Source organism: Urocitellus parryii, chromosome 7 (assembly GCF_045843805.1).
Source record: "Urocitellus parryii isolate mUroPar1 chromosome 7, mUroPar1.hap1, whole genome shotgun sequence".
NCBI lineage: Eukaryota > Metazoa > Chordata > Mammalia > Rodentia > Sciuridae > Urocitellus > Urocitellus parryii.
In genome coordinates, this window is record NC_135537.1 from 94,947,718 (window position 1) to 95,019,437 (window position 71,720).

The window sequence follows — 71,720 nt, forward strand, 5'->3', positions numbered from 1 at the left end:
TGAATGCTGACACATGTCACCATATAGATGAACCTTGAAAACATCATGCTAGGTGACACAAGCCAGATAAATGCTGAGCTATTCCACTTATGTTAGGTATCTGAGGCAGTCAGAGTGAAAGAAAGTAGAGCAGGGATCTCCAAGGGCTGGGGTGGGGCTGGGGAGTCCTTGTTGGGTGGGGAAGGTGAGGACATTCTGGAGCAGGATCTGGTGGCTGTGTAACACCACTATGCTTGAAGCCATGGACAATACATTTAAAAGTGGTTACACAGTGCATTTGGTGTAATGTGTATTTTAGCACATTTTTTAAAAAAGCAGCAGTGGCCCAGTGGTGGGGTGGTAGTTGGGAACATTAGGGATAGTACAGAAGGGAAAGCCAGTTCCCTGTTACCTGTAGAAAACATGCATGAGCCACAAGAATTGGTCTCCATAGCCTCTCTCTCTGCAGCTGGCCTACTGCCTAACAGCTACCTCTGTGTGCAATGTCTAACCCTCCTGTCAGAGATGATAAGAAGACTTGAATACCCATCACATGCTGGCTATTTTCAGCTTTTACCAATACCCAGGGTGTATAGGCTAACTGTAGGAGGCAGCTCTGAAGTGGCCGCCTGCAGGAGGTTGCACTGGAGTTCCAAGGTATCCCTCAGCTTCCAGCCAGAGAAGAGAAACTTGTAGCAAAGATCAATGCACAACAGCACCTTTCCCAGGCATCAGGTAGCCAATGAAAGGCCCTGGGGCTTCTCTGTAGCTGGAGGGGACACACAGAGCAGATGCCAGTGTACAGCACAGACTTTAAGTTTGTAAACTAACTGGGTACCATCTGTGGCTGTGATTATTTTCACAGGGATCTGACTAGAAGAAAGTGATCCAGAAACCCATGAAGTTTTTGAAGTCATTTCATTGGGGAAAATCTCCCACCATCTATAAACATCCACATGCTGGCTCTCAGGACCAGAAAACCCATCTGTCAGCTATCAGGCTACCTGACTACCGGAGACCACACTGGACCTGGATGAGTGGCCAGTACATCCCCAGAGGTCTGAGGGTGCTGCATGGGACAGTAAAACATGGAGAGAACTATGTCCAGGCCATGTGGGAAGGTGGTCAAGGATGCCTCTGGGACAGGAGTCCCTTGTGTTTCTTCTTTGCTAGCAGAGTAATAAAACTTGTTTTTCCTTTTTCTCAAGGGAAAAATAAAACCCTCTATGATTCATGGTACATAAGCACACTCTGCAAATAGTTTCTCACTGCCTTTCAACTAGATGAGGCCAAGGTACTTAGTTTAGAGCCATGAAATATGAGCTGGTCACTCTGTGTGTGTGTGTGTGTGTGTGTGTGTGTGTGTGTGTATGCAAAAGTGTGCTCACTGGGCTGTGTTTAAAAGGCACTGTGTGCAGGAGCTGAAGTAAGGTTCAGTGGCAGGAAGCCAGCCTAGCATATATCAGGCCCTTGGTTCCATCCCTGGCATTGCCACTCCCTTCTTTTTCTCTCCAGTCTATGACAGCAAGAACAGGCTTCAAAGACCAGCAGCTGGAATGTGGATGTAAAGGAGGACAGAGGGGCAAATGGGAAGAAATATGGGCACATGGCTCCTTGGAGCTGTGAGCAATCCCTGGCCTGCACAGGCCATCCTGCAGAAGGCCTCTGACATTTTGGTCAAGTTTTTATGCCCATCTCTTTCTGTGAACCTGCCTGCATTTCAAAGGCTACATACCTGTCTATAATTGCCTTTCTCAGACACCCGGACAGTGGGCACTTTGGAGGGCAATGGCATTCCACCCATGGGATGAGATCATGAAGCAATTACCCTAGCCCAGATCATGGAGTAAAAGAGGTGGGAACCTTGTTGTGCTGAGTGACCACTGTTAATGGATAGCCTGGCTACAGAGATGGTGGCTTTCTCTGAGGGGCACAGGTTATGCTATCATTGGCTTTATCTGGTGTTGGGAGCAGAGGCTCAGTTGTTTCCTGTTTCCATGGTTCCATGGATAGCATGTATTTAGATGTCCCAGCTCCAGTGGCACTCTCTTGCACCACTGTCATCCTGCCGAGTATGATGGTGACTTTTTCCCCAAGTGCTAGGCTACTGGCTTACTCTAGGTCATCCTGGAGGTGAGAGGAGCCTAATCCTTCAGCTCTTGCAAAGCATCTGAAAGCAAGTTCCTGAAGAAGTCCCTTTCTGTACAGTCATTCCTATCCCTAAGCAATATGCCCTGACTCAGCTATCAGGGAGGGCAAATTCTTGAACTGAGCTTATCTATGCAATGGCTGGGTGATGAGCCACATTCCTCCATGGGACTGGATGAGAGCCCAGCACTGACCTGCAGGTGAGGGCAGAGTGGGCTCCCAAACTGCATCCCACCAAGAGAAGTGCCCAGTGCTCACATTGTCTAATGAAAGACAATCTAATGAAAGACAATCATACTTGGTCACTAGCTGACACAGCTCAGGATTCTGGTTCTCGGTCCCCAGAAGCATGTGCTCCACAAAGAGTGCAATGGAGAAAACCTGATTCCACTGGGTTCTGTCAAAAGAGGATGTTATACACTCAGCTCCAAAAGAGGACTCTGAGGCAGGAGGAGGGGATGAGAAGGCAGGTGTGAGGCAACACAGGAGGATGAACTGACAGGAAAGGTTATCCACCAGCCCTGTCCTCAGCACTCCAACAGCTCTCCATGCAGGGAGGACTTGGGGTCTCACTTTGCTACCTCAGCATGTGAGGTACTGCCACTGTGCCCACTCTATCATAATCCTGCACACGGTGAGTCCCTCTTGATCCTCATGGCCCAGCACAGGTTGGGACCCTCCCTAACCATGAAGGCCTGCCCCTCTGCTTGCCCTGCCTGCCCCTGTCTGTTCTCATGGCTCCCTGATACCAAAGTGGTTCTCAAAGTGCAGCTTAATAACCTGCCTGACTTTTTGTGGCCCTGGGGCACCATGGCCTCCCTGAATGTGGTTTTTCTCTTTCTCCAGCACCTAACGAGATGCCTGGCACTTGACATGGTTCATCAAGGACAGAGTGAGTGCACAAAAAGCCCCTCCCATGGCAGGAGCACCTGTTTACCCTCCTGCCAACTGTACCAGGACCTGGATTCCACTGATGAGCACAGGCCAAGCATGCCAGGGTGAGCCGGGCTCTGGGTCTCACCTGACCTCTTCAGTGACAGCTCTGGCTGTGCTCCTGCTGTCTTGAAAGTACCAATCTGAGCAGACAAGCTCCAATGGTATGAACAGCTTCTTTCCCAGATGCATCCAGGCCTGGGGACTTGGCTTTAGGGTGTCTCTTGTCAGAATTTCAGCACAAGTCATTGCAGCAAACACATCAAGTGTCTGAGAAGAACAGAGCAATCATGTGACCCCACAGGGCCCCTACTTCTCCACCCACCTGCTTCATTGGCTGTGGTCCCCTTAGGCCAGAGCTTCTGGCAGGGGCAGTGTGTCCTTGCATTCTAGGTTCTTAACCTGCTCCTTTGGGTCTTGGGATACAGGAAGCACTAGCCAGCTGTTCCCAAAATCTCTCAGCTAAATGGTCTTTTCTTGTGCTCCTGTGGACAGACCAGGGCCTGGGCCTCCCTCCCAACTCACTGCCAACTGTGTTATGCTTTTGTGCAGCTTCTGTGAGTCTCTGCAGAACCTGCAGGTGGATGGTCACAATTCTGGAGAATTTGTGCAGCCAGGTCCTGAAATACGGATAGGCAAGGTGCACCCACAGCAAGCAGAGCCCATCATTGGGCCTCCCTGAGGCTGCTCATAGCTCACAGACACAGGACCACAGGACCGTCTGCAGAAATTGAGGTTTTGAAATTTTTTCAATATGTATTTTTAAATCATAAAGATATGTTTTCCTATGGGAAATCAGAACTATTCTAAAATCACGAGAAAGAAAATTACAAGCCAGACTTCCTATCTCCTGACTTGCTTTTCAGTACAGCCTCTAGCCATTTTCCCAGCTGTGTCTTTCCTCAGAATCATCCTCAAATCAGAATCACTCTGTTCCTGATTTTTTTTCACTCAGGATTAGATTATAAGAATACCTCTATCACTCATTTTCTGTGAAAATATTGTTTTCAATGGTTGCAAACAACTATTTTAAAATTGTTCTACTTTAATATGTCCCTCCTTCATTTATTTGGACACTTAAATTGTTTCTAATTCTTCTTGATCAGAAACAAAGCTAGAAAGCCTTGCTGTGAGCACCTGCCTAGACTTGGCTGATACTCACAGCATGGCGAGCAGCTGCAGGGGGCAGGCTTCCCAACCACCATGCCATGTGACCACTGCTCAGCACCTGCCCAGGAAGACTGTAAGCCTGCCCTTCTTTTGGAAAACTCAGTTTTGCCAGATGAGCAGGCACAACTGGCATCTGAAGACTGTTTATCTTCTCTTGACTGACTGGTTCGGCTGAGCATGTGAGCAAAGCCTTCTAGAAGCCTGCACAATTATGCCCTGTATAGCTGACTAATAACTTCTACCCATTTTAAAAATAAGATATATTCTGCTTAGTCCCTGAAACACCTTGCTAACATTTCATTATGCTGGCTAGAGTATGTTCTCCCACATTCTTTACCTTCTTTTTCTGTGCTGCATGTGATTGCCAGGCATCTGAGTTTCCATCTCAGGCTTGGCTGCAGCTCTGCAGTTAGCACTTGTCTAACATGTCTGAGACTCTTGGTTTCCTCCCCAGCTCCAGAAACAAAAAGTGTCAACCATTCCACTGAGTTTCACTTATTATTTAAACCCACAAACTTGGTGATGACAATTGCAACACATATTACAAAAGATTAATTTCCAAACCATGTAAAGATTGCTCATAAATCAATGACAAAAAAGGAAAATAACCCCAAAGAAAATAGATGAAAGGCCAAACCAGGCACTCCATTTGAAAAGTCAAATGTCTAATAAACATGAGAATATGCTCAACACAACTGAGAACAAAGGAAATACAAATTAAAACCACAATACTGAAATTAAAAGTTTAAACACTCCCACACAATGCCATTCTGGACCATGCTGACCAGGCTGGCAGTGAATAAAACCCTGGCAATACCAAGTGTTAATGTGCATGTGAAGGAAGGGCAGGTTGTAGGTTGAAAGTGGGAACACAGATTGGCATCCATTGCTCAGAACTAACTGGAGAGCTTTTTAAGGTACTGTATGCCCCATTTCTGGAGGCCTTGGGGAGTGATAAGGACTAGTCATGTGTTCTGCTCAGGGGACATTCTGAGCCTAGCATCCTGCATGGCTTCATTATGTTCTCCCACACTGCAGCATTAGATCTCAGAAGCTGAGTTCCCATGTTTGCCCCCAGTCGATACCATGCAATTTCCACACATGATCTTGAGTAGGTACCTGCCTTTAGCTCCTCCCAGGTGGATACTCTCATAGTCAAGAGCAGGAAGTTCCTCAAATAGTACTGAACCAGCTCCTGCTGCAGATCCCTAGGGAGCTGCTCAAGAAACATGCCCAGGATAGTCTGCTGGAAGATTTCTACTAACTTATCTAACTGTAATTTAGGGAGAAAGCCAGAATGGATTGAGACAATTAAAGCCACAAGCTAAGAAAAGCTTGCTCCCTAGGAAGGAGCCACAGGCTAGTGTAGCACCTGGGGGTGACTCAGAGAGAAAGTGATATTGTCTGCCTTATGGGACTAGAGAGTGGTGGATGTATAAACTAGGGACATAAAGGAAAGCAGGATCAACATTCAATTTAGGCCACACTAGCCCCAACAGGAAAAAACATCTGAGGGAGTCTGAATTTTGTGCTGTATGTCTGTTTGCTGTAATGGGGCCCCAATAACCCTGGGTTCCCAGGAAATCAGGACCAAGTGGGCTGCTCATCAGGGCTGGGGTCAAAGACTATGCCAATCAGAGAGATTTGCCTTCCAGCAGATGGGGAGTTTGCTCCCAGCTGCACACTCTGCTGGATCATCAGGGTTCTGTAAGGCATTGTCCCAGGTGAAGAAACACCCTCTCAGCAGGAAACAGACTGCTACACATTGGTTTAGGACAAGCAGCAGAATACAGAGCCAAGAAAACAAGTTCACTTTTAATATATGGTTCTCTAAGTAAATTTTGAAAAGATGCTTTCACATGTATGTGAAAAATGATTTCCAAAAACACAGCACTGTCACTGGCTTTTCTGGAATGACCATGGTCAAACTCAGCCCCCAGCATGTGAAAGCAGAGTACACACTCTAGCTTGTGTTACTAAGGCAATGTCTTAGCATGGAAGAAGGGGATACACTCCTTTCATTGCTAGTATTTGCTGAGAAAGCTTAATGGGACCTTTCCTGGGTCTGAGCCTCAGGATTGGAATGGTCAAATTGCAGCAGGTAGCAAGCCCTGTCCCTGCTGGAACATGCTCCAGTTCACCATACTGCTGGTCAGTGCACCATTAAATCACCTCACAGGCTCCCTTGATGGTGTGACTTAAAGGCTTCTCACCTCCTGGAGACTTTCACTACTTCAGCAGAAATTTCAGAATGAAGGCAGGACATGAACTTGAGCCTATTCCACATGGAAAGTTTGAAAACTACAAGTCACAGAATTTACTAGGTGCTAGCTGCTGTCTGCCCGCTAATGGTAAGGCAGTGTCTTTGTGAGTAAAGTCTGCATCAGGCCAATCTTGAGCAGTGCTCACTTTTTACATCTGTGATATACTGGGCCTTGACCCAGAGCTCTTCCAGATAGTCCCTGATTCTCCAGCTGAAGGGGACACTGTTACAAGCACCCTCAGGAAGGCTCATATGGTTCTGCACCATAATGGTAAACATCTCACTCTTGTATCTGCAGTCAGGTGAGGTGAATGAGAGGTGAAGGTGCTGTGGGCCAGGGGTGGCTCCATGGTAGAGTGCTTGCTTGGCATGTGCAAGGCCTGGGTTCCATCCCCTGCAACACATAAAAATAAAACAAGGCTGCACAGACAGTTGCTGTTTCCTTTTATGGCCAGGGCTCCTGCTTAACAAGAACTGGAGGGCTACCTCATAACCCCTGTTTACAGACAGAATGAAAGCAGGCCATTTATGCAGGGCCTAGGAGGGGTCCAAAGCCTCAGGCAGAACCAGGTCTCTAGGGCCTGTGCCTGTCTCTCTCCTGCATCTTATTGTCCTACGTTCCAGAATTCAAGTCCTTACAATTTGAACAGAAAGCTTGGGGAGGCGCCACACAAAATAGGGAACAGTATAATGGAACATGAGCATGATCAAGGACATATTGTTTCCAAAGGGCAGTGTCCCCACTGCACACAGAATCCAACCTGACTTTCTGAACTATCACAGGTGCCCTGAGAGGAGAAAATGAGGAGAGAGACAGGACAAAGACCTGCCAGGATGCCACAACCTCGCAGAAGGAGCTGGTGAAACATTCCTTGGAAAGCAGCATCTACGTTCTCAAGCCCAGGAAAGTGACTAAGGGTGCTGTGTGGATTTTCATTCACCTTATATTATTCATCACAAGCAGAATGTTCAACAACTTACTGTTACTAAAAATATACATCCACAGCTGCCCAGGCTGGTGAGTCTGGTCCAATCAGAAGCTCCCAGTTGCCATCTCTGTCAAAGAGAGAAATTATGCTGGCCAGCAGAGGGATGACTGTGCTTTGGACCCACTTCCAAAGGATATGTCTGCAGCAGGGATGGGAAAGGGTCAGGGGACAGTGGCTCAGCATCACAGCCAGTGCTGTTCTTGACACCTCCTTCCTCTGTGTCAACAAGCTTTCTAGCCTATAAGCCAGGGCTACAAATTGAAGTTTCCATCACTTTTAAGTATAAGAGACTCACAAATGCAATTGTCTTAACATTATAAGCAGGATCTATGGAACTTAATTTTACATCTAGTAATAGTAATTAGTGCCTTGAAAAGGTGAAGAAGTATTTGCTGCATTTTATATAATTTTTTTCAGAACAAGCCTACTAGGTTCTAAAAACAAATTGAATAATGACCAACTTCACTATAAAATTAAATAAATATTTTTTTTAAAAAATGCAGCTCTAGATAAAGTATAATAAAGATGAAGAGACCAAACTAAATTTGACACAGACAAAGTTAAATAAGAAAATATGTTTATCAAGAATTTGGCTTTTCTTAAAGGTGTTTCTGTAACTAACCCTGAGTACTTTAGACTGACAGTACTTAATTGGTTGAATTAACTACATCTCACGTTCATGCTAAAATGATATATTTTTTTTACATAATGAAAAGTGCCACAATTTCTTGTGGTAAAGGATATAATTAATAAATATTTATGTTGAAAAAGAAAGTGAAGCCCTTTGTAGGGAATTTTTTTTCTGAGTATACAATACAAAGGATTCTACAGTGAATTTAAAAATATCTACTGAGAAACATCCCATTAGTCAAGGACATCCCTTGTCTTAAGACCCCAGGCTAGAACATGCACAGAGGATGTAGGGGAGGCAGTGAAAATACTCTGAGTTGGAGCAGCTGAGAGCCCTGAAATGTACTCCAGAGTAATGCAGTCACCACAGAGTGTCTCCAGGAGATCAAATTTGAAATAAAATTGAAAATTAAAAAAAAAAGCAAATGAAGGCAACAGGCTATATAAAATGATGAACTAAAAACCAGAAGACTTCTGCCAGAAAAGACACCAAGGAGGCCAGCTATCTAGCCCCAAGGGTATGTGACATTAAGTCTGAGACACAGAGTGCTGGTGAAGTGTCACAAGATCTTGTGACAGAGCAGCAGTTTCCCAAGGGCCTTCCAGCCCCAGAAATGAGCATTGAGGGTACAGTGCAAACAGGTCCAATTGTTCTTGGGTGTTGCTGGTGACCAGAAGAAACTGGTCCTAGGTGCTGTGGACCATGGGACAGTGAAAAGAGAGGCTGGCAAACCCAGTAAGGCCAGAGCAACAGTGGCAAAGGGGAGATGGGAACATGGCTTGGACATGTGCTAGGGAAGGGAGACCATCCAGGGAGACAAAAGCATATTCAGTTTCTGGGCTCACAAACTTCCTTCAGAAGGTGTAAATAGGAAAGAAGTCAAGGAGCACAGCAGAGAGAACTCAAAATGGAAAAGCTCCTGTGGTGAGGAAGCCAGCACCCATCGGCCCTGGCTGCCCAGGACTCTGCCATCACCCACATTCCCCCTGTGAACCAGGTGAGGCAGTAGACCTGGAGCCATGGGGTCAGAAGAGCAGAACTGGAGGGACCTTGGAGGACCTCATTGGCCTAATATCACCCTGCCCACAGGTAGTTTCAGACCCTTAGACTCTCCATCTGAGACCCTGAGCAAACCTCCTGTCCCCATAGCACAGGCTCTTTAAAGATTGTCTCAAGTCTGAAGAAAAGGGTTACAGTTTTGTAGAAAAAGGATCGCGGATAATAAATGACACTCCTGGGTCCTATTTTTGTACTTTCTGTTACTTCAAGAGGTGGCCTAAGAAGATAATTTCTGTTACTTCTCTGCACATCTCCATCTCAATTTTAATAACCTTGAATGGCAACCCTGGCTGCTATTTATGACATGCTGGCCAACATCCTATGAGAACAATATTTTTAAGTTCTCTATAATGAAATAAAGTAAAGCACACAAAAGCAGAGAAAGGAAGCCAACAATCCCCATGACCACCATTCAGGTGGCCAACAATCTTCCATGACCAACTCCAGGTGGTCAATAAACACCCCAGGACCACAACCTGCATGGCCAACAAATACACATGACCACCATCCAGGTCTGTTTTGGAATCTTGGAGCAAAAAGATAGCTCTGCCCTCCTCAGGTGGAGAAAAATACACCTGGTGTGCTCCTTCCCCTGAGACTATATAGCAGGTCCCTGCACTGCCCACTGCTCATAGTACCTGAAGGTGCTGGCCTCCTGGAGCGCATCCTGGTTTGCAGCTTCTCTCCCCACCCACTTTTTCAGACTACAGAGCTTGTTCTCTTCTTGCTTCTTTAGAAGGATGGAGAGGTGCATCTTGGATAACCACAAAAACAAGGCTGTGAAAAGGCGAAAGGTACATAATTTGGCCACTTGTCAGCACCAAATTGGAGGCTCTGCTGTGCTGCTTGACCAGTTCTCTTGCAGAGAGAAGCCACAAGTCCTCTGGCCAGGCCAACTCTAGAGCAGAATTCAAGAGATGTCCTTAGATTCCCGCTATGCCAGCTGCATCTGCCAAGACACAAGAACCTAGAAGGGTAGCTTGCCACACTCAGCCACCTTATCCCCACTGCTCAGGAAGGGCCTGCTGGGGTAGGATGAGAAGCAGAGACATACTACTGCACACAATGTCCCTGTTCAAGAGGCTGAGGAGGATGGTGACTCTCCTCATGTTGCATGTGCAGCTCTCCTCATCACTGAGCATCCCCATGGCACTTTGCACACAGCTCCTCAACAGTCTGGTGGTGCCCAGAACCTGTGCCTGCCAAGGAAGACAGCACATCATCTGCTGCTGCCATGTCCAGGATGGGTGAAAACTATGCAGCCCACACAAGAAGGTGACCTTGTGTCCATATGCACAAAGCAACAGTGGCCAGTCTCCATATTGAAGCTGACCTATTGACCTCCCCCAGCTGATCCCTGTGAATTGGACAACTCCCAGAGGACCACTGTCAAGGTGGTAGCTGATGTCACGGATTTGGCCAGTAGTTGAGGGACAGGGCAGAGCTAACTAGGAGCCTTCATAAAGAAAGAAAAGGCAGATCTTGTCCTGGTAAATCCCCAACCCTTCCAGCATAAAGAGAAGGCAGGGCTCAGCATGACCCTGGCACAGCTGCCTGAGCTCCTCCAGCTCAGCCATCTGCAGCCAACAGGGGAACAGAGGAGAACTCACATCACCTCCCCTCAGATCGGTGGCCTCTCATTCCATCTCCTCCTGACTTTCCTCTTTCATTTCCATTCCTGCCACCTCCCCTGACTTGCTGGTCTCTGCCTCCATCATCTCCTCCTGGTTGCTTTGTGATGCAAGCAAAGAGAACACAATCAAGTCACCACTTAGAGAAGGAAGGGGGTGGGTGGTACCAGGTCTTTGCCTAGGCTGAGCCTTACCAGGGTTTCCTGTCCTAAATTTCAGTGGCAGCCCCAGTTAAGGGGACATCTGTCATCCACTAGTCAGGTGCCCCACAGCCTGGGCTGAGGGCCTGGCACATGACCCACAGAACACCAGTTAATATACTGGATGCTGCTCCTTGGCCTTCCCAAGGCCCTGGTTATATTGACCACGCACCAGGCAGTTCAGTGCCACATCCTGAGTTCCTACTATGGGCAGGTGTCAAGACTCAAAAGTGACTCAAATGTGGCAGCCATGACTCCAGCTTCACAGAAGGCTGCCTAACTTGACACCTTTCACCTGCCTTTTTGTCCCCACCTCTGTAGACTGCCACCTTGCAACTCATGCTTTCAGCTGCCTCCTGGCATGATCAGCTGGCTGGTGGTGACACTCCACAGCTTAGTCACATCAGCAGCTATGACTGTGGACCTCTTCAGGTCATCAATGTGCACAGACAACCATAGCCCTGTGAAGAACAAAGCCACCAAGTCTTCTCATATCTGTCTGCTTTCTTCTTGTTATATTCAGGGATACACCTCTGTCCAGATGTTTAATCACACTACTGTCAGAGGGATGATTGGTACCTCAAAGTCTACATCCCCAAACACATCAAAACCCATCAGACCCCCTACATCACATCAGCACACACACCATCAACATGGGTATCAAGGCTGATTAACTGCCATGCAAAGACTACATGACATGGATCCTGCCCACAGTTTTTTATGTGCATCTTACCATACTTACTGTCCCATAATTAGAAAGTGCTGCAATGTGCTGACAGTTTGGCTTTCTATCTATGAAATTATTAAACTCTTTCCCTCTTTCCAAAATACCAATTTTCTTATATAATCCAGCTGGTGACCTTCCATAGAAAAAGGGATGGACTGATTTGAACACAGTACTTCCCCAAGGAGCAGGCACAAAGAGTTAACACTAAGTACAAGGGGAAGATCTCTGAGTCATTTGTATAATAAAGAGTAGGAGCAGGAGTGAATTCTGTGCACTCCTGAGGTAGTGAGGACCTGAACTAAGGGAGCATCCCTGGGAACAGATAAGTCATCCTATCTGAGTGCATCTCAAGAGGCAGAGTCAACAGAATTTGATGATTAACTGGATGTAGGGAGGGAAAGAAAGGAAGGAGACAAGGATGACTCAAGCTCTTGCCTGGGCAGCTGAATGGGAGCTGGCACCATTAATTGAGATAGGAGCAGAGAAAGGAAGGGCCTTGAGATTCCACCTCCACTTGAGGTGTGTTTGAAGTGTGTTAGAAGCACCTCCACAGTGAAATGTGGGCCTGGAGCTTAGGAGGGAGAAAGGACTTGGAGGTAAGGATTTGGCATTGTCATGCGATGGATGCCAGGCAAGAGGGCAGAATCATCCATGGAGGCTGAGTTGAGCAAGAGCAAGAGTTCCAGTTGGGAAACCTGAGGAAATCAATTTCCAGAGGACTGATGAAGAAAGAGAAGCAAATGAAGGAAAAGAAGAGTCCAAAAAAAATGAAGGGAACTGAGAGAAACATTTGGGGGGGGCCACAGGCCAAGGGGCTTTAAGGAAGGAGTGTTTAGCAATGTTAGGTGCTCAGAGAAGTCAAGTCAGGAGAGGGCAGAAATAGGGTCATTGCCTTCAGCCACAGGTGCCATGGGTGACTCTTTGCCGGGCAGTTCCAGTTTAGAGATGGGGGCAGGAATCATTGTACAATGATGGTTGAGTAGAGGTGGTGAGAATAACTAGCGTTTTACAATTTTGACCATGAAGTGAAGGAAAGAGGAGAAAGCAAGAGAAACAAAGTCACAGCCCAGGCAATACCACATGTGGTAGTCCTCGAGTGGAAAGGTACATGGCAGGTTGGAGGCTGAGAGTTCCTTAAGATTGGCTTCTTAAAACATGTTAATAGTGTTGATCTTTATTCCATCCCTTGTGGGAAGATTCTGATGTAATTTAATTGATATCCAGAGACTGTAGGAGATGGAAGTGACAGGCTTTGTTGATGGATGGGAGGTGCAGGAATGAGGGATAGGGAGGTGTGAAGAGTGGCAGCCCTGGTTCAGGTGGACAGGGCCCCCTCCCTAAGATGAGGAACACTGGAGGAGAGAAGGGGTGAGGAGTGTTGTCTTCCCCAGCTCCGTTACAGATCTTTCAGTGTGATTGAGGTGCTTTAACACTTTCACATGGAAATGTTGAATAACCGTTGGTGCATGTTCTGGAGGGGAGAACTAGTGTGGGCACAGACAGTTGAGTGTGGTCAGCCTCAAGGTGGTGGTTGAAATTGTGGCTGTAAATGAGGTCACATTGGAAAGAGTCTTGAATAATTTCATCTTCCATTTCACGAACAGAGTTGGGGGCCCATGCCTGGCACTGTGCTGGCTGTACCCTGGGGCAGCAAAGTACCCCTAAACACAGGTACACTCTCTGCTTTCACAGGGCTTCCTGGCCAAGGGTGAGACCAAAATTGACTCAAACCAAAGCACAAACTATTACAAACTGAGGCAAAATCTCTGGCAGGAAGAAACAGGGCTGAGGAGAACAAATAACACAGAAGAGTTGGGTCTAAACATCAAGGACTAGCTTTGCTATTCAGAGCCCACTAAAGGTGTCCAGTAGGGAATGTCCAATAGGGAACCCAGGCCTGGCATCCTTGACTGAGATTCTCCTGGATCAGTGCCTTCTTCCCTCTAATTCCTGACAGCGTCCTTTCCCTAGCTTGGTTTTGACATCAACCAATTTTTCATATCCAGCTCCATATCTTCTTTCACCATCCTCCCAGTACTCAAAATGCTGCCAGCACTTCCAGATTTGCCAAGCACATGTCCTTCCATAAGAACACTCCTGAAATTCCAACACCCCCCACTTGGCTGCATCTGATCAAGTAGAAGCAATGAAGATTCACCCTGGCACAGCCCCTGCCGGGGCATGTTTCCAAAACATGGTTACTCCAGGAGTACTTGCTGACTTTGTAGAGTTATCTTTATTCCCAACTTACTTCTATGCAAATACAATAGACTCATGATGCTTGCCCCGTTCAAAACCACAAAAGTACTCCCTGGCTTTGGTTCTTAGGACCCCTCAGAAATCAGGAAGGTGCTGGAGAGACTCAGCAATGTGCCAAATGAAAACCATACTTGGCTCTTCTTGATTTTCCACTTCCCTTTGGTTTGCTATTCAGAGGAAATTGTGTTTGTTTGGGAGCTTTGAATCTCTGTAACAAGCAGAGGCTTATATCATTCTATTTTCTTGTAATGTGCTAATTTGCTTGTCTGTGAAAGAGGCTAAAATGACATTCTGAAAACAACTGGCAGAGCATCGCCCAGATGTGCCCACACAGGGTGTCTCCTTCATGATCATGATTACTCGCACACAGCCCCCATCCTCCCTCTCTCCTTCTCCCTCTCCTTTTCTTCTCATTCTCTTTTGGGTGGGAGGGCTTACTATATGTCCTGGTTTGTCTCAGTTCCAACTTACACATAATGTCCAGGGATAACCATTAGGAATGTCCCTGCCAAGCTCCAAAGTACAATGCATGTGAGGTTGAATTATTTGGTCACCTGCTTCTAAGTGCCATGTTCTGTCCTCCCCATGCCTGGCACACTGACTGCCTGTTTCATGGTGTCTTCTCCCTCTGGCTGTCACCAGCAGACCCTATCTCTGCATGTGTGCATCCCTATTATCAGACCATCTGTTTTTCTCTCTCAGGAGGGCAGTAAGCAAAAAATGGGCATTCGTCCGTGATATGATGCAATGCAGAATTGCCGGGAGGACCCCCACTCCTAACCTATCTCTCAGCCAGCCTCCAATAGGGTGAAAAGCCACATTTGAGATCCATCTTCATTTTTTTCCTGAAGTGTCACTGCACTGGGAATTCATATTTGCATCCCCAGGAGGGACAAGAACTAAAGCCATTCTGTGTCCTTCCTGTCCTTCCAGATGCATTCCTCCCACCCACAGCAGAATCTCTGCTTTGCAGGTGTGGTCCCTGGGTGTGGCTTCCCTGGCACGGGATGAGGGCAGAGTCCAGTTTCCAAGTGTGCCCTATGCTTGTGTGACACCATCAAATACGCATCCAACTTAGCTTCAAGCTTAAACCACTCACCTAATGTGGCACAGTGTGCTACGGACTGGATGTTTTGTGCTCCTCCCCAATTTACATGGTACAGTCCTGGCCCCTGATGTGGTGGCATTTTGGAGGAGGGGCCTTTGGGAGCTACTAGGTCAAAAGGCTACATTGGACCTAATACTGAGTGTGACAGCATCAAAAGCTGTGGCCCCATGAATGAGATTAGTGCCCTTACAAAGAGGTTGAAGGAAGCACCCTCTTCCCTTCTCTGCCATGTGAGGATGCAGCAAGAAGGCACCATCTTGGAACCCTCACCAGACTTTGAATCTGCTGGTACCTTGATCTTGGACTTCCCAGGCTCTGGGTCTGTGAGCAGTAATTCTCTCTTGTTTATAATTATCCCTATTAAGGTATTTTGTTATAGCAACAGGAACAGACTAAGATAGGAGGTAATTAGATTTAGATAAGACCATGAGGGTGGGGCCTCCATTATAGGATTAGTGCCCTTATCAGATGAAGAGAGGCCAGAGCACCCTCTGTCTTAGCCATGGGAGACACAGCAAGAAGGCAGTTGTCTGTAAGCCAGGAAGTGGACCCTCACCAAGAACTGGCACCTTGATCTTGGACTTCTCAGCCTCCAGAACTATAAGAAGTTTTATTTAGGCTGCCCTGTCTGTGGTATGTTGTTTCAGCATCCCAAGCAACAGAGAAAGAGGGCCAGCAGCTCCCTGAGTTTGGAGGAGCAGTCTGGCCTTCAGACCATTGGTCCAGGTTCTTGGTTTCCAGAGCATTCCTGCTGCCCTCATTCAGATGCAGCTAGGGCAAGACCTGAAGTTTGGGATGCAAGGTTGGGTACAAGAGGAAAGAAGGGGAGGGCTACCTGTTCGAAAAGAAAATCTACCCTAATAAGAATAGATGGAATTATAGAAGGCCAACTCCCCATGCATGAGAATGTCTCTGGAACAGGAGAGGAAAGGCTCAGCCAGGAAGCCACAAGCTGGCACCACACAGACACTCAAAATGATATAAAAGAGGCACACTCACAGGCCTCCTCCTCTCTGCACCCTCCCCATTTCCTGTGAGTGCTTCTGTCCACCCACCCATACAGACACCTACTGAGGCAAGCACAAGGCAAACATGCAGAGTTCTGGGCCCCTCTATTTATCTGTATGCTTACATTCATGACAAAGACAAATTAGCAGTCAGGTGTCTATCTTTCGCTTCTATTTTTAACCTGGTGGTTGCTTTGCTAAATGTCCTTGTTAGAGGCTTTTATCACCTCAAACTGAATGCTTTCAGAGTGAGAAGTTATGCTATCTTTTAATATTTTGTTCTATCATTTTTGAAAAAATTATGCCTTATGTGTTGAGGACATGGAACTCAGATGGCCTTTGAATCAGTTTCCTATTTCAGTCATAAAATATTTCTACAAACCTGGGTCTTCAAAAACATAGCAATGGTTCCTTTGCAGTTCTAAAGGCCGGAAGTCCCAAATCAAGGTGTCAGTGGGGCCTTGGTCTCTCTGAGGGCTCTAGGACAGATCCTTCTCTGCCTCTTCAGCTTCTGATAGTCTAGGTGTTCCTTGGCTAATGACAGCATTGCTCCAGTCTCTGCCTCTGTCTTCACACACCCTCTTCTCTCTGTGTGTCTTTTATATGAACATTGCCATACGGGTTATGAGCCAGAATGATCACAGTCCAGAATGACCTCATCTTGAAATTCTTAACTCAGTTACATCTATTTAGACCCATTTTCCAAATGAGGTCACCTTGAGGTTCTGGAGGTTAGGACATAGGCATAATTTGGGGGAGCCCATTCTTCTACTCTTGATAGCTGTCTCTCAATATCACTGTTTGTCACTGGTTTCTGTATGTAGGCTAGCACAGAACAGGACATACAGAGGTACAGACCTAAGTGAGAGCTCTCTGCACATACTCCACCCAGATGCACAACTGGCATTGGAACTGACACTTGAACTTGGCTGACAAAAGTCTACCCTCCCTCTCCACTTTCCAGAATTCTCAGCTCATGGCCACCTGCAGGTTGTGTGCCCTAATGTGAGGCTTCCTGTGATGTTGCCAAGCATGTGACCCCTTAGGGTATTGCCTTCTCACTCTTCAAGTGATCTCCTCCAGTTCCGATACCTATGATTCTAACCTAAGTGTTGCCACATATGTACTTCTGACTCTAGTCTCCCATGACTCCCAGTCTCTTCCCCACCTGCCAGGTTGCCGTCTCCACTGACCATATGTGCAGAATCAAACATCACCACCGGTCTTCTCCTCAGTCTTTTCCATTACCTGGTGGCTCCACTCTTTGCCAACCATGTGTCAGGCCTTAGAGCTGTCATGACTTCGTTCATTCTCTCAGACTCTATTCAGTCCATTAGGAAGTCCTGTCAGGCTCTGCCATCACAAACACCCAGATTCTGACTCCCTTCAACTATCCATTGCCTCTTTCTTGGTCCAAGCCATCAGCATCTCTTGTCTGGAATAACTCATTTGTCTGTTAACTGCTCTGCCCTTAGCCCCCCCATGCTCCACCCTATAGGCAGCAGCTATGGTGAATTTTTAAAACACAGGTCAGTTAGAGGGACATGTTTAAGGCATAGCTTAGATCATATCATTGCTCTGCTTTAAACTCTCCAGAGGCTCCTTATCTCACTCAAAACCTTCAGTCTCACCTTGGTTCACAATAGGGTTTAGAATCAATCATTGTTTTGCAAACCAAATAGAGCCTGTTGCTCTCATTTTTATAAATACAGTTTTATTGGACCACAACCACACTCATGTATTATCTATGGCTCTTTTGAGCTACAGTAATAGTGTTGGGTATTTGCAACAGATATCCTATGGTTCACAAAGCCTCAGATATCTTCTACCTGGCCCTTTACAGAAAACATTTACTGATGCCTGGCAGAGCCTCCCTGACCTTTCCTCCCATCAGTTTCCTCCATGCTGTCTCCATCCTGGCTCCTGTGGTACCAAGCACACTGGAGCCTCACATCCTCCCACCCAGGGCCCTCCATGCTTTCTGGACCCTTTGTCTGGAAGGTTCTTCTACAAAAAAGCAACTCTGTTCCCCTCTCTCTTACTTCCTTCATTTCCCCAATTTGCTGAATTAATTAATGAATCCTTATTTAATGATGGATGGTCCAATGGGGATGGTTCACATACAGAGACTGGTCAAAGTTATAAAGCCCAAAGAAAATGGCCACAAGTCCACATTGTTGTCACTGTCACCACAGTTAGAGTCTGGGGCGTGGCTGTCATGGGCTGTAGCTATGGGTGTAGAACAGACCCACATGACAAAGAAACTTCTTGCCTCAAATGTCACTGGTGCCTATTGAGACTCGTTGATGACAATTGTGGAGCATTATAGTAAAATGGGTGCCTGGGACCCATCACCAAACATGAGAAAAACCTGCTTTACCTGCACACTGAAGTAACCCACGTCACCCACCCCTCCTTCTGAGGCACATGCTACATGTTGACTTCACAGTGAATTGGAGTCATTACGTTAACAGTCAGAAATTTTTGAATACATGAAATCCACCTGGTACTTTCCTTCCTAATTTTTATTATCGATCATTATCCATCATTCCTCCAAAACTTAGCAAAAGGCCCAACCTGGTGGTGTATTAGTAAATCTAAATATTTGATAGAATGGTTTTATCTTTAGCAGAGCATTTTTTTTTGGGGGGGTCACCTCTCATGCACTGTAAGTCAGCCACAGAGAAGCTCTTATTCCCTCTTCACAGCTTCCTTGCACCTACTTCTGGTCTCACTACAGAAGGGAAAAAGGAAGCTGCTGCTGGGCTGAGTGGGGTGCTGATGTTGAAGCCCTTCATAGCTCTTGCTCTGAGCAGAAGGAAGTGTTTTTTTTTTTCATTCTTTCTTTCAGCCAGTTGGCATGGCTGCATGAGCTGTGACTATGGCCTGATTGACCCACAGGATCATTTATCATTTACCACCCTTCATATGCCTCTGCTGGTACTGGCTTCAACTTGCCAACAGCCTCAGGTCCTTTTCTTTCTTTTTAATATTTATTTTTTTAGTTATAGGTGGACACAGTGTCTTTATTTTACTTTTATTTTACTTTATGTGGTGCTGAGGATTGAACCCAGTGCCTCACTCATGCTAGGCGTGCACTCTACCTCTGGAGCCAGAACCTCAGGCCCCCTCGGGTCCCTTTCTAAAGGCTGTTTTCTTCAACACCGCACCCCTTCCTTGGAGCTTGCAGGTATTGAGTAACTGAGGCCCACAGCTCTGGGCCCACAGCTCCGGCCCCTTCCTTTGGCCCCTACCTACTGAGTTTCTGCCTAGGCACCAGCTCCCACTCACTCAGTCAAGGCCTGAGCCATTGGAGAGATGCTCCATCCCCAGGTCTCATACTTCCTGGGCCAATCAGTTCAGCTCTTCATGTTGACTTGACCTTTGGGCTAGGTCAAGCACCTACTGTATGCCAAACACTGCACTAAGCTCTTTATGTATCTGTGATCCACATAAGGCCTGCCAGTCTTAGTACAGTGTCACACTCCAGAAAATGTTAGTCTGACATATAAAAATAATTGGAAATACATTTAAATCTTTATTGTCGTCACTTGGAAAGGTATCACTGGAAGATCACTATTAAGATAGGTAAAAAAATTTCTTAAAATTCTCATAACCATTTACCAATTAGAACTAAAATGATAGTTGTTGTTTGTCTTATCAAAGGTCAGACCTAGACTGTGGTTTTAGTTCCTATTGAAAAATGTCTTCATTAGTTTCCCAGGGCTGCTATAACAAAGTCTCACCAATAGGGTGGTTTAAAACAATGAAAATGGATCATCTCACAGTTCTGGAGGCAGGAAAGACAAGAGCAAGACCTCGGCAGGGCCACGCTCCCTCTAAAACCTTAAGGGAACCCTCTCTTGCCTCTTAGTATCTGATGACTCTCCAGCATGCTTTGGTGTTCCATGGTTTGCAGATGTGTCACTCAAATTCCACATCTTCACCTTGCACTCCCACTGCATGTGTTTCTCTCTATGTTTCCAAATTTCCCCCTTTCGGAGGATACTGACCATATTGGATTAGAGCCCACCAGAAAGTTTTCATTTGAGCTTGAGTAATTTGCAAAGACCCTATTTCCAGATAAGGTCAAATTCTAAGAACTAGAGTTTAGGACTCCAATGTGCCTTTTTGCGGGAACAAACTCAATCCATAACAGTTTCTTTCTGGATTCATAAGCAAAGTCCTTTGTTATCTCAGTGAGAAAACAAGAGCTCTGTCAAGGGCAGTCAGGAAGGGATTTCCAGAGGACTTAAGTGTGGACTGGGCCTTAAAGGATACCTGGGATGACTGGGAGTTCTCCAGGAGAAGTCAGGAGACAGAAGAAGCCAGGCAGGAAGATGATGGAGTCAAGCAGAGAAAAGCAATGGCATGCTGTGGTGAGGGTGGAAAGACCAGCACTGGTGCTAGGCACTTTGTGGGTCAAGAGGGGAAAACAGGACTGGGAAGAATATGTGGAGGGACATTCCAAAGGGCCTTTTAACCCTGATGCTAAAGAAATTTTGGTTCTTATCCTCTTATCATATAGAAAACAAGGAACCAATGGGAATTTTCAACTCAAGTCACTTCATTTAAATTTGTTCTCAATCTCAGAGTGACACTTTTTAGACAAAGTTGAAGCAAGACTCTCTTGATCCAAGGCTTAAGTAGATCTTATTCATTAAAGGTTGAATTCTGTCATCTTTAAAAAGAGGAGCATTTGGTCTTGGTAGGGCAATGAGTAAGGAGGGTGAACTGAATCAAGCCCAGAACATAGTCTACAAGCCAGAGTCCCAGTGGGGCTCCCAGGAGGCAGACCCGGGTTGGAGGCCTGGGTGGAAGAAGTGTGGATGAGGACTCTCACAAGATGCACCTGGAACAGGAGATGCAGGATTGGCTGGGGAAAATCTAGGCTGTGACACAGTCCATTTCACATGGAACTCTGGAGCTCTGGAGCTCTGGAGCTAGGGCAGCTCAGTGACATTGACCCAATCAGCATGAAAGGACAGGCCTTGATGACTATCTATTGACCAATCACTGTATGTGAGCCATCCCTCATCAGGGATGTGACCTTAGGCAAGGACCATTTTTTGCAAAAGAGTGGAGGATGATGGGGACCTCATTTATCACATTGTTTTGAAAAATCCAGCCACTGATATACAGTATGTCTAATAAGCTCAAGAAAAACAAAAAGATTAGGTGTCGCCAAAAAACAGATGAGCCTGAGAAAACAGACCACAGAGATACAGGGGAAGTACCTCAGTGTGATTGATGTGGTTAAAGACAGAGAAAGTAAATGGAGAAGATAAGTGCTTGGATGACATTTCTTTTGGGGAGCATAGTCGAGTGTCACTCAATGACAGGAGAAATACATCTCGAGGTGATTTCATCCTCATGTGAACCCTGTAAAGAACACTTACACACACATCTGATGTCACTAGATGGTATAATCTGTGTGACTGCTATCCTATATGTGGTCCATTATTGACTCTGTAGTGCATGACTGTAAGTTTTCCTGCTCTTAGGGACAAGACAACCAGTCATATTCTTTCTTTGTTTATGACCTACAAGAGGAAAATCCAGAGAAAGGGGAGAGAGGAGAAAACTTCTGGAGGAGGTCTTCACACTATTTGGTAAAGAAAATAAATCATCATTAGTCAAATAGAAAGAGAAGCCCTGGAAATGCCAACGTTTGCAAGAAAGCACCAGAAGGCTTCTCACATCCAGGCTGTGCACCAAGGGCAGGCTTAGTGCCTGGAAGCTTCATCCAGGGCAAACAAGGCCTTCCTGCAGAAAACACATATTGTGTTTTCTTTATAAAGTAGAATATCACCATTAATAAAAAGAAACACATTAATGATATATACAATAATGTGGGGGAATTTCAGATATTGTCCTCGGTGAAAAAACTGGGCCAGACACAAAAGAATGGCACCTATGAAATGATCCCACTTATGTGAAGTTCTGGAGGGGGTGGTTCCTGGGAGAGAGAGGTGAGAGTGAACCACGAGGGATGACTGAGGAGAGAGAAGAGAGAACTTTCCAGGGATCTGGAAAACTGCCTTTCTTAATTGGTGTTGGCTTTCACAGGTGCATTCATGTGTCAAAATCATACAGTTAAAATTTGTGCATTTTAATTGATGTAAGTTTTACTTTAAAAGAAGAACCACAAAATAAATTAATAGTTGAGTTACAGATGGAGAATAGGGGGTGGCACAGATGAAGCAGGAGGGGCAGAATGTTGGTCATTGCTGAGGCTGGGTTGTGTGTACAAGGGAAGCTATTATGCTCCTCTGTTTACCTTACATATGTTAAAGGTTTTCAATAATAAACAGCACAGCGGGCCCAGCCCTAAGGAAATTAGACATTAGCCCAATCGGTTTTAACTGGGGAGAGGGAATGTTCTGCTCTTCCTGGTCAGAACAGCAACGGCCTGGGCATCAATCCATCTCTCACACTGCCAAGCCATCCAACAGGATAGGTCAGTGCCTGTGGGCTTCTAAGTTTGCATCTGAGCCATCTCTCTGCTGTCAATAGAGGGCTCCAATCACCCATTATGTGTGGAACCACATGAGAGGCTTGAGGAAAAATGTTGCAAAAGTGATGTCAGAACAAGGCAAGGCCTCAGAGGTTCACATTCAGGCAGCCAGCTGCCTGAGTGGCCCTCGTGTCAATCCAGCTCTGGCTCTGGCCAGGAAGCTAGGACATCAGGCTGTGGGTAAGTGGCCCAGTTAACTAGAGGCCACCTTTCTTGTCATATCTTCATTTCCTATGACAATCCTTCTTGTGTAGGGACTGTGCCACTTGCTCCCTTGAGGTGAGTCTTCTCCTTCTGTATTTCCCTCTCCATCATCCCAGTGATCAGCTTGGCCTAGTAGAAATCTGGAGTCCAGCAGGCCAGGGTTCAAAAATCCCAGCCTAATGCCATGGCTTGTGTGACCTACATAAATTTCCTCTTTGTCACACAAGGACAGTGACACCTGCTTGTTTCCCCATGTTGTACAGATTCAGTGAAATCATGTGTGTGTAAAGTATCTAGCAGAGCCTGGTCTGGTACTCAGTAAGGATGGTGAACTTGGGAACCATTAAGAAGGTGCTTTTCACATGGCAGGTGCTTAGTGAGTATTAACTGGTTCAACTGGAATGCAGTGCGGAAGCACAGCACCTGTGCTGTCTCCTCAGTTCTGTCTCTGTCTCATTTTGACTAAATGAACAACATTTGTTCATTCACAACATACAGCTCACTGTGTACCACATCTTGCACTAAGTGCTAGGGAATCAGAAACAAGTACATTGTTAAGGCAGAATCCCACCCTAGAGAATCACACCCTGGGGAGCCCAGCAAGGAACACCCCTGAGTTGTGTCCCTCTCTTCTCTGCAGAAGATCATCACCTCCATCCTGCTAAGTGGGTGGATTTGGCCCAACATCCAGCTGGCTGAGTGCTATGGACTGAGGCTAAAGCACATGAAGTCAGATGAGATCCACTGGCTACACCACCAGATGAAGGTGGTTGAGGTGCAGGACAAATATGAAGCACTCCCCATCTTCAGAATCTTCTAGAAAATCCAAGTGGCATCCTAGACTTAGACGTCCTACAATATCTAATGCATGCATTTTTAAAGTGTGATGTAGACTCACAGTAAATCTGTATCCAGAAATGTTCCCAGTTGGGATAATGGCATGCCATGGTGAAGGGGAGCAAAGGATAGGGAGGATGGAGGGACCCACTTCCTCCTCAAAATTCGAGCTTCCCTGCATCACCCAGAGTCTGACCGCCTATCACAGGTATGACCTTCAAATCCACTACTTGCCGGAAGACTTCATGGAGAGCCTGAAAGAGAACAGGACCACGATGCTTTATTTTTACCAACAGGTAAAAAGTTCCTCCAGAGTCCCATTGCACCCTCCAGGCCAAGTGTATCCATCCCCTCGTAGGAAGATGGAAAGACAAAGCCCAGGTTTGTCTTTTTTGCTATGCCTGAGGATCATTGTCAGCTGTTCCAACCTTAGTGCAGACCAACCTGTTCCATAAGCTCCCAGCTCCTCTAGGACTTCCTTGGCTTCCCAGGTGATTGGGCTAATGAAGCAGGAGCAGGTTAACATACAGGCTCTGGGGTCTTTCATACCTGGTTTTTAGCCAGCTCTGCCATTTACTAACCTGGTATTCTCAGAGACTTAACTGTCTCCTCGCCTATAAAATACTAATATCTACTCGGTGGGGTTATTGTGAGGATCAAATGACATCATTGGCACTGTGCAGGTAAGCTGTCTCTGGGAAGACGGGACCCCTGGTTTAGAGCAGCTGTCAATTCCCATGGTGTAAATGCTCCCGCCAAGACCTGATTCAAGCTACCAATGGGATATCCACCAGTTCACAAAGCTTCTAAAGTTGTGATAACGGCTCTCTTGAACAATTGCCAAGCTTCTTTGACATGCCATAGCATTAAATAAGTGCCCAGCACCTGTGTGAAGATGTGCCAAGGAAGAGTGAACTACTGCCATTATTTTCCAGCTGGTCTCATCTGCATCTCCCCTCTGGTTTCCTGGACACTAATCCAGACATTTCTTGGACCATGGATGGCATTTATTCCTATCTATCAACAGGGCTTTGGAAAAATTAGTGACTCCTCCCCAAATCTGGGGGAGGGGGGTCGGTTCTCTCCCAATTGGAATGGGGTGAAGACTCTGAAGCAGGGAGAGAATGTGTATAAAAGTTCACCTGTGAAGGGGCTCTTGGCCCAGGGGGCAGAGGCAGAGCCGAGAGGGAGCTCCCATCCTGCTCCCCATCCCTGATCACTGCTTGTCTGTGATTGGGTGAGCATGAGACAGCTCAGAGGCAGAGGTGTGTCACCTCCTGGGGCCTCTGCTCAGGGAAAGGGACAATGAGGGCGTGAGTCTGACCTGTGATCCTTCTCTTGCCAGCTCCGAATGACTACATGCAGCGCTGTGCCAGCAAGGTGAGTGAAAGCATGGCCCTGCAGCTGGGCTGTCTGGAGCTCAGGTAAGTGGCCTCAAGGTCTCACCTGGGAGAGCTGGGCCGGAGGTTGGTATGGACTTTCAAGCATCAATGGTGGAAGTGGGAGTGGGCATGTGAGAGATGGGAAGGGAAGGAGAGGAAGCCAGCAGAGTGGGCCTCTGAGGTGCTCGCCATCTGGTCCTTGGAATAAATGGGAGAGAAGGACCAGCTCCCTCTGCTCAGTCCCCACCCCGTGCCCTGCCCTTGCCTCTGTGCTGCCTGCTTCTCCCTCTGTCCTTTTCAAATGTTTCTGCAAATGCTTCAGAGCAGAAGTTCAGGCCCTAGGGCTGTTGGAATGTAGGGGTCCCCATCTGTGCTGCCCACTATAGCACTCCAGCTCCAGGATGTACTCTGTGGCTTTCGGCAATGTCCTCGAGCTCACGGTGTTTGGGAGGTGACTGATGTGTACATAATTAATCATAATAAAAGGCAGAATGAACATGTACCACTTCCAAGTGAAGCCATTAACCTTGCCTGCAGGCAGCAGGGAGTGGGGATTTGAACTGCTCCTGGAAGGAAAAAATACCTCTTGGTTGGCAGATAATGGCACCCAGTGGGACATGCATTCTAGCCCGCCCAGGGATGGAGGAAGAAAGGCATAGTTTAGAGAATGGGGGTGGGGTGAACTTGGAGAGTAAAGATGGCTGGCATGTAAGAGGCCATGATAATAGCAGGCTAATGACATCATTGGGACAACAGACACCATGTGCCCTGGCCTGCCTTCCAGGAGTCCTGCAGCCCTTATACTCTGCATGGCATCCTATAGTCTTCCCCTCTGGAGTTAGACAGTTCTAAAAACCTTATCTTTTCCTTTTTGTTGGTGGATCTCACACTTAGGGCTGTGGTATCACTTGGAGACTCCAGTGTGCCGCAGGCTGCCCGGCCCCGGGCCGGCTGAGTCCCGCTCCTGCTGCGGAGCACTGCCTGCCGCACCCCTGCTGAGCGATTCCCTGCTGGGCTGTCAGTGCATGCCGGTTTGCAATCTTGCAACCCGGTTGGGCACAAAAACACAAGCCAGTCAAACTGAGACAAAGTTTTATTTAGTGAGAGGCCATGTGCGTCCCCTAACAAGTGGGTCCACCACGTGTGTGTTCTACCTGAGCCGGGGGGCTTCCCCTTCCCCTGGAACACCCTCCTACCATCCTTCCCAACCAATGGGAACTCTCCCATTACAAGAGTGACATGAGTAACCTGAGTCCTGAAATGGGCCCAGCTAAACAGCATGAGTCCAATTACCATATGAATGTGAATTGCTGGCTGGCAGTCATTAAATCCAAAGGTGCCTGTATCAATATTTTTGCTGTGGCTCCTAACACAGTGAATCATCTGTCAGTCATCACTTAGTGAAAGCAAACCAAAGGGGATCCATTTGCATTCCACTTCACATTTTTACACCCTCCAGTCATCCCCAAACTGTTATTGGTTGAGGCTTCAGTGCCAGGAGCTGTGCTAAGAGGCTGGAGGACGAGGCTCTGGAAGAGAGTGTGGTCAGGAATGGGCAGGCTAGAGAGGCTGCTCTCTGATCAGCCCAGGATTGCTCCCAGGTCTGTTTCCTGAAAAGAAACAACCTCATGTCTCCTGAGTCTCAGGAGCATCAGATAGAGGTTTCTATTACTGGTGACCCCTGAGGTCAGGGGATGTGCTGATGGGGGAAAGGGCGTGGGAAACACATACTTTGTAAAACTGATAGAAGATTTCTCAGGTCTGATCGCTTTTAAATGAAAAGGGTAGATAGAATATGGTTGTATGTGAAGTTGGGCTATTTTAAAGTGAAGTTTTGACTATTGTCACTAACAGAGTCATATATGGTTTTGAAAATCATACCATGAAGTCAACTCTTCCAGGGATGCAACTCTTGCTTGAAAATCATGGGTAACAGTCCCTTGTCCTGTTAGCATCACAGATTACACACTTTGCCTATGGATAATGACATCACCAGGAAAAGAGTATGCATTGTTTCTTGGTGTAAAAAAGAAGTATGATATGTGTAGCAGACATGAGATTAGGGACATTAATCCTCTGTGGACTCAGATCAGATCCTATCCAGAGAATTGGGTGTAATGATTTACAGCACAGGTCAGAAGCTGGGCTTTCTGGGCATGCATCCTGGGGGCTTTCATTGACTCTGTTATTCTGGGCAAGTTGTCTGATCTCCCTGTGCCTCAGTTCCTTCATCTGTAAAATGGGAATGATGGAACAACTTCACAGGGTTGTTAGGAGGAATTAGTGAGTTACTATATTTCAAGTACTTACAACCATGACAAGGACTAAAGTGTTCTGTAACTGTGTATTTACTTGCCCGTCATTTTTCTCTCAACCCTTATTTTATTTATTTATTTGTCTCTAATAGAATTTTGTTCAGAGAAGTTTTAGATTTGCAGCAAAACTGAGCAGATGGCACAGAGTTGTCTTGTGCCTCCTCTCCCATACCCGCACAGCACTCCATCATCGCCACTCTGTGAGTGTGGAGCAATTGCTCCGGTTGATGCGTCATTATCACCCAAACACCACAGTGCACATGAAGGTTCTCTCCTGGAGGTGCACATTTTTCAGGGTTTGGACAAATGCTTGCCTCCACCACTATGATATCATATGGGCTAGTTTCACCGCCCCCAAAATGCTGCATGTCCTCCCTCTTCATGCCTCCCTCCCACTTACTCCCTGCAATTGCTGGGCTTTATATTGTCACCTTCTTTTGCCCTTTGCAGAATATCATATAGTTAGAGTGCAACCCAACTGATATTTTATTGATCTAGTGGAGATGCTTTACAAATGCCAACTATATTATTTAATCTAAATCTCCTGCTCTAAGTTAAAATGTGAAACTCATGGCCTATATGCTAGAAATAAGTTTGAGGAACCAAATGATTTGTCCCCCTGTGGTGTCTTAAACAGACTCAGTTTCCCCCTGTCTTACTGTACCTGGAGTTCAGTGGCCTCCATTCACTGGGTTGCTCCATCCCAGAGTCTCCCAGCATGCTTATTTTCTTGTGAGTGACAGCTACTTATGTTGCTTGACAATATATTCAAAGACACCATTTATTAAAAATTGTTCAGGACATAATATTTTATTCTTTATGATCCTATTGGAGTTTTTTTCTATAATTTCATGCTTTAGATGTTCTTGACCCTGTGATATAAAATATTTTTTCTAGATATCTTTTTCTAGCTTTATAATGGTTTCATTGCTTTTATTTATATATATTTAATCTATATTTATATTTATCTATATTTAGAAAATAAATATTCTAGATAATAGTTTGAGGTGAGAATGCAACCTTCCTATTTTCTAAACAGGTTGAGCAATCTGAGCTCATTGCTTTGGGGTCATACGTTACTTGCTTCTCTCTGCTTATAGTATTAGTAGCACAAAACTGGTCCCAGACGTCTATAGGACACCTGGCATAAAGGATTACTGAGTTATTTTTTTTTCTTCTAGGTACTAGGGATTTAATCTAAGGGTGCTTTATCACTGAGCTACATCCTCAGCCCTTTTTATTTTTAATTTTGGATCTCACTAAGTTTCTGAGGCTGGCCTCTAACTTGAGGCTCTCATGTCTCAGCCTCCCAAGTCACTGGGATTGCAAGCATCAGTTACTTTAATGTAACATTGGACAGTGTCTGCAATAGTCAGTGAAATGACTAGACACAGCAATCCTGACAGGGAAGGGAGGCTGGCATATGCAGGGACACTGGCTATTTGGTCTCAGCTGAAACCACCATTGCTACAAATAAATATGACAGTCATGCATCAGTTACTAATGGAGATATATTCTGAGAAATGCATCATTAGGTAACTTCATTGTCACATTAACAAAATAGAGTCCATTTATGCAAACAAAGACAGCAATGACTCTAGGTGAGTAATCTTATGAGACCGCCATGATATCTGTGGTCCATTGTTGACCAAAAGGTCATTATGTGGCATCTGACAGTACCTACAAGTTTTCATGAATGTATATATTTTTAGGAGAAATGGGACTTGAAGAAGATGTGTCATATATTAATAGATGCCACCTCTGGGTTGTAGGATTATGGATTATTTATATTTTCTTTTACAAATTCAAAAATTTTAACATGTTCATTTAATAATTGTTTAGGTGAACACACAAACATATGCACACATTTCAGAGATGGCAAATAGGTAAAAAGAAAGTGCCCAGGAACTCAGGACCTTAAGGTGCAGGTGGTGTCCCCAGCCTCCTGGGCTTGGCCACCATCTTATTCCTCAGCCTCAGAGCCCACATCCCAGGAGCTGGGTCTCTCAGAGCACTAGGATGGTGCCTTTCTGGGAACAAAGTCTGTGGGATTTCCTTATCCTTACTGTTTTCTAAAGATTCAATTTTACCCCCCTGCCATCTTGCTCCCTCTCGGCGAACCCCACCTCTGGCAGGGGAAGGGCCTCCAGGCCAATGCCTGGGCATGAGTGCCTTTTATTTTATTTTATTTTATTTTATTTTATTTTATTTTTAGGCCCTGATGGCCTTCTTCTCCGGTTACCGACTCTCCCCTCCATGACTCCTTTCTCTCCAGGCGGTTCTTCAAGGACATGCCCCACAACACCCTTGACAAGAAGTCCAACTTTGAGCTCTTGGCGTAAGTGCAGGGCTGCCTCCTGACCCGCCTCCCCTCCTTCCCTCCAGAGCCTCCTTTCCCACTCAGCCCTGGACCAGAGTGGGATAGTCAAGGCCTTATCCCCAAGCCCTGGTACCTCCTCCTGACTAGCCAGAAGTCCTGAGCTGGAGGGAAGGAGAGTCAAATGCTGCTTCTGTTTCCTTGTTTTCAGAAAAGAAGTGGGACTCGACCTGTTTTTCCCAAAGCAGATGCAGGAGATTTTAAAGGTGAGAAAATCAAAGGGTGAGGGGCCCAGAAAACCCTTTTTTGTGCAGATCCCCTGGGCTAGAAATACAAGGATTCGGCTGGGGATCCTCAAAGAAGCTGGGGCATCTGCACTGTCTTGAGCCAGGAGATAGGACAGACAAATGCCCCCAGTGGGCCACTTCTGTGGTGGAGAATCAGGACGGGCTATGCTTGGCTCTAGCCTCCCAAGAGGCAGCCTGAGCCCTGGGAGGCTGACTTCCCTGCCTCCCACTCAGGGTTAGGGTGGGCCCCGTGGGCCCCACTCGAGACCAGTGAGTGTGTTTTGAGGAACAGGTCAGTGTTGCTGTCATGGCAGGAGCCCTGGGGACATCTTCCAGCATGGGCATCCTCTCAGTGAGACCTAGTGGAAGGACAGGTGCCAGGAGGGGCAGGGCCTGGCTCAGCACTGCCAACCTCTCCCCAGCCCAAGCAGTTCCGGAAGATGATCCAGCAGACCTTCCAGCAGTACGCCTCACTCCGGGAGGAGGAGTGTGTCATGACGTTCTTCAACACCCTGGCGGGGGGCTTTGCTAACATTGATCAGGAGACCTATCGCTGTGAACTTGTTGTAATGACCACCCTCCTTATTCTCTCTGGGCCTGGGTTCTAGGCCTGGCAGGCTAGGGGGCCAGGGAGCTATTCGGGGCCAGGAACAGAATTCAGGCAGCAGGGCCTTGCTGTTACCTGCCTATGGCAGAACTCATGTTAATCCATGTGCCGAGCAGGGAGCTGATTGTTTGCCTCCAGCTGTGGGAGGTGGGCAGGTGGGCAGTTATCCAGAGGGGTGAGCTGTAGAAACAGTTGCCGCAGTCTGGCTGGGCACAATTCAGGAGCCACTTGTCAAAAGAAACAAACTTTATTTTTAAAACTACAAACGCCAAACAAAACAGCTCCTCAGGAAAAACCCTCAGAGCCCAACTGCCACCACCGGCTTCCACAAGCCTCTCCCGCACACCCCAACAACCACCTCCCCCAATCCTCCTGCTCTTGAGGCCGATTGGCTAGGTCGCGTGGGCGGAGCCAAAGAAGTCCCCCAATGAGCAGTTCCGTAGTCTGAAGGGCAGGGAAACAGCCCAATGAACATGACCGCAGAGGAGCCAATCAGCTAGATGTTGCTGGGGCCACTGTGAGCCAATCATCAGCTGGCAGTCTGAAGGGCAGGGAAACAGCCCAATGAACATGACTGCAGAGGAGCCAATCAGCTAGATGTTGCTGGGGCCACTGTGAGCCAATCATCAGCTGGCAGCTTGAAGGGCAGGGAAACAGCCCAATGAACATCACCGCAGAGGAGCCAATCAGCTAGATGTTGCTGGGGCCACTGTGAGCCAATCATCAGCCGGCAGCTGGAAGTTTGCTGGCAGCTGGAAGTTTGCTGGGGCCCCTTTGGCTGTGGCTCTCAACAAACAGTGGTCCCTGTCTTGCTTAATGAGCCTTTCTTAGAGTGTCAACACACCAGGTGTTAGAAGAGAGGTAACAGTCCCCTCTCTCCTCTATTCCAGCAAGGGTGGAACATTACGGTGGACCTGGTCATTGGCCCCAAATGCATCCACCAGCTGACAAGTCAAGATACAAAGGTAGAGAGCACTGAGGCCATGCCAGCCCCTGGCTCAGGGTCTTAGATTTCCAACTCCTTCTCTGTCTGACCAATCATTCTTCTTCCCCCGTTTCTGAGAGCAGAGAACCATGCCCTTGGCGTGAGCTTTGTGTACAGTGTTTGGGGATGGGAGCTTGGGCAGATGGCTCCTTATTGCAGACATAGGTGCAGAGAGAGAGAAAAGGACATGCTTGGCATTCTCCTGGTACAGAGAGAAGAGTAGCTCTGTAAGTGGCAAAGGGAGGCAGTTCTGGGTCCAGTTCTGACTCTACTGCCACCTTGATGTATGACCTTGGGCAAGTCCTGTCTTTCTCCACACCCCATTTTTCTCTTCTGAAAGGTGAGGAGCTTGGACTCGATGATCCTTCCAGACTTTCTCCCTTCATCTGCAGAGAGACTCCCAGTTGCTTCTCCCTCCCCATCCTGACCCATCTGCATTGCCTGATCTCAGCAATGGGATGTTCTTAAGGCCCCCTTCTTCTCCACAGCCCACCTGCCTGGCTGAGTTCAAGCAGATCAGGTCCATCAGGTGCCACCCGCTGGAGGAGGGCCAGGCTGTCCTGTAGCTGGGCATTGAAGGTGCACCCCAGGTAAGCCTCTCTGGACACCTGGAGTCTCTTCAGGGGTATCACTATGGGTTAGGATGCCCTTGGGTCGACATGACTGTGGAAAGCAGGAATCCAGGGCTTCAGTGGCTTTGGGGATCTTGTTAAGAAAACTGCACCCATGCCCCACCAAGGTGCTGGGATGATGGTTTGTATTTTTATTTTAATGTCAGGAAAGAAGTGGGGTCTAATATTGACCAAGTGAAAAATTACTTATAGGTCAAGATCCCAGGGACGGGGGGATTTCATGGTGGAAGAATAAGAGACCTCCAACTGCAGAGCATCTATCTCTGCTCTCCTCAGTCTGTCTCTGCTTCACTCTGTTTCCATTTCTCAGTTTCTGCTTTACATAGGGAGCACCCCACGTGGTACGAGGCATCCTGCTTTCTCACTGGTCTTCCCAGAGCTCAGGGTGGTCCATAAGAGGGAGCACAAGCACGTCCCCTAGTGGCAACATGGAAGGCCAGCAGAGCCCGGAGGAAGTGTGGGTTAGGGTTGGGGGTCCTGCAGCATGGTTGGGGATGGGGGTCCTGCAGCCTCTCAAGCAGCACTAGGGGGTACAGTGTAGCCAAGGCTTGAGGTCTCACCTTCGGCTGGCTTTTTCTCTGCAGTCTTTGTCCATCAAAACCTCATCTCTGGCAGAGGCTGAGAACATGGCTGACCTCATAGATGGTTATTGCTGGCTTCAGGGGGAACATAAAGGCTCTCTCATCATCCATCCCAAGAAAGGTAGGTTTCTCTGAAAGGCACAGTGGACAGTTAGTTGCACACTGAGCGAAGCCTGCAGGGCAATGTGGAGGCATGGGGGCATGGAGCCATTGGCCCTTGAGCAAATGCGTTCTTCCTGGGTGTGAGGAGGTGCTCAAGCAGCTCTGCAGGTGCTTCCTGTGGGGCCATCCTGGGTCACCAGCTACAGGCCCTGGTCCTGGACAGCCACCCCTGGTACTGCTAGTCAGAGATTTATAGAGGCCAGCTTCTGGAAGAGCTGCATTTGTAGTACCAGGGAGATCAGAGCCATTGTTAGGACATGAATGGACCTTCTTCGTTTTGGGACCAGGGTCAACAATAGGTCTGAGATGGATCACGGGGTGCTGGCAGGAGGAAGCCTACAAGGAGGATACTGATTCTGGCCCAAGGCCTACATAGCTTCCACCCTGATGCTGAGAGGGGAAAGAAGGTGGGGAGGGGTCTCCTTGTGGAGCAGTGACAGGCCCTCCATCCATCCCGGACTCTGTGTCCCTGGCTCCAATCTTCCCTCCCCTCCTCTCTCTCCAGATGGTGAGAAGCAGAACAGCCTGTCCCAGATCCCCACCCTGTGAGTACAGTGGGGATTTGGAAGGGCCCTGAGCTCAGCCAGTGTGTGATGGGAGGAGGATGAACAAGCAGGGTGCCCCCACCCCCTCATTTTTGAGAGAACTCTAGACCCTGGCCTTTCCCACAGTGTGTTGTCCTCCATGCTTCCCCCTGGTGACATCCTGGGAGGATTGCTGCTGAGTCCCATCCCAGGCCCAGGCCATGCCCCAGCTTGTTGAAGCCAGGTGGACTGCTTCTGCTATTGGGTGGTGGGTGAGGGGGACCAAAGCTCTGGAGGAGCTTTGCAAGCTCTGTGTTTACTGCCTCCTGCCCTCTCACCTCCTGCAGTAACCTGGAGGAAAGGTGGTCCCACCTCTCAGAAAGCTGCAGCATAGGTAAGCCTGCCCACCCTGCCCACGGCCTGTGCCCACCTTCCCATGTTTGGTCCCTGTGCCTGCTCTTCTGACCATTCCCTCCAAGTTACAGAAAACAACCTTTCCTATCCCTTCTCAGAGCTGGCTTTAAAATATCGCCATTTGTAATAGCAAGCATATATTGAGTAGTCAGTACACACACTGAGTTTGTCATAACAAGAGGTGGCCCCAAACAAAATCCACAGACCACATAACTACAGACAGACATTGATTTCTCACAGTTCCAGAGGCTGGCAAGCCCAGGGTCAAGGAACCAGCAGATTCAGGTGACTGCCTTATCACTGTGTGCTCCTGTGGTGCAGAGAGAAGGAACTCTGGTGGCCATTCCTCCTCTTATAAGGACACTAATCTTGTAATGGGGGCTCCACTACCTGACCTCATCTAATTGCCCCTCCAAGCTGCATATCCTAAAACTATCAGATTGTGAGTTAGGGCTTTGAGACACAAGCACCCAGTTCATAATGGTTTAAATGGTATGTTTGAAGGAGATGGATTTGCCTTAGATAACAAAAGAGAGACTTGAGCCAAGACACCCCAGGCTCAGTGGCTGCCCCAAAGCCTTGGACAGGAGCCACAGACTTGCCCAGCTTCCCCACTTCAGCACCCTGACCTCTGGCTGTGCTGAGCTCCAGGTAGGAGCCACACTCAGGTTCCTTGCCTGATGAGGCATCTCACCTGTGTGCTGGGCATCCTCCTGTCGTTCCAGAGTCAGACATCTATGCAGAGATTCCCGTCGAGACCTTGAGTTGGCCAGGAGGTAGGTCCTGGACCCTGCCAAGGCAACCAGTCAGGGGTCTGGGAAGTGACATGATGGGGACTCCTGGGACACCACCATGGAGCTTCCTGCCCTCCCTTCATCCTTCCCCAAGTGTGCTCAGGCAGCAGCCAACCCAGGCTCCTGTGGGTTGAAAGCTGAGGTCCTCCATGGATGGATTGTGTGCTTTTGTGTGTCTGTGGGATATTTGGGTTCTAAGAACATGGGCCTGGGACCCAGAAAACGGGGTGATGGCTCCTCCATGGATCTGAGGCAGTGGAACATTCTAGATACCGTTTCCCAACCCAGCCTGTGCATTTTGGCTGAGGTGTTATGGGATTCTGGGGCACCAGGGGATGCCAACTAGTCTGTGTGCCCAGAAGCTGTGTTCTCCATCTGTGCATGTCCACAGAACGGCATTGCCCATGAGAATGTGATTCTCAACCGTATTCTAGGAGAAGGCTTCTTTGGGGGGGTCATATGAAGGGGTCCACACAAATCATGAGAGTCCCAGACTCTTCACAACTCTTTGTCCACCTGTCTAGGGGTGAGGCTTTGGTAGGAGAATATACAGAGGGCAGGAGGGTGGACCCAGCCAAGTGGGAGTTTGTCCAGGGCACCTCTAGGTGGACAGGCTTCACCTTTGTGGCCATGCTTAACAAGCCTGGGGAGGGCAGCGCCAGAGTGTGGGCAGGGAAGGAAGGAAGCACTATTTGAAGCCAAGTGTATATAGAACAGGGCCAGGCAGCCCGCATTTCATGAAGGCCTGTGGTCACCAGCTAACCAGGGCAGATCACGCGGCCCCTCATCTCAGCATCTTGGTCTGCACAGCTGGGCTTCATCTCTTTGATCTCCAAACCCCATTCTGGTTCTAACCCAGCCTGGTCCAGAAGAAAGGGGAAGAAGAGGAAGGGAAGGGGAAAGGGGAGAGAAATGGAAGAAAGGAAGGGGTGGTGTGTCCTGCAGAGGCCAGGTCGCCTCACCCCTCAGCAGTCGGCAAAGTCTGTGGGGAAGGCCCTGCTGAGGCCAGGGCTGGAACTGTTTCCTTTGAGCACTAGACTGGACCAAGCTTCCCTAAACCCCCTTGTTGCATAAAGGGGAGAAAATCAATGTGGCTGTCAAGACCTGCAAGAAGGACTGCACCCTGGACAATAAGGAGAAGTTCATGAGCGAGGCAGGTAGGCACGCCTGGGGGGGGGGCCCAGACTCCCTGGCCTTCTAAGGGAGAGGAGAGAAGAGGGTTCTCCTCCTGCTCTCCCCCTTTCTCCTGTGTGACCTCCTTCTCCCACTTCAGTGATCATAAAGAATCTCAACCACCCCCACATGGTGAAGCTGATTGGCATCTTCGAAGAGGAGCCCACCTGGATCATTATGGAACTGTACTCCTTCGGGGAGGTGAGCTGGAGGAAGCAGGCCAGGCACCCTGAAGATAGCTGAGACACCAAGGGAGCAAAAGACACTTCTCCCAGTTTCGTGCCTTCCGTACTCAGCAGAAGCAGAGGCCCTGTTGATAGAGGAAGTCACCAGAACATCTTGATGACTTGGGGTTTGCCTCCAGAGGAAAGGGAGGTCAGTGGCTGCCAGCAGCCCTGGCTCCATGCTGGGGTCCTGATGGCACCTCCCTTCCCACAGCTGGGCCACTGTCTAGAGCAAAATAAGAACTCCCTGAAGGTGCCCACCCTCGTCCTGTATGCGCTGCAGATATGCAAATCCATGGCCTACCTGGAGAGAATCAGCTGTGTGCACAGGTGGGTACACGGAGACAGCAGGAAAGCCAAGCCCATCCATGACCCCAGAGGAAACTGAGGAGCAGGGCCAAAGTCCCACAGGGAGGAGCTGGAGTCCCTGCCTGGGCCTGCACCCAGCAGCTTAGAGCGCTTGAGCACCTCTACAAAGTGTTTTCTCACTAAAACGCCAAAACAGTTGTGTGGGCCTCAGAGAACTGTCACTAGAAGTAGCTCCAGAGCTACTCCAAAGCTCAGCATCTGACTGTAGCTGAGACCTTCCTCCCCTCCCTTGCAATGCCAGGAAACCTCCTCCCACCCTCTCAGAGCTCCACCTCCTCCACCCTGCCCACTTATCTGCCAGGGGTCCAGGAAGAGGATCTGAGCTAATAGAGCACCTGAATATCCTGAGGTTGAGGCCCAGCACCACCCTCATTCCCCAGCCCCTGGGGCTGTGGAGATGTCCCTTCCCCACCTGGCCTTGTTCCCATTCCCTGAGAGGAGGCTACTGCCATGGGAACATAGTCCCGGGAGACAACCTGGGCACTTACCAGGTGCTTCCCCACCACTGACGTGGCCTGTGTGGCCTTGTGCCTGACCCTATGCAAAGCCACACAGGAAGTATCCATTCATTCAGTGATTATTATGGAGCTCCTCCTGGATGTCAGGCACTGTCTTAGGTTCTGGGACAAAGTTGTGACCAAAACAGACAAACTTTGTCCTTGTGAAGCTCATGTCCTAGCATGAGCGTCAGGTAAACCCTGTCAGTGGCTGTAGGCTAAGAGAGTGGAATGATGGGCCAGGCCCCTTGGAGTACTTAAGCCTGCATGCTTTCAAGTCAGCTTTTTTAACAACGGAAGCAGACTTCTGGGAGCAGAGCTGCCTGTGAGAAGCCAACAGGCCCACTGGTTTGGGGTGAGAAGCCATGTCAGGAGCAAGGCCATCAGTACCAGTTGCTCCGCTAGGAGGCTGGAGCTCACCTCGCTGGAAGCTACCTGTATGCAACCTCTTCCTGCACTCACCTGCTGGGAACCTTTCTTCAGCTCTCCCACCTGCCCCAGGGTCCTAGGCAGTGCCTCACCCTGGTCTCCACATCCTTCTCTAGGGATATTGCTGTCAGGAACATCCTGGTGGCCTCCCCAGAGTGTGTGAAGCTGGGGGACTTTGGCCTTTCTTGATACATTGAGGATGATGAGTACTACAAGGGTGAGGGAACTTCCGGCCCCTGCTTTGTCCCTGAAACTAAAATCTCAGAAGGAGCCTACAACTGGGGAGCCCAGACCATGGGCCTCTGGACAGTAGGCTGTTTTCTGGAAAATTCTAGATCTTTTTTCCCTTAATAACGCCTGTAAACCTCTTTGCCCACCCCAAGCCTCTGTGACTCATCTCCGCATCAAATGGTTGTCCCCCGAATTCATTAATTTCCGCCACTTCACGACAGCCAGTGACATCTGGATGTTTGGTATGAGGCAATTCAGGAGAGTGTGGAAATGGGCTCAAATTTTCTGTGTGGGTAGACCAAGAGGAGAATGATCCCTGAACCCACAATACCCCATTTCACTGTGGCCACTGAGAAGTCCCAGAGTTGGGGAGGTGGTGGTAAACTCGGCCACGGACTGGCCTAGAAAATCTGGGTTCATCCTCCTGTAAAAGGCTCTGATAAGCATGGACCCCGCCAACCAGCTCCAAAGACAAATGTGGGGACACCTTGTAAGAGAGCTTCAAACACAAAACTCAGGTGTTTCATGTAAGGAGAAGCAGGGAGTGGAGAGTGCCTAGGTGGATGTGAATGGGCAACCTCACCAAACACAGCCCTTCAGCTTACCTGCCAGTTATCCCATAGCTGACTATAAACCTCATCATTGTTACCCCCATTTTCCAAATAAGGAAACTGAGGCTCAGACCAGTAAGGGGCTTGCCCATGATCATACAGGCAGCAAGGGGTGGTGCCTGCCCTACTACTGTAGCTCCTAACCTTCCCAAGAAGGATCTGGTGGTTCCAACATGGGCCACCTCCTGAACCTACAGAATCCAGCCAGCTCCATGTTGAGGGAGTCAGGGAGGGGAAGCCCTGGTTCATGTACCACAGATGTAGGTCATTGGTCCCCTGAGTGGACCACCATGGTGGGTAAGACCCCAGTGGCCATAGAGGGAGTTGCAAGATAACACAGACACTCCCTGCTAGGACCAAGTGCTAATGGCCATAGTGTCCCTGGGGTGCCCACTTCCCAGCAGGGTGCCTGACCTTCCCCCTCTCCCCTCAGCTGTGTGCATGTGGGAGATCCTGAGCTTTGGGAAGCAGCCTTTCTTATGGCTGGAAAAACAAGGATGCCAACGGGGTGCTGGAGAAAGGGGACTGGCTGCCCAAGTCTGACCTCTGTCCACCTGTCCTTTACACCCTCATAACTCGCTGCTGGGACTATGACCCCAGTGATCGGCCTCACTTCACGGAGCTCGTGTGTAGCCTCAGGTGAGCACGGGCTGGGGAGCTGCGGGGGCGATGGCTGGGTTGCCCCAGAGGCAAGCTGCTGCCGGTGGCACTGAGAGGTTTACAGCTAAGTCAGTGCACTCAGGGGCTCCTCAGGCCTATGCAGCAGGTGGCCCCATTCCCATCTGCTGTTTGGAAGAGTTCAGGTTAAAAGTCAGTGACTTGCCCAAGGCAGTGACAGGATGGCCAGGACGTGTACCCAGACCTCCCTGCTGATCATCACTGAGCCACATGACCACATGGAATGAGCTGGTCCTTCCAGCAGAGACATGATGAGCATGAGGCACTCAGTACAGAAGCAGCTCCGTCAGGGGCTGAAAGGCTGAGGCCAGGTTCACTGTCAGATACTAGTTCAGAGACAAGGTGAGCCTGGAGAGGCCTTGCTCATCAGGGCATCTCCACCCCAGCCCTGTGCCTTGCTCATGCTTTGCCTAGAAGGTATTTTCTCTATTGGAATAAAAAATGTCTGGTGCAGCCAGACATGGTGGCACACACCTGTATCCCAGCAGCTTGGGAGACTGAGGCAGGAGGAATACAAGTTCAAAGCCAGACTCAGCAACTTAGAGAGACTCTAAGAAACTTAGTGATACTCTATTTCAAAATAAAATATAAAAAGGGCTGGGGATGTTGCTCATTGGTTAAGCACCTGTTGGGTTAAATCCCTGGTACCAAAAAAAGAAAACAAAAACAAAAACAAAACAAAACAAAAACAAAACAAAACAAAAAAAGATGTCCCAGACACCTATGGTCTGCAGAGTTTGGCTGGAAAACACCTGTCTCCTGAGTGAGGTTAGGAGTCTGAGGCCTTATCTTTCTCAGTGCCAAGACACTTGTTCCCCGGTACTGGAAGGTCACAGGTAAAGGGTGTTGTATATTTCAGAGGTCCAGGAGTCCCCAGTTTGCTTGGTGGCATGCCTGTCATCAGTGCTCCCAAGGATGGTCCCCTTCATTAGGCATACTTTAGTAAGGAAGTCAGCTGACCTTCTCTGTAAAGGACCAGATAGTGAATCTTTGGGGCTTCTGTCAAGTCTGCTCATCTCTGCCTCCACAGCTTCAAAACAGTCATAGACAGTAGTGAATGAATGGGGGTAGCTGGGTTCAATAAGAATTTCAATAAGAAATTCAAAGAAATTTGAATTTCTCATAATTTTCATGTGTCATAAAATATCATTTTATTTTTATTTTTTTTCAATTATTAAAATGTGTGATAACCATTTTTAATTTGACGTCATAGAAAAATAGGTGGGAGACCATATGTGGCCTGTGACCATGGTTTGCTGACCTCTGTTTTAGGAGATCTCTTGCTTAATTGACCTTTAACAACATTAAATGTTGTTACTACTACTCATTGATATCATATAAACATGTTGGCAAATTTTAGTGAGGGCAAGAAAATTACCCCTACAAAGAGGGTCACCAAGGTGGAGGCTGGGAATGCCTAGGCAGGGGGCAGCAGGGATGACCCTGCATTTGTTTGTGGGGCAGGGTCCCCAACATAGTCTGCAAAACTTCTAGCTTAAAAAGCTTATCTGGCTGGATGTGGTATTGCACGCCTGTAATCCTCTCTGGCTGGGTGTGGTATTGCACACCTGTAATCCTCTTTGGCTGGGTATGGTATTGCACGCCTGTAATCCCCATGACTTGGGAGACTGAGGCAGGAGGATTGCAGGTTCAAGGCCTTCCTCAGAAATTAGTGAGGCTCTAAGCAACTTAGCAAGACCTGTCTCAAAATAAAAATTATTTTCCTCCTTCATTGGCTCTCCTGATTAATTCATCTGTGTTGTCCCTCACAAGGAAGATTGAAGAAGCCAGGGAGTTCCATGAGAAACCATCACACTGGGGGACAGGACTTCAACATATGAACTGAGGGGGACACAAACATTCCGTCTATAATAATGCATAATCTGGACCAAGGTCTTTTCTCATTGTTCCTCCAGCCAGGCATGTGCTGCCTTTTCCCTACGGCCCAATGCAGCTTTTATCTCCATGAAGTTTCTGTGAGTCCATGAGCCCTCAGTGATCTCCTGCTCTGAATGTGGCTATCCATGGCTGGTTTGTCAGGCCCTCCCACATACAGGGAGGCTGCACACATAGAGGTCATTAACCCCCCAATTAGCCATAGCCCAGGTGGCAGAGGCCAGCCCCTGTACCTTCGCATCTCTCAGCATGTAATTTGTGCTCAGAAGTGTATGCAAAATTATTTTAATGATAACCTTGTCCACCATTGTTTCTTCATTGTGAATAAGGCTGAGCTACATTCAACCTGATGCTCCCCTTAGTGGGCCAATCCATTCATTAATGGGAGAGATGCAACTGACACTGCTCTATATCCTTTTTTTCCAGCCCAGCTGGCTCAAGTATAGACACCCTCCACAAACCAACCTGCTCACTCCCAAGCTACAGTTCCATGTAAATGTGTAACCAGGGGGCTTGGAATGCCTAGGCCCATCCCTTGTCAGGTGTTTCTTGAAATTCCATTCCTGTGCCATTAAGAAGTAGCAGCCATCTGCTCAGATGATAAAGATAGCTGGGTTGACTCTTCTTTGTTTCTTTGTTTGGCTCTTTGATGTGAGTTTGAACTCACATCAAAAGAATAGCAACTCAGTCCTGCCAGACTGTCCTCAGCTAAGCAGACCTTCCTGCAGCCTAGTCTGTCTGTCTGCAGTGTCTGCTGCTTTGTATACCTGCTTGTAGCTCTCTCCCCATGTCCAAGACTTCCCTGGCCTCCTACCCTGAGCATAGCCTCTGAGAAGTAATCCCAAGGAAATGGGGATGGAAGATGTCTCCAGAGAATAGAGTGGACACCTGAGGCTCCCTGCAGAGGTCCTGGCCAGGACCTGGGTAGCCAGTGAAGGGAGAAGCTTTCCATCTGAGCCTTCACCACTTCTGTCACCACTAACCATGGATCTCACCAAGGCTGTAGATCCCTGACTCAGAACGCCCCTGTCCTGAGTCCTTCTCTTATGTCTGGGTAAGATGGAGCCTGGCTTCCTCTCTGTCCTTCTCTTTCATCCCCCCATCAGAGTTGCCATTCAGCACTGGCATATCTCAACCAATAGCAACAATGTCAGTTTACTGATGCTCCTTAGAGGGGGCTGTGCCCCAGGTTTGTGTATCTCCTCCCAAGGAAATGCCCCATGCCTGAGTAAGCTCAACCAAGAACCAACAGAGAAATCCCTTTTTTTAAAGAGAGAGAGAGAGAGAGAGAGAGAGAGAGAGAGAGAGAGAGAGAGAATTTTTAAATATTTTTTTTTAGTTTTCAGTGGACACAACATCTTTGTTTTTATGTGGTGCTGAGGATTGAACTCAGGCGGCACTCATGCCAGGCGAGCATGCCACCGCTTGAGCCACATCTTCAGCCCCAGATAAATCCTTTATGTGAAAATAAAATGCTTTGATTCAGAAGGTGGAAGCAATGTCCTTAAAAACTAAACATATTTAATATTAAATAGTGTTGTTATTTAAATTTTACATATAACTATATATAATTATTGGAAATTACACATACACACACACATGCACACACACACACAGTTGGCTATCCATATTCATGTGTTCTGTATCTATGGAATCAACCAACCAGGAATCAAAAATATTAACATAGGAAAAAAATCTCATCTATACTGGATATGTACAGACTTTTTTCTTGCCATTTCCCTAAAATTACTCTATGCCAGCTATTTGTATAGTACTTACATTACATTAGATTGCAAAAGCAATCTAGAGATGATTTAAAGCATACTGGGAGATATATGTACATTACATGCAAATACCATGCCAGTTTGCTCAAGGGAACTGGAGCATCTGCAGATTTGGGGTATCTACAGGGTGTCCTGGAATAAATCCCCCTTGAATATGGAAGGACAACTATGTGGGTGAGAATTTACTTATCCATGGACTAATCATATCTGTCAATTTGAAATGTGACTATGAAACATAACTGTTTGGAAAAGGGCCCGAGGGAGGAGTCATGGTCTCAATAGCAGCCTGCTTGGACCCTGTGTGTGCAGAATACCACATGGCAGATGAGAGGCCATGATGCTCCACCAGGTGTCTCCAACAGGGCCAAGGAAATGCCACACCACATTCTTCAGCAAGTCTGTGTCCCCTATGATGCTCTTGTATCACTTCTTTATGCCCCTGTTTGTAGCAGCTGATTGTCCACCCCCTTGCCTTGTCCTGTGCCTTGTGCTTCTTTGCTTCTCCTTAATAGGTCTTTGAGGGTCTGTGTGCAGCTCCCTTATGCTAACCAGCCCTATGGAGTACCCATCTCCCGTTAACTCGCTGCATACCCCACCTCTCCACTGGCACAATGACTTCAAGCACCACAGCATGCAGGTAAGAGGGCACTGCATGCTGAGTGGACTGAGGTGGCTGCTGGAGGGAGGTGGCCTGGGATACTAGGAATCCCACATCCTCAGCCTCCAGGGGTGCCCTCCATGCTTCTGTGTGCCAGTCAAGTCATTGAGGTATTCTGTGACTCTTCCCTTTGCAAATATATCAAAGTTGGAATGAAGTTAGGCTCTGCTCCAGGGGACACCAGCTGGACACCAGCTGGAACTGCCCTTGTCCACACTGGTGCTGTGGCAAATGATGTAAAATTCTCTTCCTTTTTTGAGCCCCAGAGGCAGGGTGCAGTGCAGTAGTGTGGAGGCTGGTGGGTGGAGTGCAGGAAGGCCTGGCGGTGCTGGAGAATAAAAGACCCTGGAGGTTCTGCCCCACTCTGCCATCCTGCCTGATTGCTAAATCTCTCCTCCATCAAAGGAAAGGCTTCCTGGCAGCTGTTTCTACTGCTGCTGCTTTTGTAAAGGTGTTGCTGGATTGGAAGGAGCTTAGGGGGTATTGTGGTTACAGGCTCATAAACTGCTAGAGAGGGGGCTAAGCCACCTCCCCAGTGATCACTATGTCATCAGTGACTGTGAGACACTGAGTGCTTTGTGGAATATCTGTTGATTGTCAGATCTTATGTAGCAAAACCATCTTTGCTTGAAAGCAGATGCTCACTTGCCACCAATCATCTCCTTTAATGCAATGACTTCTTGCCATTTGTTGCTGTGAAATCTTGACATATTTTATCAAACTGGGTTACAAAACAGGCTAAACTCATTATTTGAGCTCTAACTTGTATATATGTCTGATTTTTTGGCTCAAGATATATGTCTCTAAAAATTTGGGGGCAAGGGAATATATGTTTATCATAACAGATTTGGAAATGTTGGGCAAGTATGTTGACATATATCTGTACTGTTATTCTTTATTTAGTAAAAATTTGAATGCCCATGGTAGCTTCAAATTCCAGGCAGTGAGATCTGTTGTGAAATAAATTTTACCCAACCTACCTCATTTTCTCTCTCACATTAATTTAAACAATTTCTGTCTTTTCATATGCATAACAATAATAAAACTATGCTTCTAAGCATGTACTATAATTTAGGCAGTATTCAGTTTCTCTACCCTTCTGCCCTCGACTCTTTATCCATAATTACTTAAGTTTTAGGGAGCTTTATTTTAAAAATTGTGCTTTTAGAAAGAAGCTGTTTTGTATATGTGAGGGGCTGTGTGGCCTTTGTCTAAGCCCTGCTCCACTGGGAGGATTTTGTTCCATTCCATAAAGACAGACTGTGCCTCAGGAGAAAAAGACCTTTTGTGTCAGAGGTTTAGAAGTAATTGCCAACAAAAAAAATCTGCCTGAAAGAACATAATGAGCACTTCTTTAATCAAACAAAAAAAGATTAAAAATATAGATCAGAAACACTGAGAAAATTCTCCCCCAGGCGAAGCGCTGACAAGGTCCCCTGCAAGGCATTTGGAAATATTAAAGGAACACTCAGAGATGGTAACAACAGTTTTCCTCCTGACTAGCCCCATGGCCTGGCTCATCTGGGAGCCTGTGGGATGCGGCAGAGTCAGGATGGCAGCATCTCCTTCCCGGAGCCTTCGAAAGTCAGTACTGAAGTTCCACAGGCCACAGTGCGCCTGTGCACTTGCAGGCGCTGTCCAGGGTGCTGAAGGAGGAACACGTGGTTTTGCTTTCAAGGAGCTTACAGTCAGTCAGAAGGAGCAGGTCAAGTGCAGGCTCATGGGTAATGTGAGCCATAAAGTTGTGGCACCCACTAAGCAGGTGTTCAGAGTGGAGAGTGACTCCTGCCTGCTGCTGGCTTTCAGCTGGGCCCTGAAGGATGGAGAAAACTTGGACTGGAAGAAACTGGAATGTAGGGATGGAAGAGGCAGGGTCAAGTGGGGTGGTGTTTGAGCAGGAAAGGGTATATATGGAGGGGGGGCATGAGGCTGGCAGGTGTCGTGGCTCATGAACATCATTTTAAAAGACAAATGGAGTGTTAACTGTCCATGACCTGGGAAGAATACCTAGAGTGTATTTCAGAAAAAAACAGCCTAGAGATTCAAGGTTGTAAAGGCTCTCATTTTTTTCCTTTGGTCCTACTATGAAATTGAAAGACTCGTTCTGTTGAGACTTCTAATATTGGTTCGTTAAAGTTTTTGCTAAGATTAAGCTTGTAACACACAAAGCATGAAAGTGGTGGCATTTGTAAAATTATACAGTATTTTCTGGACTCCAGTAACTGATATTTTCTGCATTGAATCTTTCTCAGTCTGTGTATTTTTTTTTCTTACACCTAGATATTCTTATCTCTGTATATAGAACCTCAGGCACTTAGTTCCTTTTTATCACTATTTGTCAATAGCCTGGGGCAGCCATACCATTGTGTTTACAGGTATTGACACTTAACCAAGGGTATTTGTGGCCTCAATATTTGTTCATTTTGGAGTATCAGATCTAGGCTTCAATTGCTTAATGAGTACTTATTTCTTTTTGTGTGGCTATAACAAAATACCTGAGGCTGGATACTTTATAGAGAAGAGGGGTTTGGTTTAGCTCATAGTTTCAGAGATCCAAGAATAAGACACTGACCTGTGCTTAGCTGTGGTGAAAGCCTTCTGGCTACATCACAGTCTGATGGATGGCATCACAGTGGGAGCACATATAGGAAGGAGAGCTCACATGGCAATACAGAAAACAAGATCCCAAGAGGGATACATTTTTCATAGCAGTCCCCTCTCTCAAGAATTAATGCACTCCTTCCACACCTGGCCCACTCCCATGAGAAAGCATTAAACCATTTGTAAGAGTGGCACCCTTGCAGCCTAATTATGTCCCACCTGGCCCCATTTCTTTTGGAGGTTCCAACACCTTGGTACTGCCACATGGAACCCAGCCTCCATCCAGCACATGAACCTCTGGGGGGCAAACAATGCCCAAACCATAGCACTCTGTCTCTGTGAAGTAGATCATATATTCAGCAATCTCAGGGCTGTAAAATACCCTTACATTCTGAAATCTGTTTTCTTTTAAAAAGGTCTAGCTCAGTGATCCTCATCTGAGATGTTTTGCTTCTTTGGGGACACTTAGCAATGTCTGGAGTCAGGTTTGTCCCAGTGGGGAGGGCTGCAGGTACCTAGAGGGTGGAGGCCAGAGGCTGCTTTGCATCCTACAAGGAAATTTCCTTGAAATAAAGGATTGATTGTCTGGCCCCAACACTGGCCTAACTGTTGTTTAATGATCCCCATGAGAAAAGGAACATCTCCTATTTTAAAATTACTATTCTCCCAGCACCCAGTTCTATGTGTGCTTCATAGTATTGCTTAATGGTTACATACTGAATAGATCATTGAATAAGGAATATTTTAGCAAAAAAGCTAACTTGCAGGGAAGGTATTATTAGAAATCAAGATTGGTAACTGAAGCTAAATGAACTCTAGGTAAACTGTCCCAATACAGCTGTTTTTAGACTATACTGTAATATTCAAGTTTATTTTATAGGGTGTACTGGGAAAACTATTTTGAGACGTTTGGCAGGGATTATAGCTTTCTAAAAGTACATAGTTTTTCTAGAATTTCTTTACATGATTTGTGTGTGCACTGGCCACTTTGAAGGAAAGGAACTGTTTTAGTTCATTTTGTGCTGCTGTAAGAGGACACTGGAGACTGGGTGATGTATGATGAACAGAGATCGATCTCTTACAGTTCTGGAGGCTAGGAAGTCCAGCACCAAGGGCCACAGCTGGTGAGGGTTCTCTTGCTGTGTCATAGCTTGGCAGAGGCATCACCCATGTGATGAAAAACAGTATGGGAAAATAAGGGAAGGAGGCCTAACTCGTGATTCTGTCAGTCTCCCCTCCTGTGCTAACTAGCCCACCCCTGCGTTGGTGGCACTGACCCATTCATGAAGGCAGAGCCCTAGTGGTCTAGTGGTCTCTTAAAGTCCCCACCTCCCACGCTGTTGTGCAGGAGATTAAACAACCAACACGTGAACTCTGAGGACCATGTTCAGACTATAGCAGGAGCCGGAGTGCCTGTGGGCTTCCTTGTCATGGCTGAGTCCTGTCACTGGCAAAGGCTCCCTGGGGAGTACTCAAAAGGATGCCCCTGTCACTCTCCCTCCATCCCAGATGCTAAGGGGATCACTCTACAGCAGGGGGAAAGCAGAGTAGTTGGAGGGACTAAATAGATAATTACACAATTGAACCATAAAAAGAAGGAGGGAAAATAGGAAAACACCCGCACTTTCCATTCAGCAGCTTGGTCTGTAGGTCCACAGTCCCACAGGTGAGTGAAAACAGGGTGAGGGTAATAAAGCTGTGGAGAGGAAGCACTTGCCTTGAGATCTGCAGAGCTTTGCTTCTTTAAATGAAAAACAGTATGGGAAAATAAGGGAAGGAGGCCTAACTCCTTGCCTCGTAGCTCCTGCACTTCTGGCCTTTGGTTAGATAATCCTGGCGGCTATCTTAACAAAGCTGAGTGGGACTACATTCCAGAGAGCTGGAGGCTGCACCTGTGTCCCATGAAGCTTCCAGGACTGCCACATGGCACTTAGATGAAGAAAAAAAAAACCCAAAGGTTTTCCAGAGGCTGGCTTTGCATTTCTAAATCTATTAAATGACAGCAACATTACCAATGCCAACCGAGAAAATATAATGTTAAAATGTCATTGACAATTCACGTCGCAGCTTGAGTACGGTGCATGTTTAGCAGTGTGTGCTGGGGTTCATCATTCCTGCTGCCACCAGGGCCGTGTGTGAGGCCGACACCTGATAATAACAGTCTGCATATAGGGTTGCCGGGCTAAGAACAAGCTAGAAAAAAGTGGCTGCAAGGCCGAGGCTTGTGGCTCCCCTGAGGCTCTTCTGGGGACCGTCCCTCCTCCAAGCCTGGGTTGGGGCTCATTGCATCTCTCATTTCTCTCTGCTGTCCTCCAAGGAGGAGGTCTTAATCTCACCAGGCAGCAGAGAAGAGGCCCAGCAGCTGTGGGAGGCTGAGAAGATCAAGATGCGGCAGATCCTGGACAAGCAGCAGAAGCAGATGCTGGAAGATTCCCAGTGGCTGAGGCAGGAGAAGTTCTTGGTGAACCTGCGTGGAGCCCGGGAGGGGTTTCCCTTCTCTCCCCGTGCCCTCTTTGCCTCCCACTAACTGGGACAAACGCATGCTGTGCATTCTGGTGTTCAGTTCCAGAACCCTAAGTTGTTGCCTTTGGTCTCCTCTGCAGGACTCTATGGTTTACATGAACGATAAATCCCCATTGGTAAGTCACCTGGAGAGGCCTCTTTTTAGAGCCATGGCCTGGAAAGGCCTTGTTGCCCCAGGAATCACCAGTCCCTGGGCTTGCCTGTCTCCTCCTTGGGGCTGCCCATCTTGGGACCCTCCCACCCCATGGCCATAGTCTCTAATCACACTGTGGAGCAGGGTAAGGGAGGGGGGACAGTGGGTGGTCCCCAGAGCTGTAGAAGTGACTGTTCTCTTCTCTTCTTTCCTTGTAGACCCCAGAGAAGGAAGCTGGCTACAGTGAGTGTTCCTACCCTTCCTTGGGGAGTCCCCACCTGGGTCTCTGTGGTACCCCATCTTTGTTTACTGCCTGTACAGGGGGCAGCAGAGTATGTCTTCAATGTTAAGAACCATCTATTTGCCTTGTTTTTAATGTGGCATGTGCAAAAGTGGTCAGCTTAGAGTGGAGAGCTGCTCCCTGCTCTGACCACCTCCTTTGTCCTCTTCTCGGTCCATCTCCTGCCTGCCTTTATTTGGCAGAGTGGGTGATTCTCGCCTTTCCACTCCTCACTCTGGTGGAGGAAGGTTAAGTAGTTCCACCCAGCTCCCCCACTTCTTAGGTCTTCTCCAAGCCCAAGGGATGAAAGAGACCAAGCCTAGGAGATCTCTCCAGAAGCTTGTGCTGAAGTCAGGGAAAGGAGAGGGAGGAGCTGATGATAATGATAAGAAGAGCAAGGACAAAGGACACAAAGAACTTAACACAAGCCAGGCACCAGCCCAAGTCACAGGTATTAACTCATTTGTATTGTAGCAACTCAGAGACAGGCAGTGTGTCTCCATTTTACAAAGGATGCAACTGAGACACCGGCTGGTTGATAACTTGCCCAGTGACACCCAGCTGCTAATTAGCATGGCTCAGGGGTGAGCCTAGGCTCTCTGGTTTCAGGTGACTTCAGAGCTAACCCTCTTATTCTGCAGATGAAAATTGAGACTGGGGGAATACAGATGTGCTGTCTTGGATGGCAGGGCTCTTTGGTGGCGGAGGTGTGAGCAGAACCAGGTGTTCTGATTTCAATCCTGTGCTTTCCCTTCCAGCAGCTGCGCAGGGCCTGTGTATGTCTTTGTTCATCAGAGTGGGCGTGAATAGCAAGACTCTACTGGTATTTCATTTACTTGAGCCCCAAATGCTCAAGGAAAATCATTATAGCATCCTCACAAATCTACTCATGAGCAGCTAATAAACCAGGGTGGGGGCTCCACGGACCCCCATTGCCTGTAGAGAGTGAGGCTTCTTTTTCATGGTTGGCCAAGGCCAGAGTGTTGCTATCCCTCTGGCCTGTGTCCATCAAGTGGGAAGCATGCCAGAGCTGGAACTCCCATGAGGTCACCCCATCTCTGCTGTGACTTGGATTTTTTTTTCTTTCTATAGAAAACCACAGAGGCCAGCATGCTCTTCCCCTGCCATCTTCCTGGGATTGGGGCCTAATACCCCCCGGAGTCTCCTGATAATGGAGGAGAGGGCTTTGCTTGATCATCAGTGGGTATGAAGGCAAAGGCCAGCTGCTGAGACCCCACTACCCACTTACTCACTCACTGTCCTTCCCGTTGCAGCAGAGTTCACAGGGCCCCCACAGAAGCCCCCACGATTGGGGGCACAGGTAGGTGTTGGCTCCCCCAAGGCTGGATATGAATTGGAGTGGGGATTCCCAGGACTGAATACTATGGTCTTTAAAGACAAGCACCTTGCCTCAGGCTACCTCAGCTGGTACATGTAGAAGCAGGGGTAGAGCCAGGTTCCTGTCCCCACTGCCTGACCCAGAGGAAAACTCATACGTGCAGCCCTGGGGGAGGACAAGTGACCCCTTTCTCTTTTGAGCCACCCTTAAGCTTTTGGCACTCCCCACCCCGTCCTTGCAGTAGCCTGGGTGGCCACTGGTATTCTTTGCTCTAGAACAGTGGTTGCCCATTAGAATCACCTAACGGGCACTGACCAACATGGACCCCAAGTCTAGGTGATGGTTCCATGGGTCTGCTGAGGCCATCATCAGAACGTGATTAGGCTCCCTGGCTGGACAGCCATTGTCCTGGAGGAAGAAGGGAGGGATACATGCCCAGGAAAGGTCACTATTGCTCCACAAAAGAGTCCTTCCTGGTGGGCTGGTGGCTGAGTTGCCTACCCACGAAAGAACAGCAGTGGTAGCAGGGTCCTCAAGCCCCCTCAGATTCTTGTCCTTAGTCCATCCAGTCCACAGCCAACCTGGACCAGACTGATGACCTGGTGTACCTCAATGTCATGGAGCTGGTGCAGGCAGTGCTGGATCTCAAGAATGAGCTCTGCCAGCTGCCCCTTGAGGCCTACGTGGTGGTGGTGAAGGTGAGAGTCCAGGCAGAAAGGACCAGAGGAGGTGGGGCTGTCATCCCTGAAGAAGGGGGTGGTGTCTCCACCCACGGTCAAAGGGAAGTTGGTTCCTGGAACCCCCAAGAAGTGCTCTGGCCAAAGAAAACAGGGCTTTCTGAAAAAGAAAACAGCAGGTGGTAACAGCTGCCCTGCCCCTTCCTCCCCTCAAGATGTGGGGCTGACCCTGAGGAAGCTCATTGGGAATGTGGATGATCTCTTGCCCTCCTTGCCATCATCTTTGAGGACAGAGGTAGGTGTCCTATCCTAGATAGTGTTGAATCTGTCCCTTCTTCCCTGTACCTCCACCTGTTCCTAGTTGCATTTCTAGCAGACGCCCCTGAGCCACCTGGGTAGCCCCATTTCTGTCCATCAGGAGACTGCACAGCATGTCTGGGCAGCAACAATCAGAGGGCTGAGAGGCCCCCAGGAGCTTGGCCAGCTTCTGGGGTGAATTTCCGATTGGGTCTCAGATTGCCATGAATTCTCATTTAATGTGGATGTGCAAGAGGGCACGCCTGCCTCCTCTCCCGACCTTTTATCCTTTATCTACTAACTGGACCAAGGTCAAGGTTAATGTCTCATTGAAATCCTGTCAATGAAGCCCTGGGAATCCCGGTGTCCTGCTGACACAGCCCTGTGGTGGCCACCAGGGACCTAGCCTGATCCCTGGGACCTGTGAACGCATTATCTTACAAGGCTAAAGGGGGTTGGGGGATGTGATCAGTGTGAGGCTCTTGAGAGGGGGAGATTATGTGGATTACCCGAGTGGGCCTGTGTCCTTATTAATGGGCAGCGGGAGGAAGGTCAGAGAAGGGCTGTGATGACAGAAACCAAAGTCAGAGGGACACTGCTGCTGGAAGGTGCAGCTTCAACGCAGGGAAAGGCAGGGAACACCCTGCCCACATCTAGAAGGAATGCAGTCCAGTCTGCACCCTGGGGTTAGCCCCATTGGGCCCGCTCAGAAGTCTGACCTGCAGAACTGTAAAGGAATGACCTGTGCTGCTCAGAGCTGCTAGGTTTATGGTCATTTGTTACTGCAGCTGTAAGAAGCTGATCCAGGGCCAATGGACATTTGTTGATTGTCCATCTGGAAACCAAATGTGGACCTCCAATGGAGCCCTGGGATCCTCTGCCTCTCACGGTCAGCCATCTGCCACATGATCCATGTGGCATGTGGCCCATCCCATCACCACCCTAACCATCTGCCTGCTCAAGGCAAGACTGAGCAGGGATACTTGGGACATTTCTAAACCTGCTTCTGGGTGGCAGCAGTAGCCCACAGAGGCACCCCATCTAGGCAGGTACCATCAGAGGGCTGAGGTAGCCACCAGGGACCTAGACAGCTTTAGGGCAAATTTCCTGAGGAGAGGTCAGGTGTGATGTGATAGCTCCGTATCCTAGGGATGACCATGTACTCACTCACTCATTCAACAAACATCTCTTGTGTTTCATGTGCTCAGTGTGTTAGGCTCTGGGCATGTGGTGGTTAAAAAAAATCCCAGATCTCATGATTTGATGGTAGACAGTTACAAAATGGCACAGGGACGTGGACCCTGACCGTTCACCTGAATGCTGGTGGTGTGAAGGGTTGTTGCGACTGGATGGCATATGGGGTGGGGTCAGGCCATGCTCACACATGATTGGCTAGGGGTTGGCATGCCCACTACAATCTGTATGGGGGCTGGATTCAGCCAGGCCTAGACCCACCTTGTCCCCAGGGACTTCTGACTACCTCAGCCTATACCCTTCCCCATGGTCAAGCACCTCTCCTCTCTGTGTGCTTTCCCTACAGATTGAGGGGACCCAGAAGCTGCTCAACAAGGACCTGGCAGACCTCATCAACAAAATATGTCTGGCGCAGCAGAATGCCGTGACCTCCCTGAGTGAGGAGTGCAAGCGACAGATGCTCACGGCCTCCCACACTCTGGCCATTGACGCCAAGAACCTGCTGGATGCCATGGACCAGGCCAAGGTCCTGGCCAATCTGGCCCAGCTGCCTGCAGAGTGACCTAGGGTGGGGGCAACATGCCTGAGTCTTCCACTCCCACCATTCATGCACCTCCCCTGCCTTGCCTTTGGTCACATGGTCTTCTCAGGGAAGGCCTGGGGGAGGGGTCCTTCCCTCACCACATTGCATGACCCCCTCCCCGCCCCACCCCAGACTGTGCTGTTCTGGCTGCAGCTGGATGGAGGGGACTCTGGATATGGACACAGGGTGGGTGTGACACACATAGTTCAGAGGTCACTGTCGCTGCAAGCTACCCTTCCCACCCCAGCCTGAGTGCTAGAGGCTCATTGGGGTCACAGTAGTGTCCCTAGCAGCCAAAACGGCTTATGCATGGACATGGCGGTCCCATATGGGAGCCAAGCTATTTCTTCTCCTTCCTCTTCAGCCCTCGGGGATCCTCTGATGCACAGAGGGGCCAGGGAAGGGCTTTATTGGGGGGGGGGTCAGGAGGCTTGTAAGATGGGGGATGGGCTGGCTTTCTTGTACAGTGTATATTCAAATTTATTTAATGTGAGTTTGGTCTGGACTGACAGCTGGGTTCCCTCCTGATGGGGAATCTGGAACACAGTCCAAGAACAAACTGATTGGGAATTCTGGCACAGGACACTGTGTTGTTATCACACCAAGTATCAGGGGAAGGAGCAGAAAGACAGTGGTCAGGACTGGACTTTGGACCACAATCTGCTCTCTCCCTGGCAACCTCCTCTCCTTTTTCCTTTACCTTCCCTGCCTTTTCTTACTGCTCCTCTTCTCCCCCCACCCCCTTTTCTCATCTGATCCCTTCCTTTCTCAAGTGTTTGTGTTGAGCCTTCTTTTACCTTCTTTCTATCAGATTTGTGGTTGAATTAAACTCGTACCATTTGCTTTGTGGTTTGTTGGACTGTGGTGTTGGTTTGATGTGCCCTTTGTGGGAGGAGGCTGGCCATGAACCACAGCCAGGCAAGAGATGGGTGGCGTTCTTTTGGGTGCAGATCAAGGGCTGATTGACGCTGGGCCATGGCCAAGGAAAGCACCTGGCAGTGGGACAGGTGTGCTCCAGCCCTTTGACCCAACTGGTCAGTAGGGTACCTGACTCAGGGGCTGCTTTCCAGGAGGGACCTAGGGCAGTTTCATCCATGTGGCATCTCTTTCAGCTGCACCCAGACCACTTGGGCTCTGGGGGGTCACACAGCTAAAGGAGCAGCAGACTTGGCTTTATTTAACCACTTTACTCACATGCCAGATGGATGGACAGGAAACATGAACAACACAGATCTCCATGCTGTCCCTGCAGCAGGAGATCACCTCTGGGAGCCTCAGTTAGGCAGAGAGACAGGGGGTGGAGGGGCGGGGGCTACAGAATCAGGAGGAATGAGGCCAGAGGGCCATGGAGTTGTGGAGTGGTCTCAGGAGAGAATTGAGGAGCAGGGCTGGGCCAGAGTCACAGGTAGGTAGGTCTTTCCAGATGTGTGAAGGAGTGTTGTGTGCTGAGGAGGAGGAGGTTCAGAAGTACAGGACCCCAAGATGGAGGGGAGTCAGCAGTTTGCCCTACTCTGCTTCTTGCCTGGGGCTCCACACTCTCTGGACAGCTTGGTGTACACCTCTTGTGGCTAATGAGGTCCTGCTTCAGGGGCTGGACAGAGCTCAGGAGAGGCTTGACCCACCAGGCTCCGCATTCCTCAGAGCAAGAACAATCTGCACAGAATGCCCAGAGCAGGTCAGATATGGTGAGGCTCTGGGGAGGACAGGAACGACAGGTTGGAGGGACACCCCAAGGGCACTGGCATCACCCAGCAGGCGTGGAGCCCAAAATGTTCAGTGTTTCCCCTCCACCACACACAACATAGAGTGCCGGTGCCCCTCACCCTTTGCTGTGCTAGGTCCTAGGGAGAGGAGAAACTAAAGGGTCCCTGGCTGGGAGGAGTTCAGAACTGAAGGAGTTTGAAGCAGAGATCCCCAACTCCAGAGAGGTGTGCTGACCACAGACTACAGGGACCAGGGCACTGTGGAAGAACAGCCAGGGATGGCCTTCCCGGTTTTTTCACTGCAGGTTCATGGGCACACAGCACCCACAGCAGCAGCTCTCAGTTCTGGCTACCTCTTTACAAGGAAGAGGGAGGCATGATACCTCAGGGAAGCCCAGGGGGTGCTGAAGGTGCTTTGGATGGAGGGAAAGGCCTCGCTTCATTGCCCCCCCACACACACTTGCTCCCTAAAGCAACCTGCTTTAGAAAATGGTTTTAGACAATTATAACACCTTCTTTTAAATTTGAACTTCTTAACTTCTCAAACATACTAATAAAAATATAGATTTCTATTTCTCCTATCAAAAAGTATCTTAATTCATTGATTTTTGCCCACTGGGATTCTCTATAGACTCCTCCCCCTTCCCCCCGCCCCACCCTCCAGCTTCTGTTAGCTTCTAGTTGTTAGGGTGAGATTGATCCTTTGGGTCTTGAATCCAAGGCAAGTATAAGAAAACATGATCAAAGAAAAAACATACCCAGTGAGTTTGTTCTTCAAAGGTGCTACTATAGGATGCCACTTACCTGGTCAGACAATTTTGCCATCCTCTAAAATTTCAACTCTTAGGTATTTTTAGAGAGCCTGAACCACATTTTCCAAAGGATACTCAGAGTTGGCAAATCTGTCCCACTATCACCGTGCTACAAATGAATACATCTTCAGTGCCCAGTAAATGTTGGTGTGTAGGAGGGAGAGAACAGAATGGAAGGAATAAAAGAATACAGAGGAGGGTGTTCTCTGCTAAGCATTAAGAGGGAAGTGATGAAGCCCTCCAAGTCCCCTTTACCGTCCCTACTGGTGGTCTTCTCAGGGCTCCATGGCTTCCTACTTGTTGTAAAGGACAATGTCAGGGATACAGATCATCTCTGAAGGGACCCGGAGGGAGGTGATGTTGCCAAAATCAGCGACGTTCCAGCGCAGCTTGTAGTAGCTCCACTCCTGTCCTGGGGAGGGGTTCCATCACTGCAATGCCAGGGAGGGGCCTCTGTAAACCTAGGCTGAGCTAGGGATTCAGGAGCCCCCAGAGCCCCACCCAGCCCCACAGAACAGAGAGGCTGAAATGCTAGGAAAGGGCTCTGACCAAGGAAGCAGGCACACCCTCCCAGATAAACACCCTCCTCGCTTTGCCCCCACTTCAGTAGCTAACTCCCAGGCAGGTGGTGTCCTCAGCCATACCCCTGGTCCTCTCTTGCCTCCCTGGCTGGCTCCAGTGAGGCACTGCAGGATCTGAGCTGAAGTCACCTTTCAGCACATCACAGTTTACAGAGGTGGTTAGATTCTCCATCCAGGAAGAGGTTCCAGGGACAGCCGGCCAGGGCATGCCGAGCAGGTGGAAGTGAGGACCACAGAGGGGAAAAGCCACCTGTCAGAAGCATGAGGCTGAGGCTCGGAGCTATTTGTGACCTCCAGACTGTATTTCAGAGAACTCTCTACCCAGGGGCCGGCCCAGGAGGGAGCAAGAGTTGCTCTGGAATTCACTCCTGCTCACCCCAAATCATGTCCAAGTGAACCTATGTTTCTCTCCCCCGATCAGTTCTTATTCTCTCTCCATTCCATCCATCATGTTTTCAGTTCCAACCAACATTTTGGGGAACCCACATCAAGTTGGGGCATATTACTGTCCTTGGGCATGTGGTAGTAGGTTGAATCACATTCATTTTACAGATGAGGAAAATGAGGCTCAGAGAAGCTGAATAACATGCTCAGCATCTCAGGGTAGCCAGAGGTGGTGACGGATTGATGGCCCAGGTCCCACAGCAGTGTATGTCCTCACCTCCCGCCCAGCCCCTGGCCCAGGTGACCAGACCATGGGGACCAGCTGCAGTGACCTAAGTTCTAGGCCTACCCCAACTACACACACAGTACCTTCCTTCCTCTGGTCGCCAGTTAGCATATCTGTAAAGATGAGCCTCCTGATGCTCCAACAGCTCTGGGATGAACAGTATCCACTCAGAGCCTCTGGACCAAGGTCTAATTTAGATAAGTAGCTGAAACACCACACCCCAACATCATCTGGGGCCCCCTGGGGGACAGGAATTACAGAAAGGGCACTGAAGGGCCAGGAACCCATTCAAAGGACTCAAACAGAGATGCCAATCAACATTCTGGTGGGTGTGGCTCTCTGCATGTTTACCTCCGCCCAGGGACAGTCAGGTACTGGTGTGGCAGGGCACCAACTCCTCTTTTTCAAATTCTACTGCCACCTCCATGTCAGAGGCCTTCAGAGCAGCAGAACAAAGCAGGAGGTGTAAGAAGGGAGGGAACACACTGGGGTTCTCATGAGACCTGAGCTCTAATGAGTCTGCCCTAGGAGTGGCCCATCCAGGAAGGCCACATGCTCTTTGGCTGTCCTTCCACTGAGAGGTGGGGTCTATGGCCCCTCCCTGAATCTAGCTGGACTGCTGTACTTCCCTGACCTACAGAATATGGCAAGATGGATGCTGAGCCCATTCAGGCCATCAGAGACCAGCAAGTTCTGCTTCTGTCTGGGGAACCTCTTTCTGGGAGCCCTGAGCCACAGTTGGGAATCTGTCTTCCCTCCTGGAGACACTACAGGGAAAGACCTCAAGAGGTCCTTGGCAGGGCCAGGAGGTCAGCCAGGCCCACCCTTTCAGAACTTTCCAAACACTCCTGCTGTGAATAAAGTTTGTCTTTAACCCTTCAGCACGGGACAGCCACCAGCCAGATGCTCCCAAGTAGTCACCATGCAAAGCAGAGGAAACACTCAAACTCCTGACCATGAAACTGATATACAAAGCATCCAAGTGGCTTTAGTTGGTGAGCTTCGGGTTTGTCAGGCAACACAAACAGGGATATTGAGCGTTCTTTGGTAGAAGGAGCAGAGCCAGGCACACCTGGGTACCCCCTTTACTGGCCCAGCTGCACCCTACTTCTCATTTTCCTCAGCTGTAAAATGGGCAGAATGAGACCTACTGGGGTTTTGTTGACAATGCAGCCTGTCCCCAAGCAGCAAGGACTATGAAATGTCCATTTCTAACAAAGGCATCTCTCGCTCTCTGGTGACATGTCCAGGGAGTGGACTCAGAGCCTGGCCATGCAAGCATAGTCCTCTGGAGAGGCCTTGCAACCAGATGACCCAAGTGGCAGGTATTCACCAACCTTGAATGCAGCAGCTTGCCCCTGTCAGGGAAAGGTACAGGGAGGGGTGGGGCGGGGCCCAGCGATGACTGTCCCCTCCCAGCTGGGAGAATCCTCACCTGCCTCAGCCAGACATTGGTGGTCATCATTTGCTTCTTCTTGTCCTGGCCGGTAAGAGGGAGAGGGCAACAGAATCCAGAGCACAGGATGAGTGAGAGGGGCTGCCGGGACCCCCACCCACAGGAAGAGCCTCTGTGTGGCACCCAAGCCCAGTGTCCCTCCCAACACTCCCCTGGACTCAGATTCTTCAGGGTCACACAAGAAACCCCCCTGCTGACCTCTGCTGCCCCAGAAGGGGATCTGGGCCAGAGAGGGGAAGGGGCTGTGGCAGCCCAGGAGGAACAGGCTGAGGTCCCCACTGTAATGGAGATGGGCTGGGGGGCTGGGATGGCAGGGGGGACCTTGGGGAAGAGTCTGGGGTCTGTAGGCTGATTCTGAGGGGCCCGGGATTGGGAGACAGGCCCACCACATCAATGGGCTGGGTAATGGACAGTCCAAAGCCCACGATCACCACATCTGAGGTGTTGGGCACCAGCCGTGCCTAGCGGTTATAGCCCCTGAAGAGGTATTTGAAGAGGCGGTCCTCAGCCTGGGTATGGGGGCTTATCTGAGCCAATGCTGTGGAATGGGAGAGAAGAGGAGGGGTCTCCAGAAGCCAAGGAGGCAGCGGGCATCTGGCTTCCCATCAAAGAAGAGGCCGCCATCTGTGTGAGCTACAGCTTGCTCATCTGTCAAGTGGGATGTGAATTCAGATCCCACTTCAAACCCTGTGGAGGACTCACTATGATAATGTTCATCAGAGCTGTGCACAGCCCCGTGGCCACAGTGCACTAGTTCATGTTGGTCATCAGTACTGGACGTCAGTACCTGTGTGATATTAGATAACAAAGCCAGAGTGCTGTAGTAGGGAGGGGGGAGATCCAGCCCAGGTCCCGGTTAAGCTGCAGGGAGGGGACTTGCCCCATGACAGCAAGCCTGGTGGTGAGCAGCTTTAATTCCACCCAGTTGTCAGAGGAACCAGCAGTACCAGCTGTAGCCCTCGCCACTGAGGGCACCTCCCTGAGTTGTTCCTAAACCCCTGGCACTTGCCACCTCTCATCAACTAGGCCAACCACTGTTTATGGGTCTCTCAGGGGGGTTTCAGTACTCTGCCTATGGCTTTGGCACACCAAGGCTCTGCCACAGAGTGAGTGGACAGCTACTGCTCCAAACCCAGAACCGCAGCAGCTTCAGCTGGGACAGAAAGTCGGGCAAGGACAATAACCACCACATGTGTGTCATAGGTGCCTGCTGTGACCCAGGTGCTAGGCACAGGCTTTCCTTCTGTCCCCACAATAGTTCTGGGAGGTCCACAGCACTATTTGTGTCTTACAGATGAGCAACACTGAAGCTGGGGACATTCAGGGTGACACAGCTGTTAATATCAGTGTGTTGACAGCCCCTCCACCTTCTCCCTTTGGAACCAGGCACCAGCCTATGTCCTCTAACATCCTTGCAGCCTTGAGGATTGCAATGGGCCCACCTGCAGGATATCCCCCCACCTGGCATGTGAGCACGCAGCGGTGAAGTCTCAGAGATAAGGCAGCCACTCACCTGCTGGGAGCAGAAGGGGCCACCACAGGCCAAACTTCATCCAGGGTGGCAGTGCAGAATGGGAGGGGCCCATGGTCTCAGAGGAGGGTCTGGCTTCCCCTGCACATCCCCTGCTGTGATCTAATGTGGCAGGATGTCACCAAGCTGGCATGGCAGGGGGCCACTGGATTCTGCAAGGCTCCTTCTGCTGAACCTGATCAAAGCCAGAGAAGGACTCCTGAGTCATGCCTCCTCAACACTCCACAGAGGGATGCAAGGCCTTCCAGAAGCACCAGGCTCCCGGACTATCCCCAGCTTGACTCAGGAATCCATGTCTCCCTCTTTCCAGAGTCAGCCGGCTGCTCTCCCTAGACAAGGCTGACCTACCATGGGGCACCGACGTTCCCATCACTTTGGCTTCAGCACCTCATCTGTAAAATGGGGATAATTGCACAAGCTAGTCAGCAGAAGAACACAGGTACCAGTCACAGTAGCCTTAAGGTGGAAATGGTCCAACATCCACCAGCTTATGAAAAAAGCCATTGAATGGATGCAATGGAATGTGATTCAGCCACAACAAGGAATGAGGTGCTAACATGGGGCCACCATGCAGAGGAAGCTGGGAAAAAGCCAAGACCCCAAGAGGCCAGACACAGAAGCCCCTGGAGGATGAGGACAGGAAACTCCACAGAGACAGAAGGACAACCAGGAAGTGGATCTGGGGAAGGAGGGTGGCGAGGGATTGCTTAAACTTCACTGGGGGGGTTCCTTTTGGGGTAACAAAAAAGTTCTGGAAATACATGGTGGTGATGACTGCACAATTCTGGGAGCATTTCCAAAGGGGGACTTCTATGCTATGTGAAGTATACCTTGAAAATGCTGTCGTTAAAACATACACACCTTCTGGATTAATAAGAAGCAGCCACTCTTGGACCATGAGGATGGTGGTGTTTGCAGAACACAGCAATGAAATGGAGGCAGCGTCAAGAACCGTGAACTGCTCAACTTGTCATGGCAGCGAGAGTTGGGGAATGCAGTATTTTAAGTCTATATATTATTGTATGTCCTATGTGGTTTAAAACTTCTCACTAAGGTAACGTGTTAAATATTACCTTTAAAAGTGGGCCCATTCATGGGCTGGGATTGTGGCTCAGTGGTAGAGTGCTCCCATAGCATGGGCAGGACCTGGGTTCTATCCTCAGCACCACATAAAAATAAAGGCATTATGTTGTGTCCATGTACACACACAGAAAAATTGGCCCATTCAAATTAGTTTTATTTTTAAAGAGCTGTTTTTAATGGGAGAGAAGATGTCCTCTGCTTGGATACACTCTGCATATGGGGTGCAGACATAACATTGGCTTTCTGCACAAGCTGTGGGAGCAGGTTCTCCTTTGGGGATGGTGAGAATGTTCTAGAACTAGATAGTGGTGATGGGTGTAATGGTATGTTTTATGTTAAGTGTATTTTAAACACAATTTCTAAAAACAAACAAACAAGAACAAGGCTAAGAGAGTGCTTTAAAAATGTAAGCCACCTCATGCATGAGGGAATTAGAATAACCGTTAATGGAGGCACGAAGCCACATTCTCCTTCTCAGCCCTCCTTGTCAAAACATCTCAGCAGTGAGTCCAGACATCACCCATAATCTTCTGCTTCTCCCCAAAGCTGTCACACTGCTCCCTTCTGCCCTCTTGCCAGGAAAGGAGAACTGGCCTGGAGCTTGCAAATGTGGCTCTGGGTCCTGGCCAAGTCACTAGGCTCTGCTGGGCCTTTGGCTTATCCTTCTCCTGCCCTGCCTACTTCCAGGACAGGGGCAGGGAACTAGTAGGATGGTTGTGCTCCTGGAAGCTCCCAGCCCTGCGGTGGCTGGGCTGGGCACGCTGCTACTGGGTTTATCAAAGCGCCAGGGCCCAGTGGCATCAAACAGAGACAGTTCGTGCCAACTGGAGAAGAGAGGGTGGGAAGGGTTTGAGGAGAGCATCAGTTCTGGGACTTATTTATTGCAACAGGCTGTTCCAGTGTGTGTTTTGGGGCAAAAGGCCTCCCCACATCAGTTTCCCCAGGAGGTATCAACCCAGAGACTCACTAGAAAGTGAGATTTACGTTTGTCCCCTGTTCCTTGAGAGAATGCTGCCCCTTACCACCAGCCACCCTTACTCACCTGGTGCCACACTACCCCACTGCTGCCCTGGGGTTTCCTGCTTCATTCTACCTCTCTTAGAGGTGACTGGTTCCTTCCAGTCCCCCAAATGGTTCCCAGAGGTGGCTGCTCTGGAGAGCTCTTGCAGAAGAGGTCTCCACATGGTAGGGACAGGGGTTCTTGGGAGCTGCATCCCACAACAGCTCCAGGCTCAGATCCCTCAGGAGCTGCTCTGTCCACACACCAGGTGCTGTGGCACAGCTGCCCAGGTCCCCACAGGAGCGCAGCTTCATGTACTCACCAACTAATCGTCCCCTGAGTGCCACATAATGTTTGTGCAGCACCCACCCACCTGGGATTGACAGCTTCCCTGACCCTGGTGAGCAGAGCCGCTTGGTCCGGGGTCTCTAGCCCTCACAGGAGCCTGTCCCCCTTTCTCCAAGCAGACCCTCTGCAAATAAAGCAGCATAGCCGTGCTCTTTCTAGGGAAAGCTCTCGTTGCTGTCCTGCTCTTTCCTCTTGTAACCGTTTCCTCCAGGTACGTATAGATCACCTGTTGTCTCAGGGATTAGAAGCCATTTTACTTGTCTTTGACACTTTCCACACTTACCAAATTTCCAACCATAAGATACCTCAGTTACTTAATACAATAGTGCGTTTGTTTGTTTGTTTGTTTGCTTGCTTTTATACGCAGCAATGCCTGCTATGCTTGTATATGTTCTCCCTCAATCTCATGGGGAAAGGGGGCTCACAAAAAATCATGTAAACTCCATCCAAACAGAATGCAATAACCCAGGTCAACTGTTGGGAAAAGGAAGCCATCCAATCTCAGATGAATAGATACAAAAAACGTGGACCTTGCATACCATGGAATATCACTCAGCCTTTTAGGAAGAAAAATTCTGGTACCTGCTACAACATGGATAAAATAAGCCAGATGCAAAAGGACAATCCCACTTACACGAGGGACCTGGAGTCACCAAATGCACTGAAACAGGAAATAGTATGGGGGTTGCCTGGGGCTGGGCAGAGGGGAGATTAGGAGTTGCAGTGTGGAAAGATGACGAGGTTCTGGAGATGGATGGTAGCAATGGTGGCAATGGTGGTGGAGCAACCTGGATGGACTCACTGCCACTGAACTGCCCAGTGGTTAAAGTGGTAAATAAAAATTGAAGTCAGTTGTGCTCACCTGGGATTGCCTTAGATGAGGGTTCCGGGGACTCTCATGCGGCCCCACAACTGGGACAGTCTGCAGAGGCTTCTGGAGAAGAGCGGAAATCCCTGCTGTGAGCTAGCTCCTTCAGGGTGAAAGCTGGGTCTCTCCCCAAGTCTCCAGCCCACACCCAGCTCCCCAGACACCTTTTGCCCTGTGAGTTCTAGGTACGAAGAGCCTCCTGGGAAAGTACCAGGGAGGAAGAGGCCCTGGGAGAGTGGATGGGGGAAGCCAAGGCTGGCCAAGGAGTTTAGGACAAGACTACAGAAGACATTTACTCTCATAATCCGATTGTTTGCTTTTTATGATTTATCTCTCCATGACCTCATCCTTTACCAGGACCAAGGATGTGCTGGGTAACAGGACAGAGAACTGAGCTACTTGACCCCAGAGGGACACAGTGGACACAGGAAGAAAGACAACTCTGGGTTCTCATCTACTCATCCCCACCTGCTGCCGAGCTTGATCATATTCATTTAACCCCGGTGGTTTCAGAGGAATCCAGGGAGGCCCAGGTGCCCCAGGCTTCCCTTCCAGGCTTTAAACAATTCCCCATGTTGGGAAGTCCCTCCCTGAGTCTGATTCTGGTTATGCGCCTGAGAAGCTTGAGTAGAGCTTAGCTAAGCCACCTTAGCTAACCTTCTTTACCACCCCGGGGGAAGCAGGTAGCACTTCCCCTCTGTTCTCTGTTGTCTTTAGAACACCTGACAACCACAGACCAACTTTCTCTTCCTTTTTCCTCTTTCATCCCCTCTACCTTGGAGGACCTCAAGTGTCCCAGGCCCTCGAAATTCACCTGGGGATGTCAATGCTTACATATCACCTCACCCACACTCTCACCACCTACTGGAAGTTTGTTTTTGTTGTTGTTTTGTTTTGTTTTTCGTTTTGCTGGTTAAAACAAAGAGGAATTATAAAATGCAATTGCTTACAACTATCATTGCACAGGCATGATAGTTTTTCTTTTGAGGTTAGAAAACAGGGCTAGGTAAGTGTAGAGAAAGAGGAGGCCAGGGTCCCTTTGGTGCTGACCTCTGAAGGTTTTCCTGAGAATAGCTTGTTTATGCCACTTGTAGGTTAACAAGGCATTTCTGCAGCTTTGGGCTCACCCCACCCCCAAGGGTGTGTGGAGAAGAGACATTACTACCTATTACAAGTAAAATAAAAAGCCACACTCAGAGAAGTTGGCTGATTTGTCCAAGTCCACATAGTTTAAAAGTGATAAAGCTGGGATTCAAACTCAGGTCTTTAGCTTCTAAATTATAATGTGGCAAAATGCTCCTCAAGAAGTGCAATATGTGTGAGCATTTTAGCCAGAACTTGCCTGCTTTCTATAACTCCTGGCACTGTGATTGCTATTGCTAAGCCACTATCAAAACTGAGGTCCATTGGAGATGGTGAGAAAGGACAGGTGTCCATCCCAAAGCTGGGCTAACCTGGATCCAGGGTGCTCCATGTGCATATTACTAACTCCTTCCGTCCAATATCATGGCTGAAAATTTCACAGTTATAATCTGTTTCACCTTTTAACTAAATGCATTAAATAAAAGAAAGATTTTTTCCCTTATTAATGAGACTAGGAATGCAGGCATACTGAAATTGCATCATTTAGAGATGCAAGTAGAGATACTTGGACTCTCTGCAAGAAGTGCAAATGAGATACCACTGACTCTAGAGGATATATTCCTGCAATATGCCTCAAATTTGCATCCTTTATAATTATCCCACAATGATAATTTCATTAATTTGTCACCAAAAACCAAAGTGGAAATTGTTCCAGGTAATTGACAGTAATTAGAGTCAATTTCCACAAAGGTATTTAAAGAGAAAGAGCTCTGGACTGTGACCCCCTCCATGACTGGAATGGCAGGTTTTTTTGGTTGTTGTTGGGGGGCAATCACTGTGGATGTTACATTCCTATCTGTAAGGTCTGTGTAAAATGGATGCACAAAGAAGCCTTTGCATAAAAGATGGTGTGGGCCAAGTGCTCAGACACCAACATCCCCTTCGGGCTGATGTTCATGGTATCCCTATTTCTGCCTCACACCCCCACACTCCATGCAGCCTCTCTCACCCCCCTGAATCCTGGTTCCATTAAGTCAGCATAACTTGAATCCTATTCCCTGTCCATCTTCATCCTACAGCTGGTTTTCAACTTTTTACCCACTGAACCATGTTCTGTGCTTTTCACAAGGACCCCTTCCTCCCAAAAATCCACATGGGTCCCTCAGCCTCTCTCTGCCATCCAGAAGCCCCACACTTCACTCCAAGAAAGGGAGTCCCAGCTCTTGCCTAACTGGCAATACCATACCCCAGAGGAAACTCTGTGATTGGAAGAAATGACACTGTTTCTCCTTCCAAACAGAGTGCTTCAGGGATAGCATACCTATTGCTTTGATATCTGCTTTGCATCACACAAGTTTAACCTCTCAAGGTCAGGTACACTCTTAAAGGTCATCTGCACTTCCAGCCTCCCATTCGGGAATCTCCCCACCTCCAGCCTCCAGAAATCCCAGTGTGAAGGAGTGGCTACCTCCCAACTCAGTAAATACCACTGGTGGCTATTAAGCTTCATGTAAGATTTATAGAATATTTACTGCATGAATAAATACATGACCAAAAGAGTGAATGGTAGAAATAAAGACATAGAAGCAGATACCATAAAGCTGGTGCTTATGGAACTCAAATAGCCGCAGCAGCTCAGAGGCATTATTGCTCACACAGGGCTTTGAACAGCCCCAACAGGACAACCAGGAGGTTAAAAATTTTCCCAGGAACAGGCACCTTCTGCCACTCGGACATGACCCCATCATAAACATCCAGGAGCTGCTAGTATTCCTGTGAACCCACAGGCCAGTCTCCCCCTATGCACAACACCCTTTGCTTTCCCGTGGTCACAGAGGAAGACAGGCCATTCAAGGGATGCAGAGAACCGGTCTAGTCTGGAGATTCAGAATAGCTGACAAAGTCCTACAGAAGCAGAGCAGCAGGGGCAGAGTGGAGTTCAGTCACTTCATTTCATTGTCAGATGCGGAAGCTTGGGAGTTAGGTGACATCTTGTCGAACTGGGGGAGATTTGCTGGAGGGTTGGCGTGGCTTCCTGGGGATGGCTGGAAACTTCTGCAGAGTGATCAGTCTTCCTGGGCTGCCAGCTCTGGGAGCCAGAGAGCTTCATGCAGGTGCCACTGCAGAGGGCATCCTGGAGAGCCAGCCCCAGGGCACAGCAGGTGACAACTCAAACTGGACCCTGGCAGAGTAGCAATCCTCCCTATGCAGACTGACTGACTCTCTCTCTCTCTCTCTCTCTCTCTCTCTCTCTCTCTCTCTCTCTCACACACACACACACACACACACACACACACACACTCACACCCTCTCTGGAGGGGAGGGGGAGGAGCCTGTGACTGTTCAGCCTGTATCCAGTGGGGACAGAGGCAGCTTTGCAGGGTCTATGATGCCTTGCTTTCTGCTGAGGGACCCTCCATCCCAGAGCCACCATCTGCTCTTCCTAAGCTCACCCCAGGTGAGCCTGCTCTGGTCTCTGGTCTGTCTGTCATAGAGCAATAGAGTTTTCAGTAAAATAGGAGGGAGGACAGAGCCACGGAGCCACCCAGTCTGCACATCTCCCCTTCCCTCCTGTCCTGGATGGCCCCTCCCCACAACCAGCCACCTGGGGACCACCAGCTCTCTCATGCTGCTGCCTGACCTGGCTGCTTGCCTATCCCCATCTCATCCTCCCTACAAGTGACCTTGCCTTCTGTTGTCCGGAGAAGAAAGATCATTGTCTCCCAAATCCATAAACTGACCTCTGTCTCTTTTTGTCTAGTATCATACTTGCCTGTGACCTTGACCTCTAGTCCCAGGCATCCTCATAACTGTGCCTGTCCCTCCTGGCAGGCCATTCCCTCTTCTTGGAACCTGAATAAGTTTATTCCCTGCCCTAAAAGCTCTGTGTTCTGCTCCCAATGCTACTTGCTATCTCAGTTCCCTGACTTTGTTAAAAGCAGAGGCCCTGGATGGGGACTGCTGAGGTTGGGTTTCTGGTTCTGCTCCTAAATAACCGTGGGATCTTGGGCAGGTCCAACTTTCTGTGCCTCAGTTTCCTTATAGGTCAAAGGAAGATGGGAATAATGGTTTCCACCTCATAGGCTTGTTCTGAGTTAGCGTAAACCCTGCAAAGTGCTTATGAGAGTGGAACTGTACACAGCACGTACATACATATGAACACACAGTCATTTACTTTTGTATATGACTGCTAGTATCATCTTTGAGAAAATCATAAGATATAAAATACAAAATATCCATTAAACACTCAGTCTCACTATCCATAATTAATAATTGTTACCACCTCACCATATTTCTACTTATATTTCTACTTCACCATATTTCCCACTCATTCTACTTCCTTAGTGGAGTCTTTCTGATTGAGTTCTTTTCTTCTGTACAGTTTATGTCTTACTGCAATTGCTTCTCAACTACTGATTCCCATACTTATAACCTGGAAACTTGTGAGAAATCTCAGAAGCACTGGGGCACAACCACAGGGATTACTTACTCCACACTGATTGAATCACAGTCTGCAATTTCAGGAGATCCCCAGGTGGTTCTTATTCACAGAAGCTTGAGAGTGTCTGCAAATGACAATGTTTTCAAAGCTTTGGATGGCTTTCTTTTACACTAAACTCTTGAGTTCCTCTAGATCAGAACCATTTATTTATTTTTGTGCCTCCTTACAAGATGTCAGTTTATGCCAAGAATTTCATATATGTTCAACAAGTGAAAGAGACAAAATGGAAACAAATTGTTCAGTGGTCATTTAAGTAGGAGTGACAACGCCAGGGTTCCGTGGATGCTTCTGTGTTCATAGATTTTTCTACCACCATGCTATGCCACATTCAGAATGATACACTTACAACAAGGCTATTTTAAGTGGCAAAAAGGACTCTAGAGCATGAGTTCCTCTTGACACTTCTTTGAATATCTTTCCATTGTGTCATTTGGATCTATCTGTCAAGAGAACAAATGGATTGAACTTGTGTTCTTGAAGTTCAAATTTTAAAGAGCGTCTGCCAAGCTAGAAGAAAATATATTTGTATTTCACAGTGTGCTTCAATTTAGTGGTTCCTGGATTATAGTCCTATAAGACAAGTTCAATGTACATGTTTATTTCAAAGTAAAAACAGATAAATTAACTAAAAAACAAAAGCAGTTAGAAATTACTAGAATATGGTCAATTTACCAATTTGATTTTTACTATCTGGTGTAATAACTTGCTGGTAGAATTGAACGTATTTTTAGTATATTTATTTGAATGTGTGATACATAATGGTTACAGATTCCCATTTTGAATAAGATATATATATATATATATATATATATATATATATATATATATATATATATATATATTTCAAATTCCTCATTTGCTTATTTATTCAAAACATGCTTGAATATTTTGAGTAGAAAGCATATGTTTGTATAATTGCCACCAATATATTTTGCTTTGCTTTGTTTCAGTTTTTTTAATATTTTTATATTTTAGTTATGGGTGGACACAACATCTTTGTTTGTATGTAGTGCTGAGGATCGAATTCAGGCTGCACGCATGCCAGGTGAGCATGCTACCACTTGAGCCACATCCCCAGCCCTTTGTTTCAGTTTTGAAATAACAACTTTGTCATGCCATAACTGACTTATTTATTCATTGTTGGTTTATTATTATATTTTCATCATGTGTCAAGTACTGCTATCAAGAAATTCTGACTCCAAGAATCTTACAGATGACTGGGGGACATAGCCAAAGAAACAAGCAGCTGCAATGGACTTTCAGGAAGAAAGGAACAGAGCATACTTTCTATGGTCTGAATGTTCATGTTCCCTGCACAACTCATTAAAATTCTCACCCTCAAGGTAATGGTAGTAGGCAGTGGAGCCTTTGGGAAATGAATGTCATAAGAGTGGGAACCCCATGAATTGGATTCGTACCTTTGTTCAAGAGACCTCATAGAGGCCCTCATCCCTAGCAATGAGGTATTTTCTGTGAATCAGAAAGCATATCCTTACCAGACACTGAATCTTCTAGTGACTTGATCTTAGACTTCCCAGCTTTCAGAACAGTGAGTAATAAATTTCTTTTGCTTGTAAGCTGTCCATTTTATGGTGGGTTTGTTTGTTTATTTGTTCATTTATTTGTTTTTTGGAGGGGGAGGCAGCACCCTGAATGAGCTAAAAAAGTACTAAAGGCCATCTAGTAAGAAAAAGGACCTGGCCCAGGTTTGGAGACCTGGAAAGTATTTGCAGAGAAGATGACAGTGAAGCTAAGTTCCAAAGAATGGATAGAATTTAATTGGGCAAATTACGTAGGGTATGATACTCCAGACAGAGTAGAGATGCACATAAAAAGACTTAAGAAAAAAGGAAAGAATGCAAGGCTTAGTATAACTATAGGTAGTTCAGTAAGGGAACAGCAGAGCTTTGCCGGTACTGGGAAGGGAATGGTATGGAGAATGATGAGGGTTTAAACCAAGTTTAGGGACTGTGCTGAGCTCTCTGTAAAGGGATGTGGACATCCTTCTAAATAGTAAGAGTAACTATGTGACACATTTTTAGCACTTACTATGGGCTCTGCACTGTTCTAAACTTTGCCAAAGTTGTACAGCTGGGAAGTAAGAGAACTGGGCTCTGGAAGGTGATGGGAAGTAATGATGTAATCTTTATTTTGTGAAAAACAGAATGGCTCAGATGTGAAGGAAGAATTTGGAAAGGCATTTTAGTAATCCAAGTGAAACAGGCTGAAGGCCTGAACTAAGTTGAAGCAATCTGGAAGGAAACATGTGATGAGTAGACAAATATTAAGGGGCTAGCATAAGATTCAGTGATCGGTTGAAAACTTTGAAGACCAAGATGGGCTTCTCAAAACAGTGCCTGCAGCCCATGTTTTAGACTTAGGTAATCAAACATGTATGCTTCTCTGGAATGGTCTTTTTTAAGGGATACAACAAGGTTGACTTAATATATAATGTGAAACAAAAACCTAAGAGATCATAGAAAGGAACATAGAGTAACAAGTGATTTTTTAAATGACTGGTATTGTTAGAGCTGATAGAATGTTTCATGGAGGTTGACATAATGGAACCCTCCAAAATGACGTGTATTTTTTTCCAACTTTATTATGTTAACTTGATCTTGAGGCTGCCAAATATAGGCCACTAAAATAGTTCTTTCAGAAAATCCTCCAATTCGATGCTTTGCAAGTACTTGGGACTCCAACCAACCTCTTATCCACTAAATTGGTATAGATTGTATTTCTGGTCATTGTTGTTGCATGAAAAATTAACTCATAACCATGATATTATAATCATGAACTCTGTAGATCAAGAATTCATGTGGAACACACTGTGGATGGATTCTCTCTGCTCTATGAAGTCTGAAGCCTCATTTCAGAAGTCTAAATGCCTAGGGATGACTCTGATTGTGGGCTGGAACCATCTGAGGGTCTCCTTACCACATGTTCAGTACCTAGATTGGGCTGATTTAAAGACTAAGACCTATGTTGCCTCCCTTGGTAATCACACACCATGAAAGCTAGAGAGTAGTAGGATTTCATTCCAGGTAACCACAGGCTATAATTGGCTGCTTTGTATTTGCATGTTAGGATCAAGTAGATCTATATTTCATCCATAAAATGATGAGGAATTGAAATTATTTTAGCATCAATAAGATCAGAGAGAAATCCTGATTCTTCCAGTTTCTCAGAGGCTCTATTTTGCAACTTATTTGTGCTAATATTTTCAATGTAAATCAAAGTGTTGATTTAAAGAAAAACTGACTTTTGTCTTAATAACCAGAAAAGGGTGCCTTTGAAAGACTATAGGTTCAGAGAATATAGAGGACTAAAGAACAACTAAATCCCTCACTGTGCTGGATAAAGAACTCTCACCCACAGGGATTCAAGCTTAAGGCAAGCTTAAGTTTAGTAGAGGAAGGGAGTTACAAAATTCCATTAGACCTCAGCTGGAAAACAAGTCTAGTAATACCAAATACTTTTGGCTGTATTTTGTTGCTGTGTTATTTTATTTTTATTTTTGTCATTTTGCAACCTAGGACTGACTAGTACAGCTTCTTAAATGGTTGTAGACTCATATTTTTCTGGAAAATAAAAACAAAAACAAAACTCAAATTTTAAGTTTATATCTTATTGGAAAAATACAAATTTACATCTATTTTTAATTAAGTTATATTACTTCAAGTAATCCTAGCTCTTAGAGATATGCTTTATTTCAAGTAAGTGGGCAAATAAAAATTTTCAAAATAATTTATTTGATTGAAACATTTAACCAAGTACTGATTTAAACCCTGGAAAGAGGCTCATTTCTGGGATCTTACAGTTGTAGAGACTGTACCTGGGAAGTTATAGGTTTTTAAGATGACCTTTTTTTTTAATTAAAAATGTTTTTCAGTTTTACATAAAATCTTTTCTGTGCCAACCATAGAATAGCATTTCAACTTGTTTCTACCATGAAAGTAAGCTCTTTTCTTAAATATTCTTTATAATAAAGTTTTGAGTCTGGCACTGAACATTACTACTTCAGTACATTGCACTAGTAGCTTATCATTAGGGAAACATGTCAAAGTTTAAGCATATGTCTTTATTGAAGAGACTGTAACTCACTATGGTGTTACATACAAATATTTTGAGTTGCAAAATGACCAATAGCTATAGGATGAAAATAAACATTTTATAAATGTTAGGATTATTTGCCATAGAACAGAAAAACTCTGGACAAAATTTGGATCACACAAAGAAAATAA

The 71,720-nt window shown here is 47.8% G+C and overlaps 1 protein-coding gene across 1 annotated transcript; it reads left to right on the forward strand.

Moving 5' to 3' along the window:
• The first annotated feature begins 22,653 nt into the window (after positions 1-22,653).
• On the forward strand, positions 22,654-52,818 carry LOC144256059 (protein-tyrosine kinase 2-beta-like). Its single transcript, XM_077801217.1, is given in 32 exon segments — positions 22,654-22,797; positions 23,466-23,631; positions 23,858-23,965; positions 25,008-25,086; positions 29,635-29,697; positions 29,888-29,942; positions 30,386-30,529; positions 31,461-31,535; positions 32,044-32,145; positions 32,772-32,889; positions 33,436-33,475; positions 33,802-33,848; positions 34,594-34,644; positions 35,046-35,119; positions 35,121-35,148; positions 35,739-35,819; positions 35,936-36,036; positions 36,274-36,389; positions 37,471-37,571; positions 37,738-37,827; positions 38,630-38,685; positions 38,687-38,835; positions 41,202-41,268; positions 41,943-41,959; positions 43,089-43,191; positions 48,131-48,274; positions 48,417-48,452; positions 48,688-48,712; positions 50,024-50,070; positions 50,649-50,784; positions 50,978-51,060; positions 52,603-52,818. Coding segments are annotated over 32 exon segments (2,862 nt in total).
• Positions 52,819-71,720: the final 18,902 nt, after the last annotated feature.